At 40.4% G+C, this 72,089-nt stretch overlaps 1 protein-coding gene across 1 annotated transcript; it reads right to left on the reverse strand.

The window, feature by feature from the left end:
• Positions 1 to 13,337: 13,337 nt before the first annotated feature.
• On the reverse strand, positions 13,338 to 50,044 carry ZNF732 (zinc finger protein 732). The gene is given in 5 exon segments (XM_045391959.2): positions 13,338 to 18,325; positions 18,327 to 20,521; positions 41,997 to 42,071; positions 42,590 to 42,716; positions 49,872 to 50,044. Coding segments are annotated over 5 exon segments (2,520 nt in total). The 5' UTR covers positions 49,875 to 50,044; the 3' UTR covers positions 13,338 to 18,205.
• Positions 50,045 to 72,089: the final 22,045 nt, after the last annotated feature.

Here is a 72,089-nt window from a genome sequence, read left to right on the forward strand (position 1 = left end):
AGTTGGATCTTGCTTTTTAATTTTTTAAATCCCTTTATTTGGTGGCATCTATTTTGAATCGAAAGTTTACTTCAAAAATACTTAAATAATTTGCTTAATTAGAAAGACGTAGTCATCTTTTAATTGTTTTACTTGATTATTTCCTTTCTCTGTCTTCCTTTGTGTCATTTCTATTTTTATATTGATAGGACTTCTTATACTTTTGTGTATCTATACAGATACTTTGTGGTATCTTGGGAATTACATAAAATTTCATAAAGTTAAAATCATATATCTTAAACTGGTAAGAACTTCATTTGCATTTGAACATTCTTCTTCATACATTTGCCCTCAACTTTGTTACTGATGTATCATATTTTATGTTGTATATTAACAGATTATTATTAAGTTTGATTATTTTTATGCTTTTATCTTTAAAACTTTAGAGAATTAAAATGTTTTCTGCAATATTATAATGGTACAGAACCTTATATTTGTATATGTGCATATCTTTTTCAGAAAGTTATATATTTTCATATGATCATGTTTTGTTTTCTTGCATTGTTATTTCCAGTGGAAGATACTTTCTTCAGAAATTTTTTTTTAAGGGAGATGTGCTAATACACTTTTTCAGCATTTGGTTATTTTGAAAGGTCTTTACCTTTTTTCATTTTTAAGACAGTTTTGCTGGTTGTATTATTCCCACTTAGAAGCTATTTTTCTTTCAGCACTATTTATCACAATTCCTTCTGGTCTGAAAAAAATTTATTGACAGATTTACTGGTTATCTCATAAGACCACACTTATAAATGACACATCACTTTTACCTCGCAGCTCCTAAGATTCTCTTCCTGTCTTTGACTTTTGAAACTTTGCTTATATATGTGCCTTGCTATAAATCTGTGTGTGTGTATCCTAGTTAAGTCTGTTGAGCTTCTTAATTTCTTACATCCTTTTTTTACTTCTGAAAATTTCTGTCATTATTTTTGTATTTTTCACCTCCATGATGTCTGTTATTTATGTTTTTAATGTTTTCATTGATTCTCATTTTTCTGATTTTATTTAGTTTTATGTATTCCCATTTAGTTCACTGAGAATTATTCAGGTTAAATTTTAAAAATTTGCACATCTTCATTTTTTATGGTTGTTTTCTGAAAACCTTTAAATTTTTTCATTTGGCCATGTCACCCTAATATTTTGTATGCATTGTAATATTTGCTTGTTATTTGAAGATTAACAAAAAGCTATTTGTCACAATCTTTACAATGTTGCTTTGTCCTGCCATAGTCTGAAACCAATTGTCTTTGATAGAGATTATGGGAGCCGCCCATACATGTTTTATGGATGTGTCTTGTCTGGAATTTCATGTTTTTCAGTTAAAAGGGTTTGTTCATATTTCTTCTTAACAGTGTGTAATCACTTGCTCTACCTACTTTCTGTATTTAACACTGCAGTCTGCTCCTGAAACATTTACAGTTTGTCTCAGCAAACCCAAGCTGTCCTTTCCAAGTATACCACTGTTTCTTTCAGCACTGTATTACTGGAGACAGGAACTAGACTTTGTAAAGACCACCAAAAGCCAGAAGTTAAGAATATGTGCATTAGTATTTTTCTTCTTTTTAAAGACAGAAACCGGTAATTGGCAGTTTACTCCTAAAGACATAATGCTATATTGGGGAGGAGGAAGAGCTGTGCAAATGTAACAAATTTTCCTTTCTGTTCTATGTGGGCTCTTGGCGTTGTTCTTACCTGAGGCATTACATAAAATTATCTCATTTAGAGATTTTGCACAAAAGCATTTTGATCAGTATATGTTTGTTACATGTATATGTCTGTGAAGGAAGTATGGCCTGTGGTATTTTGTTGTACCATCTTACTAATGTACTTTGTATAAGTTTATATATTAGATTTGTAAAGTAAGTATATTCATATGCAAAGTATATTCATATGAATCTAGTAAGTGGGATAATTTGTTATTTTTCTTTCAGGTGTGTGTTCTCATTTTACCTGAGACCTTTGGCCAGCGCAGGGCAAAGAAGATTCATTCACAAGTTTCTACTGAGAAGATATGAGAAATGTGGACAGAAGAATTTACAATTAAGGAAGGGCTGTAAAAGTGTGAATAAGAGTAAGGTGCAGAAAGGAGGTTATAATGGACTTTACCAATGCTTGTCAACTACCCAAAGCAAAATAATTCAATGTAATACATGTGTCAAAGTTTTTCATAAATTTTCAAATTCAAACAAACATAAGACATAAACATAAGAAATCATTTAAATGTAAAAAATGTGGCAGATAATTTCCCAAGTTCCTCCAACTAAATTAACATAACGGAATACATGCTGGAGGGATATAAATGTGAAGAATGTGGCAAAATCTTTACCTCATCCTCAAACTTTGACAAACATAATGATTCATACCAGAGAGAAACCCTACACATGTGAAGAATGTGGCAAAGCCTTTAATAGGTCCACAACCCTTACTAAACATAAGAGAAATCATACTGGAGAGAAACTCTACACATGTGAACAATGTGGCAAAGCCTTTAGACGGTCTGCAACACTGAACATAAGAAAATTCATACTGGAGAGAAATCCTACAAATGTGAAGAATGTGGCAAGGCCTTTTATAGATATTCACACCTTACTAAACATAAGAGAATTCATTCTGGGCAAAAACCCTACACATGTGAAGAATGTGGCAAAGCCTTTAGACAGTACTCTGCACTGAATGAACATAAGAAAACTCATACTGGAGAGAACCCCTACAAATGTAAATATGCAAAGCCTTTAGACGGTCCAGAAGCCTGAATGAATATACAAATATTCATACTGGGGAGAAACCCTACACATGTGAAGAATGTGGCAAAGATTTTACTTGGTCCTCAACCCTTACTGTACCCCAGAGAATTCATACAGGTGAGAAACATAGTTGATAACATAGTTGAATGACATTTCTAGTAATATGTTTCCTTTGGCTTTGAACAGCAAATACATTGAAGAATATTGTTCCATGTTCTTTTTATTTAAATTTCTTAAAATTTTTGTAGGCACATAGTATGTGTATATATTTCTGGCATATATCAGTTATTTGAATACAGGCATACACTATGTAATAATCCATCAGAATAGGCTGGGCATGGTGGCTCATGCCTGTAATCCCAGCACTATGGGAGGCCGAGGCAGGAGGATCACGAGTTCAGGAGATCAAGACCATCCTGGCTAGCACAGTGAAACCCCATCTCTACTAAAAATACAAAAAATCAGCTGGGCGTGGTGGTGGACGCCTGTAGTCCCAGCTACTCAGGAGGCTGAGGCAGGAGGATGGTGTGAACCCAGGAGGTGGAGCTTGCAGTGAGCCGAGATAGCACCACTGCACTCTAGCCTGGGCGACACAGCAAGACTTCATCTCAAAAAAAAAAAAAAAAAAAAAAAAAAAAATCCATCAGAGTAAATGAGTTATTAATCACCTTAAGTATTTATCCTTTGTATTACACACAGTCCAGTTATACACTTTATTTTTAAATGTATAATTATTTTTTACTACAGATCGTTTTATGATTGTAATATATCAAAGTATAATTTATCCATTTCTGAGTCCTGAATGAATACTTTAAAAAATGTCTCATATTTATCTTTGAACATGTAGCGTCTTGTCCTGCAAACACATACGGACTTTTCATTTTTATTTACATCAAGTAAAATATATAAATGTATTGCTCTAAAAATAAACCTTTAGGTATAAAAAAAATTATGGAGCAAGCAATAGTGTTTAAGAGTTTGTACCTATTTCCCAAAGAAAAGATCAATATTGGAACAAAGAAGATTCTAAGGTGGATAATTTACTAGAAATTTAGAAACCTAAAACATTCTGAAATCAAATCTATATTTCTTTGGATTTAATTACTGTAAAATCTAACTGTTGAGACTGTCCCCATGTAAATTGTTTTCATTTGTCTGGTACTCATGTCACAGCTATAATTTACTTGTTTCTTATTTCTTTTGTTTTTACTTCATTAAGTATTTATGATGTGAGCTGGTGAGAATTATGATTTTTATAAAATTTAGCAGTGCACAGAAAATTTTTAGATGCAAGTTCACAATTTGTGTATTGTTATATTTTATCTGGTTAGAAAATTTCATTTTGTTGCTTTAACTGGAGAACCCTATATGAACTGTTTTCTTTAGTAGTTGCTTTCACTTTTTACTTGACATAAATGAGTTTATGTATTGTGTGCCAATTTGTTCAGGTAAGTGCTGGGAAATCTTTTAAGTCATGGAGATGTTTTAATATATAATTGTAGTGAACAAACATAAGAAAGTGCCGAGTGTGTAACAGATGCTCCATAATTAGCCATGTTCTTTCTGGAGTCAGTTTGTAGTTGCAAGTAAGAGACTGAAAATATCTATAGTGAAGAAATGGCATTAATTCTGCATGTGGAGAGGACATTTGTTCCCAGGCTACAAAACTTAGTCGTTCTGAATTTAAAGAGGATTTTTTTGTTTTGTTTTGTGTTCACTGAAAAGTAAACATTAATGTCAAAGATGCAGACTTAGGAAGGGCATAAAGATCACACACTAGGCTGCCACTTCACACTTGAAGGGTTGCACAGCAGCTGGGCAAAGGCTCTCCTCACTTCCCAGACAGTGCAGAAGCCAGACAGAGATGCTCCTCACTTCCCAGATGGTGGGGCAACCAGGGAGAGCCGCTCCTCACTTCCCAGATGGTAGGGCCACCCAGCAGAGGCACTCCTGAATTTTTAGTGTGGCCGCCAGGCAGAGGCGCGCCTCATGTCCAAGAAGGTGTGGCCGCCAGGCAGAGGCGCGCCTCATGTCCAAGACCATGCAGTGGCCTCAGACGGTGCAGTGGCCGGGCAAAGGCGCTCCTCATTCCCAGAGGGTGCAGGGAGCTAGGCAGAAGCGCTCCTTAAAGAGGATTTCTGTTTTACCTTTTTCCACAGCTATGTATGCCTCACAGCTCCTCTCCTTTTGTTATGGCAGTTTTCTCACTGTTCTCTTCATGCCATGTAATTTCACATGGACTTTCTAGGTTCTGATAAGTTTGAATTTTTTTAATGTGGTAAATTGTTCCTAATTGGACTTTTTGAGGTTATTTATAGCTTCTTCATGCAGCATTTAGATCACTTAATTGAGAGAAGTCTTTTAGTGTTCACAGGTAAGAGACTTAAGTCAGCATTGTTTTTCTGCTTATGAAAGAAAATTTTTGAGGTTCTAACACAAACTGTCTTAAGCATAACACTGTTAGAATAGGTAAAGCATTAATATGGGTGGGTTGCATATTGTCAGCACCCTATGAAGAAAATATCAGAATTTTTAAATTTCTTCAGAGAAAATATGCCTTAGAGATAAATTTTGTAGGAGACTTAATGGTAAGAGAAGTTTTCTATGACATACTTATACCAAAACTTATTTTTTCATGCAGAATCTTCTATTTTTGAATGTGAATCTTAAGTGTTGGAAAATAATAGAATGCTCTCTGTAGATTCAAAATTTGGAATGATCTTTTTTGTCCAGATTGATACTGCAATCCTGAGGAAATTCTCTTTTCATTCTTAGTCACCTAATTTTAACCAAGTCCTTGGTCACCTTCTCTGGAAAAATTCTGGAGAGTATGGCAGCTGTTAATCTCAGTGATTTTTAATGCAAATTCATTTACTTTGTTCACGGAATGGCCAATTATGGGACCTTTAGCAAGTTACCCTTTTAATGTCTTCCCTATAATTACCATCAGCACGGCCGGGAGCGGTGGCTCAAGCCTGTAATCCCAGCACTTTGGGAGGCCGAGACGGGGGGATCACGAGGTCAGGAGATCGAGACCATCCTGGCTAACACAGTGAAACCCCGTCTCTACTAAAAAATACAAAAAACTAGCTGGGCGAGGTGGCGGGCGCCTGTAGTCCCAGCTACTCGGGAGGCTGAGGCAGAAGAATGGCTAAACCCGGGAGGCGGAGTTTGCAGTGAGCTGAGATCCGGCCACAGCACTCCAGCCCGGGGGACAGAGCAAGACTCCGTCTCAAAAAAAAAAAAAAAAAAAAATACCATCAGCACTAGAAACTCCAGGTGCTTCAAACTTAAAGCAAAAGCCCTAGAGTACATCATTTTGTCTTATATAGTGTTCTGGGTCTCAAACATGCTGGTAAAAGAGTTTCTGTGGTTATTATATTACAAAAACAGCACAAAAACTACCTATTTTTGATAACATTCAAAGACAGACCAGCATTTGAAACATTCTACGATGGTTTTTAAAATGCATTTTTCATTGACAGATAAAATATGTATTTATCTTGTAGAACATGGTGTTTTGAAGTATATATATGCTGTTAAAGGCTTACTTCTAGGTAATTCACATAGTATTTTTGTGATGAGAGCACATAACATTGACCGTCTTAGCATTTTTCAAAAATACAATTCATTATAGTCACCATGCTATACAATAGATTTCTTGAACTTATTCCACCTAGACATCTGTAATTATGTATTATTTTACAGACATCTCTCCAAATGCTTTTTTCCTAAATACCCAAGTATCTGGTAAGCAGCATTCTATTGTCTGGCTTATTTTCATTTAGTATACTGTCCTCCAAATTTGTTCATATTGTTTTAAGCGACAAGATTTCCTCACTTTTAATCCTGAATTGCATTTCCTTGTGTATACCATATTTTGAAAAAATGAATTGAAATATGCATCCATTTATTGGTTGAGCAATTCATGTAATGAAAAGATATTTGTGTTAAAGCACGTATTAATGAAATTCAGCTTTTACACACTTTATTTTTGAGACTGAATCTCACTCTGTCACCCAGGCTGGAGTGCAATGGTGCAATCTCAGCTCACTGCAACCTGCACCACCTAGGTTCAAGCAATTCTTTTGCCTCAGCCTCCTGAGTAGCTGGGACTATAGGCGTAAGCCACCAAGCCTAGCTAATTTTTGTATTTTTAGTAGAGACAGGATTTCACCATATTGACTAGGCTGGTCTCGAACTCCTGACCTCATGATCTGCCCACCTTAGTCTCCCAAAGTGTTAGGATTACAGGTGTGAGCCACCCCCCACCCCCAGCCTACACATTTTACTAATAATTTGTACTAGACAGTAATTGTAACACTATACATGTGTTAATTTAATTCTCAGTTACTCCATAGCATAGGCATCATTATCCTTATTTTAAAGAGAAACAGAGCCACAGAGAAAAATTACCTGCTCACAACAGTGCAGCCAGTTTTAAAACACAGGCAACTTTGACTCCAGAGAAAACACTTTATTACAGTAAACACCCTCTTCAAAGAAAATAAATGACTATCTTCAACACCTATTCTTAGTAAATATTTAACAAAATTAAATCAATTGATACTTTTTTGTTATATGTGTGTGCAAATGTATAAATTACGATACCTAAAGGAGAAATATTTCCTCTAACGAAACTATATAAACTCTAGAAATTGCTCTTTGCTACTGACATGTACTTGGGAACAACCTTTCTTTCAACTGTCCTTCCCCACCCCTCCACACTTCAGAATATTTATAGCATGAATATACGTAACCCCATAGTCAGCAAATGCTGTAATGTAATTAATCAAATATTTACTACAAATGCAAGCAGTACACTGTGATTTTATTACTTTAATACAAATTTTGAGTTAAATAATTATTTCACTCTATATTAGCATCCTTTGTGCCTGTTTCTCAGTTTTGCCTAATACTACCAATTATCTTACTTTTAAACTATTTGTTTATAAAACTTTAAATTATCTCTGGGAACCTCAGCTCAGCAGTCAGAGTGCATGGCCCTGACCAGAGCCCTAGAACTAGAAAAGAACCATGGAGTTAGGTACTTTTTATACAGATTCCAAATATGCCATTTTAGTATTCCACAATTATGCCACCATTTGGAAAGAAATGATTGTTGACAACGAAGGATACCCCTATTAAATATGGGTCACAGATTTTTTGCCCTACTCTAGGCTATCCACCTATCACAGAAAGCTGTAGTTCATTGCTGGGGCTGCCAGAAGTGCCAAGATGAGATTACCTAGAGAAACAAGAGGGTTGGCCAAGCAGGAAGGGCCACCACCCTTTCTGGGGAACTCCCTATGGCCTTGATCCCAATTTTGCCTAACAACCTGCCCACCCTGCAATGGGGTATCAAATGTGAGTATACCCTAGGATCTGAAAGAATGTATAACTTGGGAGAGGTTCTTTATTTTCCCCAGGTTCTCCAGCAGAAAGCAATAAGGGCACTCCATAATTCTTGTCTCTTTACGAGAGACCATCTCCATCAGCTGTAACCAAACAACCAAAAAAACTCCTCTTTTTGACAAGTTTGTAAAGCCTGTCCATCTGGGTCTGTAATAATCCTCCAGGCCCTACACCACTCCCCTTAATTTAGCCAGTTCAGCAACAAGAAACCTAGCCAGTGGGAAGAATGGTAGGTAGACTTTAATTAATTGCCAGCCTATTGAGGCTACAAATACCTCCTGATCCTTGGGGATGCCTTTACTGCCTGGGTTGAAGCCTCTCATACTAGAATACAAAAGATTCAGGTAGTTGCCAAGATCATTCTGAAAGAAATTTTCTCTTTGAGCCTCCACAGTCTTCACAAAGTAACAATGGCCTATATTTTATTTCACAAACTACTCAAACAGTGGCAAAAGCCCTAAGGATAAAATACTTTTCACACTCCTCCTGAAAGCCACAATCTCCCAGGAAGGTAGAAAGGACTAATCAAGCTATTAAAAGGACCTTGAGCAAATGATGCCAAGGAAACCTCTTTACCATGGTAGAACTTCTGCCTATGGCAATTCTCCAGATCAGAACAGCCCCTAAATTACATCTATGCCTTAGTTTCTTTGAAGTCCTATATTGGAGACCCTTTCTACATGCAAACCTAATATTACACCCAGAGGTCACCAAATAACCCAGTACATAAAATCCCCGATGACTTTCAAGAGGTCATCCAGGAGTTTGGACAGACTATTCTGAGTCTGACTCGCCACCCCTCCCAAAACCCTTATAACCAGACAGGATAACAAGTCCTCATTAAAGTCTGGAGAGATGGATCTCTCTGATCTCAACTAACCGCCTCACAAAAGAACAATGTTACTATCATACTTTCCACCCCAATAGCTATCAAGTTTCCTGGCATCTCTAGCTGGACACAATACTTTTGAATACAACTGAAAACACATTAAGGAACCAACGATGGAACCAACACTCAGTTACTATTGTGACCCACAGAAGGACTTACAAATTTCTCTCTAAATGAGAAGTAATGCTGTCCCTCCTTAAACCTCAAAGTAGGGTAATCCCAATAACAGCAATCTTATTTGTGGTGGTACTACTGATTCTTTCACCCTAAATTGTGCACCACCAGGAGTTCCATTAAGAGCTTGTTTTGTGGCCGTGCGCAGTGGCTCACGTCTGTAATCCCAGCACTTTGGGAGGCTGAGGCGGGTGGATCACAAGGTCAGGAGATCGAGACCATCCTGGCTAAAACGGTGAAACCCCGTCTCTACTAAAAATACAAAAAATTAGCCGGGCGCGGAGGCGGGCGCCTGTGGTCCCAGCTACTCGGGAGGCTGAGGCAGGAGAATGGCGTCGGCCCGGGAGGCGGAGCTTGCAGTGAGCCGAGATCGCGCCACTGCACTCCAGCCTGGGCGACAGATTGAGACTCCGTCTCAAAAAAAAAAAAAAAAAAGAGCTTGTTTTGTTTTGTTTGAGATGGGAGTCTCATTCTGTCACCCAGCTTGGAGTACAGTGCCACTATCTCGGCTCACTGCAAGCTCTGCCTCCCAGGTTCACACCATTCTCCTGCCTCAGCCTCCAACTAGCTGGGACTACAGGCGCCTGCCACCACACCAAGCTAATTTTTTTGTATTTTTAGTAGAGATGAGTTTCACTGTGTTAGTGAGGATGGTCTCGATCTCCTGACCTCATGATCCACCCGCCTCAGACTCCCAAAGTGCTGGGATTACAGGTGTGAGCCACCGCGCCCAGACATCTAATACTAGTTTTTTAACCTAATTTGTTTTACTTTTGACTGCTTTAGTCCATCAGCAATATTAGTAACATTTTGGTGTTTATATTACAAGTCATAATACTCTTTGCAAATTTATTAATACACTTCTGTTACTATAAACCAACACCCTCTCCTGGGAAGATTTCCTATGTCCCTCCTACATTTAAACATCAAAGCCAAAATCTGAGGAGTGAGTAGTGATCTCTCTAATAGTCATTGTGTTAACAGTCTCTCTTAATCCACAAGCATCCCAATTTCGCCCTATTCTGAACCATGCAGCCTAATGTTCTCTGGTCATTACTCATACTTTTTTTTTTTTTTTTTTTTTTTTGGCACTCTGCAGGCAACTCCACAACTACTAAACTCTACCAATTCTTCCTATGCCTCAATTAGCAAGTCATGAATTCCTCTTCATTCAGGGTAGGAATAGCCTACTTGGCCACAATACAAGAACGGGCAACTTCTCAAGCCCAACTTAGCTTCACCTATCAGAGACCTCTCTATACAAAAACCTTCCCTCTGTTAACATACTTTTTTTTTTTCTGAGACAGAGTCTCGCTCTGTCGCCCAGGCTGGAGTGCAGTGGTGCAATCTCGGCTCACTGCAAGCTCCGCCTCCTGGGTTCACGCCATTCTCCTGCCTCAGCCTCATGAGTAGCTGGGACTTCAGGCGCCCACCACCATGCCCGGCTAATTTCTTGTATTTTTAGTAGAGACGGGGTTTCACCGTGTTAGCCAGGATGGTCTCGATCTCCTGACCTCGTGATCCACTCGCCTCAGCCTCCCAAAGTGCTGGGATTACAAGCATGAGTCACTGCGCCTGGCAACATAATATTTTTAAAACAATCTAAAACAGCTTTTAAAGATTTTCTTAAACCCACCCCCATTGATTCAAGCCCCTTGTTCTCCCCTGCTACCCTCACTGGCCAGGCACTCCTATGCATCTGTGCCGATGTAAATTCCAGACCCATTGTGGGTGATTTTGACCCAGCACAATGCAACACAACCAGCATCATTATTATTCTCAAACTTTTTTGTTTCACTAAATATTCTCAATATCAAATGAGATTTTCTATTCTCCCCCAAATGTTTTAACTGCTGGACTATTCATCCAAAATGATGCCTCCGACTTCTGCGTCAGTCACCCTTCTTGGAGTCAACCCAGTCCATGGTGTTGACAAAGCTAGTATAAATTATGCAAAAGGTTTCAAGTCTTTAATTTCTTTCAGAAAACTCTTTTCTTTGATACTACTAGAAACATGACATTTAAAAAAAAAAAAAAAAAGACCCATGTCTGGCTCCCCTGGCAGCAGCAACTTTAGTGGCAGGATCTCATATATTGGGTAGCCAACAAGGACCCTGGTCAATGTTTGGAACTGACCTCACCTTCTGCATCCATTTTTATCAACTACAGAACTTTACTTCCTATGTGAAACGCAGGCTTCTCTCTCCCTCTCTGGAAACTGGACCAGCACATGCACTCTGGCTTCCTTCACCCCTAAAATTTCCATTGTCCCGGGTGATGCTTCCTTGAGGTTACCCTTTACTGCCTCACACCAGATCGACTGAACAGTTTATCTTTTTTCTTTTTTTATCCTGAATGAGTTTGGCATTTCAAGTGCCAATACAGGAATCGCTGACATAATTATTGCCTCCTCAACTTACCACAACCTGTCTCTGGAACTGACTCACAAAATAGAAACCACGGCTCAGACTGTTACAGAGTGACAGCAACAAGTTGATTATCTTGTGGATGCAGTTCGAAATTGTAGAGGTCTTGCCACACCAGCTGCAGCTCAGGAAAGAATCTGCCTTGTGCTAGGAGAAAAATGCTGTTTCTGGGTTAACAGATTAGGAAAAGTCCAGAACCATGTTAGAGATTTTACAAACCAGGCCTCTCACCATCAGAAACATGCTACTGAGAGCTAGTTCTCCTGGGATGCCACCTGGTTCCAATTCTCATGACATCCTATTTTTGGGGGGGATCCCTAGCTTTTGTCTTCCTTTCTCTCTTTTGTGAGCCTTCCTCACTGAATCTAGTAACCAGGTTTGTTTCCTATCACCTAGAAACTCTCAGACTTAAAATGGTCCTGCAACAGGAATATCGACCTATTTTCCCCATCTGGACAGCCATATCCCTACAAATTTCCTCTGCACACTGCAAATCCAACCTTCTGGGAGAACATGGAGGGAATCTTTTTCTGACAAAGAGCAAGAGAATGAGACACTGATGAATTCTTCATCTCATATTACCAGGAAGTAGTTACAAGAGACCCACAGTGCCCCTAGACTCAAATATTTTAGAGTCTCAATCTATTGAGGAGGGAATGTTAATCAGTTAGACATGAGCAGAAAAAGCCCCTGGGGGAGAAAAACCTCATGCTCCAAAGACAACCCAAAATATGTATGCTAAATTTGAGCAGAGAGGACAGGAAATACCTATGAAGAAAGAATACTCAGAAACACCCCTTAAGACACCCAGTAACTGCTCGTACTGTGATTAAACTGTCAGAATGTAGCTAGCTATATGCTGATAAAAAGGGGGGAAAGGGCAAAAGGAAACTTCCTAAGAGATATGCTGGCATAGTAAGTACAGATTTGAGTGCTATATGATTTTCCTAGGGTAGTGGTAATAAGCAATTCTGCCATTAAGACTCATTGATCACTGGAACTCACACATGTACATCAACTGACAGTAAGGAAGCATCTCATAGGCCTAAACAGAAACTTGGTGAGGATAAAAGAAGAGATTTACCAGGAAGCAGGAAACTCCATAAAGACAGAGGCAGATACTTAAGACAGAGGTGGGAATTTTTTGAAAGTCTATGATAATAAAAACTGCAACATGTAAATCTCAAGGCTGTTTCCAGCTGGGCCAATCCACTCCTCCTTCAGTGTGTTATTTTCCTTTAATGAACTCCCTGCTTGCTTCATTAATTGTCTCTGGGCTGAATTGTTTCTCTCAAGAAAACAAGAAACAAGGACCTTATGTATGCTGAATTACATTAATGTAATTAATGAATGTTTGAATTCAATAGCTGCCATAATGTCCAAATTTTTTTTCAGAGAAGGTGACCAAGAACTTGGATAAAGTTAGATGACTGAAAATAAAAACTGTACCACATGAACTGCATCCTCTAAAACAAATCTCAAATACCTCAAGATTGCAATATTAATCTCAACAAAAAAAGATCATTGCAGATTTTGAATCTACACAGATCATTCTAATATTTTTCCAACACTTAACATTTACCCTCAAAAATAGAAGATTCAGCATGAAAAATAAGTTTTGCTAAGTCATAGAAAACTGTAAAATTCTTCATCTACCATTAAGTCTTACAAATTTTATTTTGAAGATATGTTTTCAGAGATTTCAAAATTCTGATGTGTTTCTTCATAAGGTGCTTACAATATGCAACCCACTTATATTTATGCTTTAATATATATTAAGGTATGTTACATTTAACACACTTTGTATTCCAATCTCATACAATTTTTCTTCAACAGAAAAACAATGCTCACTTAATCATCTTACATATGAACAGTGAATTATTCTTACTTCAATTAAGTGATCTGAATGTTGCACTGATAAGCTATAATCTCAAACACCCCAGTTAAAAACAATTTATTACATTAAAAATTCCGAACATCTCATCAGAGCCTAGAAAGTCCAAGTGAAATTACATGGCATGAAGAGAACACTGGGAAACTGTAGCCATAACACAAAGACGACGAGTGAAGCATACATAGCTGGGGATAAACACATGAAGACATCAGAAAACTAAAAATAATTAGAAAATAAAAACAGGCCAGGCACAGTGGCTGATGCCTGTAATCCCAGTACTTTTGGAGGCCGAGGTGGGTAGATCACGAGGTCAAGAGATTGAGACCATCCTGGCCAACATGGTGAAACCCTGCCTCTGCTAAAACCACAAAAATTAGCTGGGCATGGTAGTGTGCACTTGTAGTCCCAGCTACTTGGGAGGCTGAGGCAGGAGAATCGCTTGAACCCGGGAGGTGGAGATTGCAGTGAGCCAAGATTGTCCCATTGCACTTCAGCCTGGCGACCAAGTGAGACTCCGTCTCAAAAAAATATATCTATCTATCTATATGGAAAATGAAATGTTCCAATAAAATATAACTTTATGTACATTGTGAAATTACATCTAAAAAGTATTTTCTGTGCACTAATTTTTTAAAAAAAAATCTTATAATTTCTGACCAGCTCACATACTTTATGAAGTTTTAAAAAAAAAAGAATCAGAAACAAGAAAAGTATACCTCTAGCATGAGCACCACATAAAAACAGGCACTTTTCATGGGGAGATTCTCAACAATGATCCATTAGAATTTACAGTAATTACGTAAAAATAAAATATAGATTTTAATTCAGCATGTTTTAGGTTTCTAGATTTCTAGTAAATTATCCACAGTATTAATAGAAACTTCTTTGTTCCAATATTGCTATTTTCTTTGGAAAATAGGTACAAACTCTCATGCAAACACAATTGCTTGCTTCATAATTTTCTTACACCCAAGGTTTATCTTTAGAGCACAACATTTATATATTTAACTCCATGTAAATTAAAACTAGAAGTCTGTATGTTTGCAGAACATGATGCATGTTCAAAGATAAATAGGAAACATTTTTGAAAACCATTCAGGACTCAGGAATGTATGAATAATTATATTCTGATATAACTATTACAATCATAAAATGACCTGTAGTAGAAAAAATTGTACGTTTGAAAATAATTGAAGTGTAAAATTAGCTTGTAGGTAATATAAAAGATAAATGCTGGAGAAACCCCATCTCTACTAAAAATACAAAATTAGCCAGGCATGGTGGCACATGCCTGTGATCCCAGCTACTCGGGAGGCTGATTTAGGAGAATTGCTTGAACCTGGGAGGCGGAGATTGCAGTGAGCCAAGATTGCGCCATTGCACTCCGGCCTGGGCAACGAGAGTGAAACTTTGTCTCAAAAAAAAAAAAAAAAAAAAAGCTTAAGACGATGAATAACTCATTTACTCTAATATCATTATTACATATTGTATGCCTGTATCAAAATAACCCATATACACCATAAATATATACTTACACTATGTAGCCACAAAAAAATTTTAAAAATTTAAATAAGAATAAAAATGCAACATGGGAACAATATTCATTTTACTTGCTGTTTAAAGCCATTGGAAAAAGAGACAGAAATGTCATTCAGCTATGTTATCAGATAGTACATTGTTAGCATCTCTTACCTACACCTTTCAGTGAGGTGGATAGGTGAAAGTTGCTGGCATAATACATCATTCAAGGCACAATAACTTCTACACATTAACAATTTTATTTAAAAAACTAAGGCCGGGTGCGATGGCTCATGATTGCAATCCCAGCACGTTGGGAAACTGAGGTGGGTGGATCACAAGGTCAAGAGCTCAAGACCAGCCTGGTGAATATGCTGAAACCCGATCTCTACTAAAAATACAAAAATTAGCGGGGCATGGTGGTGTACACCTGTAATCCCAGCTACTCGGAAGGCTGAGGCAAGAGAATCACTTGAACCTGGGAGGTGGAGGTTGCAGTGAGCCAAGATCATGCCACTGCACTCCAACCTGGGCAATAAGTGAGACTCTGTCTCGAAAAAAAAATTAAGTTCACACATGATCTTAAAAGAGAATTTTAAAATTTACAGCATTTTATTAATTTATTACATAAATGTACAATTGGTAAAACAATTTACTACTAAAATTCAGATTGTTTCTCACTATAATGCAAAATGTTACTCTGAACACCTACCTCATGCATATCACTCTAAGTCAACCACAAAAAGCCTCACTGCTTAGATTTTCCTCAGGCATCTTTCATTTCTGTTCTTTCTCTTTCATTTTCATGTAAAAGTTCATGAATACTGCCCACCTAATGAAATTTCTAATATCTGATGCAGCAATAATTCATCACACGCTTTCACATAAATGAGAACGTTGAAATACTATAATTTTGGATTTGAATTATTTGTTTTTCAAAACAAATAATTTTTTATTTGTTTTTATTTCAAAAAATCTATACTTTTTTTCAAGTAAAAAAATACTTTGAATGAAATGTCTTCAAAAATCTACTTCTTTTCAACTTACATACGCAGATTTTTTTTTTTTTTTTTTTTTTTTAGGTAAAGTCTTCCTCTGTTGCCTAGGCTGGAGTGCAGTGGTGTAATCTCAGCTCACTGCAAGCTCTGCCTCCTGGGTTCAAGTCATTCTCCTGCCTCAGCCTCCTAAGTAGCTGGGACTACACGTGCCCGCCACCACGCCCGGCTAATTTTTGTATTTGTAGTAGAGATGGGGTTTCACTGTGTTAGCCAGGATGGTCTCGGTCTCCTGACTCGTGAACCGCCTGCCTTGGCCTCCCAAAGTGCTGGGATTACAGGCGAGAGCCACCGCGCTCGGCCCATGAAGAAAGTTTCTAACAGGTTGAACTTTGGATTTTTTCACACTTAATATTCTGATTCCTTGTAAAGTGTTAGTTCCTTAGTTCTTTCTCCAGTAAATCCTCTGATGTTTAAATAGTCTTAATTTTAGCCTAAATATTTCTCCACATTTATTGCATCTACAAATTATCTTCTAATATAAACTCTCTGGTGTTTCTTAAGCTGCAGTTTTTGAGCAGATGTTTTTCTACATTTATAAGATTTCGCTCCAATATAAATTCTCTGATGTGAACAAAGTTTGAGCAACTGCTTCTGTGTCTTCCGCTAGTAAAAAAAAAAATGTAGGCTGGGCGCGGTGGCTCAAGTCTGTAATCCCAGCACTTTGGGAGGCCGAGACGGGCGGATCACGAGGTCAGGAGATCGAGACCATCCTGGCTAACACGGTGAAACCCCGTCTCTACTAAAAATACAAAAAACTAGCCGGGTGAGGTGGCGGGCGCCTGTAGTCCCAGCTACTCAGGAGGCTGAGGCAGGAGAATGGCGCAAACCCGGGAGGCGGAGCTTGCAGTGAGCTGAGATCCGGCCACTGCACTCCAGCCCGGGCTACAGAGCAAGACTCCGTCTCAAAAAAAAAAAAAAAATGTACACAGTAAGATCCAACATACAAGTACAGGCACTACAACCCTCTTTATATTTGTATTGTCTGTCTTAAGAATACTCTTCTTCGCTTTAATGGCCTATATTTTCTAAAAGGCCTTTCAACAGAAATTATATTTATAACGCTTTTGTTAACTATAAATTCTGATGTCTGGTAAGATGTGAGTAGACATTAATGGCTTTTGTATTTTTATATTTGTACAATTACTCTCACGTGTAAATGCTATCACATGCAAAAAGATATGAACATTGGTAAAAAGTTCTGCCACATTTTTTGTATTTCTAGTTTTCTTTAGTAGTAATTACACACAGTAAGATGTGATGAGAATTTGAAGTCTGCTGGGCACAGTGGCTCATGCTTGTAATCCCAGCACTTGGTGAGGCCAAGACAGGTGGATCACAAGGTCAGGAGATCGAGACCATCCTGGCTAACATGGTGGATCCTTGTCTCTACTAAAAATACAAAAAATTAGCCTAGTGTAGTGGCGGGCACTTGTAGTCCCAGCTACTCAGGAGGCTGAGGCAGGAGAATGGCATGAACCCAGGAGGTGGAGCTTGCAGTGAGCTGAGATCATGACACTGCACTCCAGCCTGGGGGAAAGAGTGAGACTCCATCTCAAAAAAAAAAAAAAAAAAAAAAAAGCCAGGCACGGTGGCTCATGCCTGTAATCCCAGCACTTTGGGAGGCTGGGCAGGTGGATCACGAGGTCAGGAGATCGAGGCCATGCTGGCTACACAGTGAAACCCCATCTCTACTACAAATACAAAAAATTTGCCAGGCATGGTGGCGGGTGCCTGTAGTCCCACCTACTCGGGAGGCTGAGGCAGGAAAATGGCGTGAACCCGGGAGGCGGAGCTTGCAGTGAGCCGAGATTGCGCCAGGGCACTCCAGCCTGGGCAACAGAGTGAGACTCCATCTCAAAAAAAAAAAAAAAAAAAAAAAAAGAATTTGAAGTCTTTGCCACATTTTAAATTTTCATATGGCTTGTCACCAATGTCATTTATCTTATGTTTAGAACAGAGAGGTATGGTTAAAAGCTTTCCCACATTTTTCACATTTGTAGAGTTTCTCTCCATTATGAATTATCTTATGATTAGAAAGGATTGAGGAGCATTTAAAGACTGCCACATTTTTCATATTGGTAAGACATTCCTCCAGTATGAGTTCTCTTATGTTTAAGAATGCTGGAGTACAGCATAAAGGCTTTTCCACATCCTGTACATTTGTATGATTTTATCTCTAGTATTAATTCTCCTGTGTACATAAAGGTTTCCGGACTGTCTAAAGGCTTTGCCACATTCTTCACATGTGTAGGGTTTCTCTCCAGTATGAATCGTCCTATGTTTAATTAGGGTTGTGAAGCTATTAAAGGTTTTATGACATTCTAGATATTTATATGGTTTCTCGCCAGTATGAAATCTCTTATGTTTAGCAGAGTTTGATGATGACGTAATGACTTTGCCACATTCCTTACATTTGTAGGGGTTCTCTCCATTATGAATTTTATCATGTTTATTCATGGGTGAGGGCTGTTTATAGGCTTTCCCACATTCTTTGCATTTGTAGGGTTTGTCTCCCATATGAATTTTCTTATGTTCATTCAGGGTTGTGGACCATCCAAAAGCTTTGCCACATTCTTCGCATTTGTAGGGTTGCTCTCCAGCATGAATTTTCTTCTGTTGATTCAGGTATGAGGACTGTTTGAAGGTTTTCCCACATTCTTTACATTTGTAGGGTTTTACTCCAGTATGAATTCTCTTATTTTCATTCAGGATTGTGGACCATCCAAAAGCTTTGCCACATTCTTCACATTTGTAGAGTTTATTTCCAGTATAAATGTTCTTATGTTCATTCAGGTTTGTGGATCATTCAAAGGCTTTGCCACATTCTTCATATTTCTAGAGTTTCTCTCCAGTAAAAATTTTATTATGTTGATTAAGATATAAGGGCCGCTTAAAGGCTTTACCACATCCTTTACATTTGGGGGTTTTATCTCCAGTATGAATTATCTGACGTTTATTCAGGACTCTAGAACGTCTAAAGGCTTTGCCACACTCTTCGCATTTATAAAGTTTCTGTCCAGTATGAATTTTCTTATGTTTACTCAGGTATGTGGACCATCCAAAGGCTTTGCCACACTCTTCACATTTGTAAGGTTTATCTCCAGTATGAATTGTCTTATGTTTATTCAGGGCTCTGGAACATATAAAGGCTTTGCCACACTCTTCACATTTATAAGGTTTCTCTCCAGTATGAATTTTCTTATGTTTACTCAGGTATGCGGACCATCCAAAGGCTTTGCCACACTCTTCACATTTGTAAGGTTTCTCTCCAGTATGAATTATCTTATGTTTATTCAGGTCTGTGGACCATATAAAGGCTTTGCCACACTCTTCACATTTGTGGGGCTTCTCTCCAGTATGAATTCTCTTATGTTCATTCAGGGTAGTGAACCGACTAAAGGCTTTTCCACATTCTTCACATGGGTAGGGTTTCTCTCCAGTATGAATTCTGTTATGCTTATTAAGGGTTGCAGATTGTCTAAAGGCTTTGCCACACTGTTCACATTTGTAGGGCTTCTCTCCAGTATGAATTCTCTTATGTTCATTCAGAACTGAGGACCTACTAAAGGCTTTGCCACATTCTTCACATGTGTAGGGTTTCTCTCCAGTATGAATTCTCTTATGTTTAGTAAGGGTTGTGGACCTATTAAAGGCTTTGCCACATTCCTGACATTTGTAGAGTTTCTCTCTGGTATGAATTTTCTTATGTTTGGCAACGTTTGAGGATGAGGTAATGATTTTGCCACATTCTTCACATGTGAAGGGTTTCTCTTCAGCATGAATTCTCTTATGCTTAGTAAGGGTTGAGGACCTATTAAAGGCTTTGCCACATTCTTCATATTTGAAAGATTTCTCTTCAGTGTGAACTTTACATTTAGCAAAGTTTGAGAATGTGGTAAAGATGTTGCCACATTGTTCACATATGAAGGGTTTCTCTCCAGTATGAATTACCTTATATTCATTAAAGACTAAATACCATTTAAAGTCTTTGCCACATTCTTCACATGTGTAGGGTTTCTCTCCAGCATGAATTCCTTTATGCTGAGTTAGGTCTGAGAACTTCTGAGATGACTTGCCACATTCTTTAAAGTGTTTCTCTCCAGTATGTCTTGTCTTATGTTGGTTTGAATTTGAAAATTTACTAAACACTATGACATGTGCATTACACTGAAATATTTTGCCCTGGGTAGTTGACAAGCATTGACTAAATTCATTATAACCTGCTTTCTGTACCTTCTTTTTACAGCCTTTTCTTAATTGTAAATTCTCATGTCCACATTTCTCATATCTTCTCAATATAAGTTTGTGGAATGAATCTTCTATCTCCTGCACTGGCAAAAAGTCTTGGGTGAAATGAGAACACATAGCTGAAAGAAATAAAAAAAACTATCCTGCTTACTAGATTCATATGAATATACTTTTAAAATCTAATATGTAAACTTATACAAAGTACATTAGTAAGATGACATAACAAAATACCACAGGCCATAATTTCTTCACAGACATACACATGTAACAAACATATACTGATCAAAATGCCTTTTAGTGAAATCTACAAATGAGTTACATGCAATGCCTCAGGTAAGCACAATGCGAAGAGCCACATAGAACAGGAAGGAAGGTTTGTTACATTTAGCAACCACAGTTCTTCCTCCTCCCCAATATAGCACTGTGCCATTAGAAGTTAACTGTCAATTCCTGTCTTCTTACTTAGAAGAAAAATACACGTATCCTTACTTCTGGCTTTTGGGGATCTTTCAAAAACTGGTTTCTGCCTCCAATAACAAAAGAATGCTGAAAGAAATGGTGATATACTTTGGAAGGAAAGCTTGGGTCTGCTAAGACCAAATGTACATGTTTCAAGAGTAGACTGAAGTGCTAAATACAGACAACAGAGCAAGTGATTAAAGACTCTTAAGAGGAAACATGAACAAACCCTTTTAACTAAAAAATAAACACAAAATTCTAGACAAGACACATCCTTCCAACATGTATGAGAGGTTCCCATAATCTGTATCAAAGACAACTGGCTTCAGACTATGTCAGGACAAAGCAACATTATAAAGGTTGTGATAGGTTTTTGTTAATGTTCAAATAACAAGCAAATATTATAATGTATACAAAATATTAGAACATGGTCTAATTAAACAATTTAAAATTTTTCAGAAAACAACATAAAAACAAAGATGTACAAATTTTTAAAATGTAACCTGAATAATGCTGAATAAGCTAAATGGAAACATACAACAAAATGTAATCAGAAAAATGAGAACATCAATGTAAACGTTAAAAACACAAAAAACAAATCATGAAGGTGAAAAATGCAAAATAAAGACTGAGAAATTTTCAAGTTAAAAAAAAGCATGTAGAAAAGGAAGAAGCTCAACAAACTTCAACTAGGTTACACACAGATTTACAGCAAAGCACATACATAAGCAAAGTTTCAAAAATCAAACTCAAAACGGGCATCTTAGGAGCTGCAAAATAAAAGTGATGTGTCATTTATAACTGTGGTCTTCATATAACCAGCAAAACTGTCCTAAAAATGAAGAATAAAGACCTTTCAAGATAACCAAATGCTGAAAAAGTACATTAGCATAACATGTCTTACCAAAACAATGCTCAAGGAAGTATCTTCCCGTGAAAATAACATAATGCAAGAAAACCAAACATAATCATATGAAAATACATAACTTTCTGAAAAAGATACGCACATACACAAAGTTCTGTACCACTATCATATTACAGAAAACATTGTCATCTCTAAAATTGTAAAGCCGAAAGCATAAAAATGATCAAACTGTTCATCATAATCTGTTAATAATATACAACAACAATATGATTACTGACATCAATAATGAAGTTGAGGGCAGATATAATGAAGAAGAATTTTCAAATTCAACTTAAGTTTTTACCAGTTTAAAATACATTATTTTAACTTAAAGAAATTTTATGTAATTCTCAATATACCAGAAAAAAAGTATCTGTATAGATACACCAAAAAATAAGAAGTAAAGGTGTATCAATACAAAAATAAAAAAGACACTAAGGAAGACAGAAAAAGAAAATAACGGACAAAAATAAAATAATCCAGTAAAACAATAAGACGAGTAAGTCTATTTCAGCAAATTATTCAAATATTTATGAAATAAAGTTTCCATTCAAAATACATACACCAAATAAGGGGATTGATTGCCAAAATTAAAACACAAGATCCAACTTGCTTTTCCACCGGAGTCACTTGAGATGTAATGATTTTAAAAAGACTGAAAAAGGCAAAATGAAAAGATATTTCATGCAAATAACCAAATAAGAGGTCCAAATTATGTAATACAAAGTACATCTTAAGTCAAAACTGTCCTATTTCATAAAATATACTTTAAAAAGTCCTAAGAAAGAAGGACATTAAACAATAATAAAATAATAAAAAGGTTCATTGACTGGGAACTAACGACAAATATGTGTACACATGTTAATATGTGTGTGTGTCTCTCCCACACTGAGTTCCAAATATACAAAGTCAATACTGACAGAATTAAAGCAAGACAAAGAAAGCAATATAATTATAGTAGGATATTTAAATACCCCAGTTTCTGTAAGGAATAATGGAATGAGATAAAATATTCATAAGGAAACAGGAGACTTGAAAGCAGTATCAAACAATTATGCCTAACAGAACTGTAGAGAACACGGCTCAGCAACAACTAAATACACACCCTTCTGAATAGCTCATAGAATATTCTCCTTGATAGACTGCATGTCAGGGCACAAAAAATTGAAATTTTACAGATTATTTTTAATGACCAAACTGGAATGAGAGTAGAAATAAAGAAAAGTAAACAATTTACATATTTATAGAATTTAAACAACACACACTTAAGCATGCTCTTGTTCAAAGTTTGAAATAATGAGGTCACCAGGCACGGTGGCTCAAGCCTATAATCCCAGCACTTTGGGAGGTCAAGACAGGCAGATCACGAGGTCAGGCGATCGAGACCATCCTGGCTAAGGCGGAGAAACCCCATCTCTACTGAAAAAATACAAAAAACTAGCTGGGCGAGGTGGCGGGCACCTATAGTCCCAGCTACTAGGGAGGCTGAGGCAGGAGAATGGCGTAAACCCAGGAGGCGGAGCTTGCAGTGAGCTGAGATCCGGCCACTGCACTCCAGCCTGGGCGACAGAGCGAGACTCCGTCTCAAAAAAAAAAAAAAAAAAAAAAAAAGAAATAATGAGGTCTAGACTGCTCAATATAATCTACATATTAAATGCAATCCCTGGCAAATTTGTAATTAAATTCTTATAGTAATAGAAACGGCAACCCCCACATTATATGGAATTAAGAAACAGTGAAGTACCCAACAATCTTCAAAAACAGAAGCAATCTCAGAGGCTTCACAGCTCCTGATTTCAAAACACATGCAAATCTAAAGAATTAAAACAATTTAGGATGGGTATAAAGCTGAACAGCTAGATCAACTAAATAAAATCTGGCAAAAAATATGAACTCTCACACATGGTCACATGAAGAGTAATTTAGACACTCATAATTATTGCAGTATTGTTCCTGAAAGCAAATAAAAGCAATGCAGATTTCTCACTAAATTGATAAATATAATTTCAATTATTAAAATAATATTACTCAGTTTGTAAAAAGCAAAAAATATTCAAACAAGTACAATAAAGATAAATCTTGATGACATTATATAATAAAAAGTCACGAAGAGACAAATTGAATCAACTTACATGAGATATCTAAAGCAGTTGGACTTTAAAAATAAAAAATAGAATTGTTTGTATAAAGGGCAAGAAAATAGAAAAAGTACATAGTTAAGATATACTGAGTGTTAGCTTTGCAAGATAAACATTCTAAAAATATAGTGCATAAAACTGTTAATAAAATGTGACTAAGATGAATATTTAAAAATATATAAAATTTTAAATGTTATACATTTTTGAAAACAAAAACATCTAAAAGAGATAGAGGTATGAGTTTTGGAAATTATCTTCAAATCACAAAAGTGTTTCTCACACACACACAAATATAGATTTACAAATAAATAGAGGGTAAAATTAGGAGAATTTCAATGACTACTCACATAAGCAGGGTAAAACCACCATTGTTACACACAAACAAAATAAGTATACAACTTAAAAACAATATAGACATACACCTGGTACCACATCACTGTATCCAAAATATTCCAAAAATATTCAAGGCAGGACTTCAAATACATATTTACACATGCATGGTAATTATTATTTATAGAAGACAATTCCTGGAAGCAACACAAATGTCCCTTTAGAGATCAATATCAGTTTTAAATGTGACATATACATACAATATTTATTTTAAAACAGATATTCTGACACATCTTTGTGGAGGAAAAGTTAAATATTAAATTTGAACTCAACTGAACATGACATAAACAATGGTCACCAAATCCCAGAATGGGTTATGTGAGCCCCTTGAGATGTTCATCTAGCACTGTTTCAAAGAAATTTCTACTTCAATCTATTCCTTTGTGTTAGTTATTGAAAAACAACAGACATCGCAAAAACAAATTGACCTTTTTGTGTTCCTTGAGTCCAGTCATAAAGGGCCCTGACTGGGCCTCGTGCCAAACAACTCATTACAAAAAGAGCTAGGGTCCCAGACCACACTGAAGCAAATGAGACCTCTCTCCATCTGTGCACGGATGGGTGGCGAACTCTGGAGCCCAAGCTGTTGCTTCCTGGTCTGGTGGTGAATCTTCCATAGTCTGAGTATGGTGCCTGACTCTGGAGCCCAGGCTATTGCTTCCTGGTCTAGTGGTGAATCCTCCATAGTCTGGTGAATGTAAATATATGTATCTCCTTTTTCTTCTCCCCTTCCCATTGCAATTTGTTTATTATATCATTTGCTTATATATCTTCATTGCCATTTACATGGGATAAAGGCTGTTTACCCTTAAAGGTACTGTGTGTGTGTGTGTCTTTTCTTCTCCCCTCACGCATTTCCCACGCAGGACAATCTTACAAAAACAAAGCCTAAGAACATTATCTGAAGTAAAATGAGATAGTGAAAAAAAACAGACATGGGGGCCTGGCACAGAGGCTCACACCTGTAATCCCAGCATTTTGGGAGGCCGAGGAGGGTGGATCACGAGGTCAGAAGATCGAGACCATCCTGGCTAACATGGTGAAACCTTGTCTCTACTAAAGATACAAAAAAAAAAAAAATTAGCAGGGCATGGTGGCAGGTGCCTGTAGTCCCAGCTACTAGGGAGGCTGAGGCAGGAGAATGGCATGAACCCAGGAGGCGGAGCTTTCAGTGAGCCGAGATCACCCCACTGCACTCAAGCCTGGGCAACACAGCGAGATTCCATCTCAAAAAACAAAAAACATTATATAATTACACCAATAAGAATATAAAAATCAGTCAAAATTATAGAAATAGTAAAATGGTGTTCATCAGGAGCTGAAGAGGAAAAAATGGCAGTTTATTGTCTATAGGGTATTAAACTTTACTTTGATAAAATTAATCTAGAGATCCATTTCAAAATAATGTAAATGTACTTAACTCCACTAGACTGTACACTTGAAAACCTTTAAGCAATGTTATGTTTTTAATCACAACTAAATATTTATATCTACCTAAAAAGGTTTTATTTTTGAAAAATCACCTTCAAATAAAAAGTGTTTCTCTCACAGAATAACATATAATCAAACAATAAATAGGTGGTAATTTTTTTACTGTTTCCTTGACTACTCACCTATAAAAGAAAACAGTGATGACCACCAAAAAAAAAATTTATAAACCAGGTAGAAGCATTATTTACACAGGCAAACACCACATAGATAACTTTTATAGGCTATAGAAATGTCTGAATTATACATATATTTTAAATTGCTCCAAGCGAAACCCAATGATTTTTATTTGAATTAACCACCACATGGTCATAAAAGGTACAGAGTTGAAAATTACTATAGAAATTTGAAGATTAAAAACAAAAAAAGGAAATAATTGAGGAGAACCTACATGAAAAAAGACTCCCCAGTAAAATAGTTTGAATAAAAAATTCTGACCTATAAAATACAGAATATAATATAGATGTAGCATAAAAACAATCCTTTAAACAACTACAGTTTTCAACTGTGACTATGTACTTATGAAGATCCAGCATTTTGAATCTTTGACATGCAATGTACAGCAGTTTAAAAAAAAAAATGGATGGTCGCAGTGGCTCACACCTGTAATCCCAGCACTTTGGAAGGCTGAGGCAGGTGGATCATGAGGTCAGGAGTTAAAGACCAGCCTGACCATCTCTACTAAAAATACAAAACAAAAAAATTAGTCGGTGTGGTAGCGCATGCCTGTAATCCCATCTACTCGGGAGGCTGAGGCAGGAGAATTGTTTGAACTCAGGAGGCAGAGGTTGCAGTGAACTAAGATGGCGCCATTGTACTCCAGCCTGGGCAACAATAGTAAAAAATCCTGCCAAAAGAAAAAAAGCAGCAGCAGTTATGTCCTGAAAAAGGAAATTTATAGGAGCTTTGGAATCCATGTCAAGGGCTGTATTGAAAAGGCATGCCCTTGCTTGAGTGGCATGCTTGCCCATCACGGTCCCAGCTACAGAAAAAATATGTCCAATTTTCATTGTAGACTTAGCTGTAGACCATTTGGTTTTGTTCCTGCCCCTAGCACCATCTGTGAAGACACCTAGGAGAATTTATAATGTCCTATGCCTCAGGTGAAAGGCCTTTAGAAGCTGGTTTTATCTGTGATCTGTGAATTAGCCCCAAATCCACCCTTTGCACATGTCAGTCATGGTGTGGAAGAAATCCTGCCCAGACACTCACAGACAGAAACATCCATTTGTGCCCCTGGATGTAGGCTTGCCAATAATTATTTGACAGTGGATCTTCACGTGGCACTATAACCTGGCTCCAAGTCCATGCAACCAAGTCCAGAAGAAGTTTTTCCTAACCTGGGACCTGCCAAAAAGCACATGTATATGTGCTCCTTTAGGCATGCTGGCTGACTTCATTCCCACTGTGAATTGTGAAGCAGTCCTATAACCAAGCTCTGGTGTCTGTCATCTAGAGTCTGGAAGAAGTCCTACCCACCTAGAAATCCAGAGGGAGAAATGCCATGAACCCAGAAACAGACCTGAAGACTTTGGTCTCAGTTATGTATCCTGAAGCAGCCCTATGAATCAGTTTCCCACCCTCTCAGATGTGGTCAAGGGTCAGTAATGCTCATCTAGGAACCTGTCCATCGGCTCAGAGCATTTCCAAACACCTCGCAAGGGCGACACAGCAGGAGCCACACCTGCTCACATTGATTGTATCAGCACCTTAATCTGCAGATATAACTGGAGGGATTTTTCCCTCAGTGCCAGTCATATTGATCAACATCTTGAAGAAAGTTCAGTCTACTCAAAAAACAGAATCCAGAACTGTCTGATGCCCTGATGACAGGTGTGCAAGCAGGAATTTCACTGCAAACCCAGTAGTAGTTATGTGACTGGATTCCAAAGCACTTTATTGCAATCTCAGTGGAAATCTCATCAGCCCAGAAATCCAATAAGAGAAGATATTTACCTCCTCAAACTAGTCTATAATGACTGAAACAGGTATTTACTCCTTCAGATGCAAGAACATCAAAACAAGGCTTCACAAATTATGAAGGATCAGGCAAACATAACAGCATGAAAGGAAACTAAAAATGCTCCAGGAACCACTAACAATAAAACACAGAACTAAAAAATGGCCAGCAGAGAATTTAAAATAATTTTCTTTAAAAATCTCGATAAGATGCAAAAGTACACAGATTACTAAATTTTTTGCAACAACGCATGGAGAAAACCAATTATAATAAAGAAAACCATTAAAAAATAACCAAGAAGATATGCTGGAGCTGCACTACACAATAGTAGAACTAAAATATTTAACAGAAAGCTTTAACAGGAGACTCGGTTATACAGGGGGAAAAAATCAGCAAACTTAAAAGTCATTTGAAAGTTCCTGTGGCCGGGCGCGGTGGCTCAAGCCTGTAATCCCAGCACTTTGGGAGGCCGAGACGGGCGGATCACGAGGTCAGGAGATAGAGACCATCCTGGCTAACACGGTGAAACCCCGTCTCTACTAAAAAATACAAAAACCTAGCCGGGCGAGGTGGCGGGCGCCTGTAGCCCCAGCTACTCGGGAGGCTGAGGCAGGAGAATGGCGTAAACCCGGGAGGCGGAGCTTGTAGTGAGCCGAGATCTGGCCACTGCACTCCAGCCTGGGCGACAGAGCGAGACTCCGTCTCAAAAAAAAAAAAAAAAGAAAGAAAGAAAGTTCCTAATTAGAATTAAAAAAAACACACACACAAAGTGAATAAAGCATAGAGCTTCAATAATTTGTTAATGATATATAATATAAAAAGATGTAAAGTGTGACATAAACAGTGTGTTAAAGGTAGTAAACTGTTTACTATTTTTATACCTAGAAGTTAACTTTTGCTTGAGGCCAGGAGTTCAAAACCAGCCTGGTCAATATAGCAGGACCCTGTCTCTAAAATAAATACCTGAATAAAATAAAATAAAATAAAGATTTCAGAAAGCTATTTATTCTTTTTGAAAAAATAAGTATTTGGGCCTGATAATGCATGCCTGTAAACCTAGCACTTTGGGAAGCCAAGGCAGGTAGATTTCTTGAGCCCAGAAATTCAAGACCAACCTGAGCAACATGGCAAAACCCTGTCTCTACAAAAAATACCAAAAAAATTAGCTGGACATGGTGGCATGTGCTTGTAATCCCAGCTACTTGGGAGGCTGAGATGGGAAAATTGTTTGATATTGGGGAGTTTGAGGCTGCACTGAGCTGTGACTCCACCGCTGCACAACATCCTGAGAAGCAAAGTAAGATCCTATGTGGGTAAAGAAGAAGTTAGATTGTTACCTTAAGCTAGACTTTTTAAACTATGAGATATTTTATGTCTCTTGGAAATTATGAAAAAAAAAATGTTGAAGATACACACACAAAAGAAACCAAAGCATATAACAAGAAAAACGAAACAAACTCAATACCATACAAGGAAGGTTAGCATGAAAGAACTGAAAAACAGAAACTACTAAATGGTCAGAAAACAATGAACAAAATGATAGTAATAAGTTCTTATCAATCAGTAATTCCTTTAAATATAAAAAAATTTAGTTATGCAATAAAATCACACTGCTATGGTTTGAGTTTCCCCTCCAAAATTCATGTTAAAATGTAACTGCCATTGTGAGAAAATTAATAAGTGAGGCCTTTAAGAAGTTATAAGGTCATGAGAGGATCAGTATCATTATTCCATGAGTGGGTTAGTCATCATGAGTGGGTCTATCATAAAAGTGAGCTCTGGTGTACACCTTCCATCAGAATCAACACTTTGGTCACGTTGTGATGTGGAAATATGATTGTCATCAGATGGGAATGATATGCTCTTGGACTTCTCAGCATCCGAGATTGTGAGGTAAGTAAACTTCTATTCTTTATAAATTACCGATTGTAGGATATTCTGTTATTAATGCAAAAAATAAACTAAAACACTCATGAAATGTCTGAATAGATTTAAAAAATCAACAACATGCTGCGCACAAGCGACTTACTTTAGATGTAAGGAAATACATAGGTTAGTGGTTCAAGGATGAAAAAAAATTCCATGCCAGTAATAACTAAAACAGTGTAGGAAAGGCTATATTTACATCAGACAAAATAGACTTCTAAAAACAACTGCCACAAAAAAAACTTCATGATATAGTCATAAGAGGCTAATCTGTCAGAAGAATGTAACAATTAAAAATATATATGTACCCAATATTGAAGCACATAAATATATAAACATATATTAAAAGAACTGGAGAAACAGAAAAACATAGTATGAGGGGACTATATTGCCCTACTTAATACATCATTCAGACAGAAAGTTAGTAAGAAAACAATTACTTGCATAGCACTATAAAACAACTGCACCAAAAAGACATATATAGAACATTTCATCCAAAAGAATAATTTATATTCTTCTCAAACACACATGGAACATTCTCTAGGATACATCCTAAATCTGGCCCACAACAAAGACATACAAGTCTTTTTATTTTTTCAGAGACTGAAATCATATCAAGTTATTTGTGTTTTTTTAGTTTTTTTGAGACAGAGTCTTGCTCTGTTGCCCAGGCTGGAGTGCAGTGGCATGATCTCGACTCACTGCAAGCTCCACCTCCCAGGTTCATGCCATTCTCCTGCCTTAGCCTCCTGAGTAGCTGGGACTACAGGCACCCGCCACCACACCCGGCTAATTTTTTGGTATTTTTAGTAGAGACAGGGTTTCACCTTGTTAGCCAGGCTGGTCTTGATCTCCTAACCTCGTGATCCACCCATCTCAGCCTCCTAAAGTGCTGGGATTACAGGTGTGAGCCACCAAGCCCAGCTTGAAATCATATCAAGTTTTTAAAACTACAGTTTTATAAATGAGAAACCAATAGGAGAGTGAACATTGAAAATCTTACAAATATGTATATATTAGACAACATGTTTCTGAACAACCAATGGGTCAAAGAAGAAAAAGAAAAGAAAAATCAAAAAGTATCTTGAAACAAATGAAAATAGAAACAGGACATATCAAAAGAATGTAAAAACAGCAATTCTAAGAAAGAATTTTATAGTAATATATTTTTATATGAAACAAGATCTCAAACACTGTAACTTTAATTCTTAAATAACTTGAAAAAGAATAATCTCAATGTCAGGATAATAAAGAAAATAATAAAAAATAGAATAGAAACAAATTAGAGACATAGAAGACAACAAAGGCTGGGCACAGTGGCTCATGCCTGTAATCCCAGCTCTTTGGGAGGCTGAGGTGGGCGGATCACAAGATCAGGCAATTGAGACCTGCCTGGCCAACAGGGTGAAACCTTGTCTCTACTAAAAATACAAAAATTCACCGGGCGTTGTGGTGGGCACCTGTAATCCCAGCTACTCAGGAGGCTGAGCCAGAAGAATCGCTTGAACCCAGGAGGCAGAGGTTGTGGTGAGCCAAGATCGTACCACTGCACTCCAGCCTGGGTCACAGAGTGAGACTCTGTCTCAAAAAAAAAAAAAAAAAAAAAAAAGAAGAAGAAGAAGAAACAAACAAAAAACATCAAAAAAGATAAAAGGCAGAGAAATAATTTACATATAAAAGTTTTATAAGTCAAATATTTTAAGAAAAGGAAGGAGTAAATACGTTTCCTTTTTTCCAGCTGGAGGATTAAGTCTGTTTTTCTGTTTTACATTTATATTTGCAATAACCACATCCAACAATTTTGCCTTGAACTCACGGACATCTGATTTCCAACAGGGCCTGGATTTAGGCACCTGCAGGGTGACCTGGGGCATACTGTGTTCACAGGAAAGAGTGTTTGTGAGGGAAAAAATGCAGAATAAGAAAAGATGTTATCAAGAACCCATGAGTGAGGGTCAGTGCACAGTTGGAGAAAGGACTGGTTACTGCTATAGATACTGGACCCGGCAGGGCAGCTCTGACTTATAAATGTGTGCATGCAGGGAGATAAGATGGTCAGGTGATCCAGAAGCCTAGGCTACTGGAGGAAACAGGTTACTGGTGCAGATTCAAGATCTGAGAGGCAGAAAGAACCCGAGTCTTCTGGGCACTTACTTATGTTTCCTATTATTGGAAAACTCTAGAAGCAGAGGTGCTCTCAGCACAATTTCTGAGAATGAAGCTTTGTCATGAGAGAAGTGTGGCCACATCATTGCCTAGCGTGCATGTGTGTAAATGTGCAGAAATCACTTTATAGCAAAAGGGGTGAGAACTCTTTCCCTTTAAGTCCTCAGTCCCCTCTCACCCCTGGAGGATACCTAGAATCACAAGACGATTCACAGTGTGACAGCTTCTGTGCAAAATTTTAAACTCTCCATTCTCCAACAGACCCACAGTCTCCCTCCAACTAAGGCTGCTGTGATATCTTTATGTATTTTTGAGACAATGTCTCACTTTGTCACCCAGGATAGAGTACAGTGGCACAATCTCAGCTCATGCCAGACTTGACCTCCCAGGGTTCAGGCGATCCTCCTGCCTCAGCCTCCAAGTAGCTGGAACTACAGGTGCATGCCACCATGCCCGGCTAATGTTTTTCTATTTTTTGGTAGAGATGGGATTTCACCATATTGCTTAGGCATGGTGCAACCAGGAGGAACTCCCAATTCTATGCTTCTTCCTCTGTGTGAAGATGAGTTTTGTCTCCCCTGACAAAGACTGCTGAAGGTGGTATACTTTAAATTACAAAGAAGCAATCCTAAAATTGTAACAGAATTAAAGAGACCAGAAGTGCTCAACAATTGTCAAAAAGAGACACATCAGAAGCATCATACATCATGACTTTAAAAACTTATTATGAAGCTATAGTTAATGAAATAGTTTAGAACTAGATTCAAAAAAGACAATGCCAGTGAACAGAATAGAGCATGTAAATAATCCCTTTCGTGTACTATCAAAGGAAGAGTAACTTACACATCCATATTCGTTGTAGTATTATCTACAAAAGTGAAAAAAAACTTTTCTTAATAAATAAATGACAATTTTGAATATACAAATAATTATTATTCAGCTTCTTAAAAGCAGAAGTTTTTCTATATCCACAATAAGGATACATTTTTAAGACTTTATTTATGTGGAGGAAGCCAGGAACAAGAAGACAAGTACTATGTAATTCCACTTACGTAAGATATCTAAAGTAGTTAAACGCTTAGAAACAGACTAAACTGTGACAGGGGTTAAGTGGAGAAGAAAATGAGTAGTTGTTTAATGGACAACCTGCTAGAATGCAAAACAACTTTTTTTTTAACTTTATTTTAGGATGGGGGTACATGTGCAGGTTTGTTATACAGGTAAACTTGGGTCATGAAGGTTTGTTGTACAGATTATTTGTCATCAAGGTATTAAGCCTGGTATGCATTAAAGATTGAATTATACAATACATCCTTTCAGACCACATGGAATAAAACTAGAAATCGGCAGGGCTCGGTGGCTCACGCCTGTAATCCCAGCACTTTGGGAGGCCAAGGCGGGTGAATCACCAGGTCAGGAGATCAAGACCATCCCGGCTAACACGGTGAAACCCTGCTTCTACTAAAAATACAAAAAAAATTAGCCAGGTGTGGTGGCAGATGCCTGTAGTCCCAGCTACTCCCAGCCAAGATGCTGCCACTGCACTCCAGCCTGGGCGACAGAGCAAGACTCTGTCTCAAAACAAAGCAAAACAAAAACTAGAAATCAAAAGCAGAAGCAAAATTGCCAAATCCAAAAATATATGAAACTTAACTTTTTTTTTTTTTTTTTTTTGAGATGGACTTTTGCTCTTGTTGCCCAGGCTGGAATGCAATGGAGTGATCTTGGCTCACTGCAACCTCCACCCCACAGGTTGAGGTGATTCTCCTGCCTCAGCCTCCTGAGTGGCTGGGATTAGAGGCGTGTGCCAACACGTCCAGCTAATTTTTGTATTTGTAGTAGAGACGGGGTTTCGCCATGTTGGCCGGGGTAGTCTCGAACTCCTGACCTCTGGTGATCCACCCGCCTCAGCCTCCCAAAGTGCTAGGATTACAGGTGTGAGCCACCATGCCTGGCCAACACACTCTTGAACATACTCTTCTTTATGTCAGGAGATTTAATATTGTTAAATGACAACACTACCCAGTGATATTCAAATTCAATGTAATCCTGATGAAAACACAAATACTTTTTGAAAACTATATATATATATATTTTAAGACAGAGTCTCCCTCTGTCACCCCAGGCTGGAGTGCAGTGGTGAAATCTTGGCTCACTGCAAGTTCACGCCATTCTCCTGCCTCAGCCTCCTGAGTAGCTGGGACTACAGACATCTGCCACCACACACGGCTAATTTTTTTGTATTTTCAGTAGAGACAGGGTTTCACCGTGTTAGCCAGGATGGTCTCGATCTGACCTCATGATCTGCCCACCTCGGCCTTCCAAAGTGCTGGAATTACAGACATGAGTCAAAAACAAACCATCATGTATATGCTCAAATGATCCTCAACAAGGTTGCTATAACCATACAATAAGAAAAAGACAGTCTCTTCAATAAATGGTGTTGAAATACTCTGTATCCACATGGAAAAAATTGAGGTTGGATCCTTCCCCTGAACCATGTACAAAAACTCTTTAGTGAGTTAAATATTGAAATGTAAGAATTATAACTCTACAATTTTTAGAAGAAAATACAGGAATAACTTACCTATAACATCAAACACATGAGCAACAAATTTAAAACCACAGAAAAATGAGACTATATTAAATTTATCTCCACACATTAACATAAACACTTAGTAAGAGTCCCATGTAAGAAGCACAAAAGCAAAAAATTAAAAATTATGTATTTGACAAAAGTTAACATTTCAGAATAAACAATTCCAAAAAATCAGCAAAGAATAAGTAACATGATTAACAAATAGACAACAAATTAAAATGTTCCTCCAAAGATTAAATACATATAACAATTATTGAGAAAATTTCTAATTTTTAGAATAATGTAAGGCAAAAACACAATAGGTTATTATTGTTCATTAATTAGGATGGCCAATATCAAGCAAAAAAAAAAATGTTGTAATTAATGTAGAGAAACAAACTCTTGTGCACTGCTGGTGGGGAAAAAAGTGATGCAACCACCTGAAAAAAATGTATGGAGGTTCCTCCAAAAACTAAAAATGAAGTTATTATATGAGCCAGTAATTCTACTCCTGAGCACCTATTCAAAATATCCAAAGTATATTTGAAAGAAATATTTGTACATCCATATTATTGCAACAATATTCACTGTATTAGTTTATCCTCGTATTGCTATAAATACCTGACACTGGAAAACTTATTTTTAAAAAGAAGTTTAATTGGCTCACGGATCTGCAGGCTGTACAGGAGGCATAGCAGCTTCTGTTTCTCAGGAGGCCCCAAAAAGCTTCCAATCATGGTAGGAAGCAAAACAAGAGTGAGTCATCTAACACAGTAGGAGCAGAAGCAAGAGAGAGTGTGGAAGAAGGTGCTTTTAGAAAATGAGATCTCTTTAGTTATTAAAAGAAAACTGCAGAACTCTTCATTGGTTTTCCTTTACCCAATGATTTCTGTGAAGTGAGACTTGTGTAGTGGGAAGAAGGAATTAGACACTCTACCTGCCACCCTATATGTGTGTGCACTTGCACACATGCTGTCTACATGTAATCTACTCCCTTTACTTTCCTTTGAAACTGGTAAGGTTAAAATAGGGCAGAAATCCTACATGTTGCAATGATAGCTTTTTGGAAAATTTAAGAAATCAAACTTTGCAGGCTCTCCATCTTGATTTATGCTTGAGTTGTTATGTGCCATATTTGCTTTGATTACCAGAAGTTTTACTAAAATGCTGAAGAAATAATTCACTTTCATCTGCTTTCTAGATTCTGTGCATCTCAGTTCATAAAGCTAAGCTTGTTGATAGCATAGTTTTCTAAATGCTGCAAAGCCATTACCACTACAAAGAAGTTTGAATGAGGGATTTTTTTCTTTGTTAAAATAGTTCATGATTCTGTAGAAATTTCACTTTTAGATTGAACTGCAATGGATAAGCTATCAAAAATAAAAAGAAAATGATATCTCAGGAGTAATCATTCACTATGGCAAAGACAGTACCAAAGTGGATGGTGCTAAACGATTCATGAGAAGCCAACCCTAAAATCCAATCACCTCCCATCAGGCCCCACCTATATTAGGGCTTACAACTTGATGTGAGATTTGAATGGGGATACAGATCCAAACCACATTATTTACAAAAGCCAAAACATGAAAAAACTCAAACATCCTTCAACAGCTGAATAATTTAAAAAGATGTGGTTTACACATACAATAAAAAATTATTTACACACAAATGAAAATATCTTGTCAGATACTACAATATGGATAAATCTTAAAGCCATTATTTTAAGTGAAATAAAACACTAACGAAGTGACAGTTTATGAGGTTCCACTTATATAAGATATTTTATGTAGTAAACTCCTAGAAAACGTAAGTAGCAAATTGCTTGCCTATAGTTAGGGTTGTGAAACCCCAGTGGAGTCAAAGATCAAGGGGGTTTATTAGGAAAAAGCAGGCCCTCACCAGGTGGCCAACTCAAGAGCCCATAGACATGGCTACAGACAAGGAAATGATGCACGGAGCTTGGTCTTACTGAAGATTCCAAAGCAGTTCTGTAACCTCTCTCAAATTCAGTCTCAGCTATAGTCCAGAAGTGGTCCTTCCCATCAAGAGACCTGCAGGAAGACACAGCCAGCCATGGCCCTGGAGGCAGGCCTGCAGATCCTGGCCTCAGCTGTGGTCCCTGAAGCAGCCCTGTGACTCAGTTCTAGCCATATGTAGTCACAGTCTGTGGCCACTCGTACACACTCAGAGGCCCACAGAGAGACCCGTAAAAACTGTTCCCAGGTAGTCAGCAAAAGCCAAACCCATTCATACACCTGGTATTTGGGCCATAATATGCAGACAAACTTCAAAACCCTAGCCTACTGCCTGCCATATAGATTAATGTCCTCAAGGAAACCTAATCTTTCCAGGGCCCAGAAAGAATCCATAACTGTCCAAATCTCTGGCAACACAACCATCAAACGCAGAACGCACAACAGACCCAGCATCACCCTTGTGACCCAGCTACAACCCTTCTCTGCAAACCCAGAGATAATCTCATCAGCCTGGGGACCCAACAAAAGGAGATGTTTACCTGCCAAAAAAATAGATCATAGAAACTGTAAATCATTGTTAAATCCTTAAAATATACAGACACAGGGTTGCTTCAGGGACCACAGCTGAGGCCCAGATCTACAAGCATGCTTCCAGGACCACAGCTTCTATCTTAACATATTACCAAAAGTTTGTATCAGAACAATTAGGCAAGGAAAAGGGGAACAAGGCTCTCCTGCTTTCAAAAGAAGTAAAAATGTTACTGTTTGTAGATAATATAATCATGCATATACTTGAAATCCTAGACTAGAATAACAAAAACTGTATAAAGGCATTCATAAAGGTACAAGGATATATAATCAACATACAAATATTTGTGGAGTTTTTTGGTTTGTGTTTACGAGGCAGGGTCTTACTACAAGGCCCAGGCTCATCTCAAACTCCAGTGCTCAAGTGATCCACATGCCTTGGCCTCTGTAAGTGCTGGAATTACAAAAATGAACAATATACCTGGCCCAACATACAAATATTTGTTTCATGTCCATAAAGGAACAAAATTTCCAAAAAAAGAAAAAATTCAATTTGCAATACTATAAAAAGAAATTAATTCAAAATAAATTTAACCAGTGAAAAAATTTATATACTAAATACAAGATATAAAATCTAGTTTATAACAATAAATTTAGACACTAAATACAATAATGACAAAACTGAAGCAGACACAAATAAATAAAAACATATTCCATTAGGATAACAGATACTGTCAAAGTATATTATCGAAAGTGATTTGTAGATTCAAATAGATCCCTACCAAATTTTAGTGGCCTTTTTCACAGTAATAGTAAACACAATTGTAAAATTTAAGTGTAACCTTAAACAACTGTAAATAACCTGAGCCATCTTGAGAAAGAACAAAGCTAGGGTCATCATACCTTCTAATTTTAAACTTTATTTAAAGCTTATAGTAAGCAAAAAAGTATGGTATGTGCATAAATACAGATATAAAAACCAAGGGAACAGAATAGACAGCCCAGAAACAAATCCATGCATACAAGGTCAACTAATTTTGGCAAGGGAACCAAGAATATACGATGCAGAAATTATAGTCTTGTCAATATATGGTGCCAGAAAAACTGGATATCCACAAGCAAAAGAATAAAAGTAGATCATTTTCTTACACCATACCCCAAAATTAACTCAAAATGAAACATTTAAATGTAAGATAAAAAACCTGGCTGGGCGCGGTGGCTCAAGCCTGTAATCCCAGCACTTTGGGAGGCCGAGGCGGGTGGATCACAAGGTCAGGAGATCGAGACCACAGTGAAACCCCGTCTCTACTAAAAAATACAAAAAATTAGCCGGGCGCGGTGGCGGGCGCCTGTAGTCCCAGCTACTCAGGAGGCTGAGGCAGGAGAATGGCGTGAACCCAGGAGGCGGAGCTTGCAGTGAGCCGAGATCGCGCCACTGCACTCCAGCCTGGGCAACAGCGTGAGACTCCGTCTCAAAAAAAAAAAAAAAAAAAAAAAAAAAAACCTTAGAACTCCTGAAGAACATATATGGAAAAGCCCTGTTGATACTGGCTTTGGCAATAACTTTTTTGATATGCCGTCAAAAGCACAGCAACAAAAGAAAACACAAGTGGGACTGTATCAAAGTAAACTGCTTCTGCACAGTAAAGAAAAAGAAAACAAAATTTCTAAAAACCCTACAGGATATAAATATTTGCAAGCGATATATCTGATAAAAAATTTGGGAGGCCAAGGCAGGCAGATCACCTGAGGTCAGGAGTTTGAGACCAGCCTGACCAACATGAAGAAACCCCATCTCTATTAAAAATACAAAATTAGCCAGGCATTGTGAGGCATGCCTGTAATCTCAGCTATCTGGGAGGCTGAGGCAGAAAAATCACTTGATCCCAGGAGGCGGAGGTTGCAGTGAGCTGAGATCGCACCACTGCACTCCAGCCTGGGAAACAAGAGCGAAACTCCGTCTTTAAAAAAAAGTTAATATCCATATCCAAAATGTATAAGAAACTTTTACAATTCAAAGCAAAACAATAATGATGATGATAAGCCATTCAAAAATAGGCAAAAGGTTAGATTTTTTTCCCCCAAAGAAGACATACATACAAGGTAAGTGCTATATGCTGTTGGTGAGATATAAATTGATAACGTCATCATAAAAAACAGCACAAAGGACGGGCATAGTGGCTCACATCTGTAATCCCAGCACTTCGGGAGGCTGAGATGGGCGGATCACGAGGTCAGGAGATCGAGACCGTCCTGGCTAATATGGTGAAACCCCGTCTCTACCAAAAAAAAAAAAAATTAGATGGCCGTGGTGGTGGGCGCCTGTAGCCCCAGCTACTTGGGAGGCTGAGGCAGGAGAACGGCGTGAACCCAGGAGGCAGAGGTTGCAGTAAGCCAAGATCACCCCACTGCACTCCAGCCTGGGCAACAGAGCAAGACTCCGACTCAAAAAAAAAAAAAAAAAAAAAAACAGTAAAAAGTAAAAATGGAAATATCATATAATCCAGCAATACCACTTCTGGGTATACTACCAAAGGAAATTAGCACCTTGAAGAAATATCTTCAGCCCCATGTTCATTGTAGCATATTTACAATAGCCAAAATATGGGGGGGGGTGTATATACACACACACACATATATGTATACACACATACAGTAGAATACTATTCAGCCATAAAAGAAAAGGAAATCTAGCCATTTACAACATGGATAGATCTGGAGGACATCATGCTAAATTAAATCAGCCAAACACAGACAAAGAAACTGCTGCTGCTTCTCACTTAGACGGGGAATCTAAAAATGTAAACTCATAAAAGCAGAAAGTAGAATGGTGGTTGTTGGTGCCTAGGGGTGGGACCATAATGAGATGTTGTTCAAAGAGTACAAATTTTTAGTTATAAGGTGAATAAGTCTGAGAAATCTAATGTACAATAGCATTAGATTAGCAAAATAGCATTGTGTTTATAGTTAGTAATACTATAATGTATACTTACAATTTGCTACAACAGTAGGCCTTAAGTGTTTTTATTACCAAAAAAAAAAAAAAAATGGTTATCTATGTAGGTAATAGATGTGCTGATCAACCTGACTATATTTTACAATAAAATATATGCATATCAAATTATTACAAAATATGTGCATATCATTACATTGTAAACATTAAATACAGTTATACTATTTTTACCAGAAAAATCCATATCACACATACACAGATGTACAGTAAGTTCTCACTTAATGTAAAAAACAGGTTCTTGAAAATGGCAACTATAAATGAAGCAATGTTGCTATATACCAAACATAACTCTTGTTTATATCAATTAAACTCTGGTAAAATTTGTTTGTTTGAGACAGAGTTCTGCTCATGTCATCTAGACTGGAGTGCAATGGCGTGATCTCGGCTCAATGCAACCACTGCCTCCCAGGTTCAAGTGATTCTCCGGCCCCAGCCTCTCAAGTAGCTGGATTACAGGCGCCCCCTCACTATGCCCAGCTAACTTTTTTTATTTTTAGTAGAGATGGGGTTTTGCCATGTTGGCCAGGCTGGTCTTGAATTCCTACCCTCATGATCCACCTGCCTCAGCCTCCCAAAGTGCTGGGATTACAGGCGTGAGCCAACGCACCCAGCCCTAAGATTCGCCTTCTAAAATGATACGTTGCTTCACTTAGTTTCCAAGAATCTATCAACAATGTTAAGAATTTACTATACACGGTGGCTCAAGCCTATAATCCCAGCACTTTGGGAGGCCGAGACGGGCGGATCACGAGGTCAGGAGATCGAGACCATCCTGGCTAACACAGTGAAACCCCATCTCTACTAAAAAATACAAAAAACTAGCCGGGCGAGGTGGCGGGCGCCTGTAGTCCCAGCTATTCAGGAGGCTGAGGCAGGAGAATGACGTGAACCCAGGAGGCGGAGCTTGCAGTGAGCTGAGATCTGGCCACTGCACTCCAGCCTGGGCAAGAGAGCCAGACTCCGCCTAAAAAAAAAAAAAAAAAAAAAAAGAATTTACTATACATATATATAACTTATTTAGGTATATGTGAGAGAAACATATTTTTATATAGCTATAGATAGACAGATACATCTCAATGACAGAATCTCAGGCTTCCTACTAAATAAGACAAAATTATAACCGTTACTAAGAAATAAGGTAACGATTGAATGCTTAATATTAGCAATGTTCTAAGCTGGTTAATGTCATAGTACATTTAACAAATCTAGAAGGTGAGTAAATATTTTAATCCAGTGGGGGCCAAACCTTTGAATGAGAGGGCTTTTTTGCTTATCTAAGGTGGTGGATATCACAAAAATTATTCACCAACCTTTTTCTTTAAGTTCATCAGCTATCATTAGTATTAATGTATTTTATGTCTGGCTCAAGACAATTCTTCCAATGTGGCCCAAGGAAGCCAAAATATTGGAAACCTGTGCTTTAAACTATATTATAATTTGAAAATTTGCACATACAGAGTTTAAACCACAAATCTCAGTTTATACTAAAACAATAACATTCTGAAGTAACATTACATTTTTTTCATATTTAGGAAAATGCTTATTCTGATAAAACTGCTGAGTAAGAATTTTTGTAGAATTATATTTGCAACCTCTATAGGATTAAAAATCACTAAGCAGAAAAGATACAACATCTCTCTCTCGTGTTCCTGGGATTTCTGAACCAAATTCCAATATGTCCACTACTCACCTTACACATTTTAGACACGATACAAAAAGAATATTTGAAAAAAATACATTGACATAGAGCTCAATATACACATATTTCTATGTTTCCAAAAGCAATGGAACAGCAGTCAGATCGTGCAGCCCCTTATAAACAATAAAGTAGACATTGGCTCTCCCTGTAAACTTGAAGGGAGATCACTAAAGAAAAAAGAGAATTCTTAGAAGATTTAACAGCGTGGGACAAAAGATGTCCCTATTCGTGAATATGAGAAAAAAATGCAGCCTTTTCAGAAATTATTTACATTGGAGCAGAGTTTCCCAAACTACATTTGAAGGCCTGGCTTCCTTCTTGACCTTGTTCCCCTGGCCTATGTCCTCTCCTTCATTCACTGTCACCTACCTGGGTGTTTGGCTACTGTCTCATGTATCTTCACATTGTAGGGCTCCTTTCTTTGCTCCAGAAAGGTGACCAGGTCTGGGTTAGAGATAGCAACACCTGTTTTAGTTTTAAAAATTAACATGACTACTGTTAGGGATTCTCCAATTACCTACCTAATACTATACTAAGCAGAAAAGAGAAATTATGGAAGATCCTAGATAATCCAAAAATTGTTTCCTGACAGAATCCTTAAAATATTTAAGTATTTTAAATCTGTGGGTTCTAAGTTCCACTACCAAGTACTACTGAATCAAAATAAGCAGTGCAAACTGTATTTTAAGATGTGGGAAACAATATTTTATGTCATTGAATTTCGAGAATTACCACTAACCTAGAATGGAGGACACAAATTAGCTCAAGAAAAGAGAAGGTTTACATAGAGATAAAACATCTTAACAATATTCTTTTTTACACCAGAAAACTCCCAATAGTTTCTTAAAGAAAGAAACTGAAATTAATTCACACAAAGCAGAAGCTCCCAAGAGACATTCTACAAAAATAGAAAATCAAACTCTGAGGGAGTATTAGGAATTATGTATTGAAGTTATCCTCACCCAGGGAGACCAGGTTTCTGTAGTTCTCCAACATCACATCTCTATATAAATTCTGCTGTGCAGGATCCAGGCATTTCCACTCTTCTGGAGAGAATTCTATGGCCACATCCCTGAATGTTAAGTGTTCCTGAAAATATATATGTATCAAGTGACAGAGTTCTTAATTTGACTACAGGTGAAATGAGTTAAGAGAACTAGTTCTGACATGTGACTGACTGGGATTATCTGACAAAATAACTTTCAACACAGTAATGTTCTCTAAAGTATCCTATAGCTCCGCGGAAAAAGGAAGGCATTCCAACAGTTCCTGTTCCTGCAATAAAAATAATGGGCTACACTGACCTGCCCCTACCAAAACCAAGCAGAGTAGGCCCTGTGACCTCCTGGAAAAAAGATTGAACTCACCTCTCATGAAAGTATCTGGAATGCCTCACGCTTGACCTTGGCCTCGCTGTAATATGCAAGGAACTTAATTTAAAAATCAGAAATGTTTCCACCCAGAACAACAGACGGGGTCTGTGGGGAGGGCACAAGTGATTTCTCTTCAAATTGTACATGTGATCCTACTGGAAGACTGTGCTGAGAGTCACTTAGCTAAGCACTGCCTCTCAAGCTTCAATGCGCATAGTAATTATTTGATATTCTAGGCCTCACTGTAACAAAATTTTGCAGGTTTGAAGAGTTCATGAATTAGCTTCTTATAGCAAGTCTTCTGTTAATGCTGATGTTCCTCCACCTAGACACATTATATTACCACTCGGCTAGAGAGAGCAGGCACAGCACAGTCCTTTACCCCAACAACCTTATCACAACACAAATACTTTTCATCCCAAGACAAGACCACAAATCATCATCCTGAAGCACTAGCATTCTCTGCCGGATGTTTAAGTTCACAGAGGCTGGAGATGGTGTCAATGTCTGAGTAAGTCTGCATTTGAAAAACAACATGTGGTCCAGGCGCAGTGGCTCATGCCTGTAAATCCCAGCACTTCGGGAGGCAGAGGCGGGGGGGTCACAAGGTCAGGAGTTTGAGACCAGCCTGGCCAATATGGTGAAACCCCGTCTCTACCAGAAATACAAAAATTAGACGGGCGTAGTGGCGTGCGCCTGTAATCCCAGCTACTCAGGAGGCTGAGGCAGAAGAGTCACTTGAATCAAGGAGGTGGAGGCTGCAGTGAGCCGAGATCACACCACCGCACTCCACCTGGGCAACACACTGAGACTCCATCTCAAAAAAAAAAAAAAAGAAAGAAAGAAAAAAAAAAACATGTGCACCTGTATTAATGCGATATTGATGGAGCACGTACTATGTACTCAGGAGTACGTCACAGAGCACTGTGCTGAGACAATCACATTATGTGTTAATTCTCAGGACATCCTGGGAGGTGGGCACTAGGTGTCCAATACTTCTCAGGATTTAAATGCAGGGCCCAAAATTACCATTTCCTTTCCATTTTCCTACCACTGATTTGTTTTTTAAAGGTATAGAATAACCACTCAATATAAATACATCACAAAGAAACAAAGGGTGTATTAAATGCAATTCAGAGAAATTTATTTTTGTGTTTGTATTTAAGATTTGTGGAAAAACAAAACAAAACAAAAAAAAACACTAAAACTGCAGAGATGACAGGTTGCTGGATGAGATGTCTCCAGAAACACTGGCTTTAATTGTATAAAAAAGATTTTAAGGCCCAAAAGTATACAGCTTTTCCCCATTTATCTGCTTTTGTGTTTCAGGAAATTGGGAGCACCAGCTCTGGAGAAGCAGTAGGAGTAGTCACTCCAAACTCTGATCTCCTCTAAGCAATTCCGAGAGATTTCAGTGTGGGGTCAGACCCGGACAAGGTTTAGCAGAGGGTGGATCTGGGCAGGGTTAGGACAGAGAGTGGGACCTAGATTTCTGTTATGCCACTAAGATTTTTCAGTTTTGTCTTTTCTAAGCCTGCCCAAGAGAAATTTGATTCCCAGATTTTATGAAATTTTAATCTATTTTAGCCACTTCTCTGTGTCTTTAATAACATACTACAAGGAATTTAACCAAATCCCTTATGTTTCTCTAGAGCAATTATATTAGAAGCTAAATATTTATTCTTAGCAAGGTGAAAACAATACTAACAATAACAACTTCTGTCAATGAATACTCTTTTCAGGTGGTGGCATAAAAACTCACAAAACAATAAAAGGGAAGTAACCCAAATGAAGCTTAAGTGTCCTGTACAGTTTCCGTCTTTGTACTGAACACATGATGCTGAATTCAACCATTTATTCATGTGCTCCAGACTGCAAGTTCCTTGAGGGTAGGGACCATGACTATTTCATCTCTTTTTCTAATGGACCATATGAAATAGAAGCAATTAGCTTATGGATCAGTTTGAGTCTCCAGATCTCACTTTTCACCAAAAAAAAACCTAGAAAACTGGAGCAACTCTTATCCGGGTATAAACCAAGGAGATTCTGTGAGGGGAGGAACAAACCCTGAATGAGTAATTTCTCTTCCTCTAAAATGGGAGCAGAATTAGACCATGCTGCCATACTGACCCCAGTCTGCACAGGACATCTTCAGATGTCTCAAATACAGATGCTAGTGTGTCCCCAGTGACCTTGGGCTGATATCCCCATAGTGATCCAGGCAGGAGAGATTCAGGCTCAATTAGTGGGATGCAAACAGAAAATGAAACAGCCCTGGCAAAGCTGCAGATCCTGGATACAGATGTGATAGCCCCTGTCCGTGATCAGCTAACTCTGAGGCAAAGGGAAGGACAAAACTACTCTATCCAGTAACACAGTTTATAGGGAGGCATAGTTGTGACTTTGGCTCTGAATATTTTGTGGCCCTGAACTCCCACTGCTAAGGTGCTTTTTTACAGGTAACAGATTCTGCCACAGGATTCTGTTCATACCAGAAGCCTCCCACACAACTATAGCAGGACACTGGACAAGATCTGGAAAACTCAAAGGGCTCCACCTAGGATGACCTCTCATGATGCAGAAAATGTCTTCTATGAGTTTTCTTTATGTCTTCAGCCCAAAGTCTGGTCCTGTCTTGTGAATCCTAGGCAGAGGTCAGCTTTTATGTGCATATTCTAGATGGGATCAATGTGCCTCAGCATTCTTAGGGATTATAGCAAGCAGAGTAAAACCAGAGGAAAGATTCTCTCATGGAGGCTCCTTCAACACATTCTAAAGAATATTTTGACCTAAAAGGAAAAACCTGGGGTAAACATAAGTAGAGAGTTTATTTGGGCCAAAGCTTGAAGATGCAACACGGGAATATAAAGCTGCCCTGAATATACACTCCAATTAGAAGCAGTTACGAGTATACACATATATATACACGTGTATATATATACATACATATGTATACGTGTGTATACATACATACGTGTATATATGTATAGATACATACACATATATATATATATATATATATATTTTTTTTTTTTTTTTCTTAAAGAGACAGAGTTTCACTCTTGTTGCCCAGGCTGGAGTGCAATGGCATGGTATCAGCTGACTGCAACCTCTGGCACCTGGATTCAAACGATTCCCCAGCCTCAACCTCCCAAGTAGCTGGGATTACAGGCATGTGCCACCACGCCAGCTAATTTATTTTTATTTTTATTTTTTTTAAGTAGAGACGGGGTTTCACCATATTGGCCAGTCTGGTCTCGAACTCCGGACCTCAGGTGATCCACCCGCCTCCGCCTCCCTAAGTGCTAGGATTACAGGCGTGAGCCACCATACCCAGCTGACGAGTATATTTTTAAAGGCAAAAAGGGAGGCAGAGAGGGAACTGATAGAAAGTTGTCAGAAATTCTTAATGGCTTATAGAAGTGGTTAGTGACTGGCTATATAAATTAACACATAAGGTGTGGGTTATAGTGTCCAGTATGAAATTATTAGGTTAATTTATAGCCATTTGTGGCCAAGCATGGTGACTCACACCTGTAATCCCAGCACTTTGGGAGGCCAAGGTGGAGGGATCGAGAGGTCAGGAGATCAAGACCGTCCTGGCTAACACGGTGACACCCCATCTCTACTAAATAATACAAAAAATTAGCCAGGTGTGGTGGTGGGTGCCTGTAGTCTCAGCAACTCAAGAGGCTGAGGCAGGAGAATCACTTGGACCCGGGGGCACAGGTTGCAATAAGCGGAGATCGCACCACTGCACTCCAGCCTGGGCGACGGAGACCCCGCGTCTCAAAAAAAAAAAAAAAAGTGTCTAGCCATTTGTGGCAACAGAACACAATTTCAAAAGACAGTTCAAAGAGGGGAACAGTACATGACTACGGTCTCATTTTAACACATTACTGGGTCTGATCATTAAAATAACTTGTATTTCTCAGATAAAAGTTGTCCTTCTCTCAAATCCCAAGACATAAATTCAGAATTTGGAACTGCACATTTAAGACTTGGAGGACTGGTGAGCTATGCACATTTGTGGGCATTTGGGCAAAGGGAGAAGGGAGTTGAAGTTCTCAGGTTTAATCAATGCACATGTAGGATCCTGATTGGGATTACGGGCCCCATGATCAGGGAATCAGTGTCAGATTTGAAGATGCTAGGCACACCGACGAAGGAGGAATAACTGATTGCAGTACTCAAAAGTTATTTTTGTAGAAATCCAGTATAACTGTTATAGAAGGGACTGTAGATCTCAAATTGAAGGACAGACCATACTGTTTCCAGATTTGGGGAGCACTTTGCTGCACTTTGTGCGCCTTGCCACCAAATTGTGGGTTGTGAGTGGAATCCTGAGAAAGGTTTTTCTCTAAAGTGAAACCTAGAGGGCACTTGTGTATAATGTCTGGTGATTCTGGACAGTGTGTGGAAAATATAACTAAAAGCAAAATCATCTGCAATCCTAAAAAACTGTCCACAACAGAGAAGAAAATGTTTTCTTACATAATTAAACCAAAATGTGATGTGCATCATAGGCAATCTACTAAGAGACTACAAACATAGAAACTCACCATAATTCTCAAGTAGAAGACATGACAGCACCATTTGTCATATACAGCTTATTGTAATTTTACGTAGTAATCTGAGAACTCATCTGGGTTTTCTAATTGGTAATATTCATAGAAAAAATAAACTTCCAACATCTTCATGACAGGAGGTAGATTTGCAATGTGAGGCTAGGTACCTGCTGAAGGCAGCCTCCTACTCGCCTACAGAAACTGGGGGATAGGGTGTATGTTGTTGCTATTTACATTTCAAAGCAATAGTTTCCAGGTCCTAGATAAAGACAAGTTTGACTCAAAAAAGACGAATGACTTAACTGATAAAAATGATTTATATAAATTTTAAAGAAGCAGAGAAAATACGTAAATATAAAAGTTTTCAAGAGAGGCACAGTGGCTCACGCCTGTAATCCCAGCACTTCGGGAGGCCGAGGCGGACAAATCACTTGAGGTAAGGAGTTCGATACCAGCCTGGCCAACATGGTGAAACTCCCTCTCTACTAAAAATACAAAAATTAGCCGAGGTGATGGTGCAGACCTGTAATCCAGCTACTCAGGAGGCTGAGGCAGGAGAATTGCTTCAACTTGGGAGGTGGAGGTTGCAGTGAGCCGAGATCACAGCACTGCACTCTAGCCTGGGCAACAGAGTAAGACTGCGGCTCAAAAAAAACAAAACAAAAAAAGTTTTCAAACTAAATGCTTTAAGAAAAGGGAGAAGAGCAAAAATTCTTCCCTCATTCTAAAGAAAGACCATTAAGCCGCGTCTAACTTGGGTTTGCTCCTACAACAGCCAGGTTTAAAGGCATGGTCTTGAACTCACTAACGTCTGAATTCTTGTAGGCAAGTGACAGATGGACTTGGGCACACTGTGGGCACAGAAAAGAGGATTTGTGAGGAAGAAAAAAAGCAGAAGAGAGAAAGGAGCTATCATAAGTGATGGGTGCGGGCAGGGCAGGACTGACTAAAGGACTGGTTTGTGCTACAAGTGCAGGCCCAGGCAGGGCTACCATCTGACTGATTGCCGGGTCTATAAAAGCAGAGATTAGGATCAGGTGGTCCAGAAGCCTGGGTGAGGTAAGGAAACAGGTTCCTGCTACAGATCCAGTGTCTGGGGTTCAAATGAGCCAGGAGTCTTCCGGGCACTGTGTGTGTTCTTGCCACAACAACCTAGGAGCGGAGCTGTCATGGGCACAATTCCTGAGGGTAGAACCCTGTTCTGGGAGGAGTGGGCAATGTGAATGCCCAGTGAGCGTCCTGGGTAGTGGGTTAGCATTAAGTGGGGGCTAGCAGCAGGGTGAAGGGAAAGGGTGTTTCTCAGAATTCCTTTCCTCTAAGTTCCCAGTTCCCTTTCTCCCCGGGAGGAGACCTGGAGGAATCCGACAGTGCCCAGCAGGATCGCGCATGTGCAGAACCCACTAGCGCCTCCGGCAGACCCCAGACACCTCCCTCCAGCCCAGGCTCCCCATGTCTTTCTTCTGACAGAAAATCTGCGGAGTTTCCTCAACACCCTTCAACACTCCAACCTCAACGAGCTGTCCAGCCACTCACTAACGACCCCACCCAGAGTCAGCGCAGACCCACAAGCTCCGCGCTCTTCCCTCAACTGCCCCCCTGCAGACGCCAGTCCCTGCCTCTGGACACCCGTCTTCATTTCTGAACGTCTGCAACAAACCAGGGGCGCCCACACCCTCCTCAAGTTCCATAATGTGGCAGAACTACTCACAGAACTCAGCGAAGCGCTGTGCACATGACACCAGCGTATTCTAAAAGATGCCGCTCAGGAACAGCCACGCGGAGGAGGCGCTCAGGGCAAGGGGACTGGTGGGAAAGTTGGGGCGGGCGGGTGAATGGCTTCCCTTCCTCACACACCTCACAAAAGCCTTTCCTTCAAGACCGGCTGGCAGCCCCCAAACCACGAGCCATGGCCGGCGCTGTCCCATTAATGAGTCCTGTTTGCTCACATGAACTCTATGTTTTGACGGGGCCTCGATCTCATTCCGAAAAGGGTAAAGAAGAAACCGGACCCCGGACTACAGCTCCTCCCACGCGGTGACCGCGCACGCCGCGCCGGCGTCTTCCCGGTGAGCTCCTCACCCCACAGCCCGGGGAAGGTGCGGGGCTGCGGGCGCAGAGCTGAACGAGGAGGGCTGCAGGCTGCCGCGCTGGGGCCGACAGGAGCCCGGGACCCTCACCGGAGGGGACTGAGGACCGAGGGCTGAGCGGGAACTCCACTCACAGACTCGGTCCCGCCGCCGCCATTTCCCGCCGGTTCCGATGAGGCCTCCCCAGCCTTGGGACTCCCTGCCCCGCACACTCACCATTTCCCCACTTCAGGGGTGTCACGGAGTCTCAGCTACGAATCATCCAATAAGCGCAAGTCACAGAGCGACGGAGGCTGAAGCTATGCCCGAATCACCTAGGCCTCCCTAACTGGTGGAAGCCGGACGGTGAGGTCCTAACAGACCTCAAGCTGGAGCGAGAGGCAAAAACCGCGCTTAATCCCGGATGCCGCCCCCTCCTCTCCCGCTGCGCGCCTGATTGGGCACTTCTCAGTCCAGCGCTCTGATTGGATAGGACACCAAGCTCCACACCCTCAGAATTTGAGTGACATAACTTGCCACCAAACAGTGCACTTAATGTATTTTCAGTCAGGGCTTTCTCTCTGCGGCTAGGCTTGGCTCTGTTGGGGGTTCATTTTTAACCTTCTGGTGTGTAATGTTACGTCCATTTATAAATTGTACAGGCACGGGCGCGCCACACACTTGTTCACAAATGGAAACAATATAATGGCAATTATTATATTTTAGATTTCATAACCTCTCTATCCTTTGGTCTTTTGAGTAGGACACCTGAGATTTTAAGAGGGAAGCAATCCTTTAAAAAATAAAATGTTAGCTATTTGTGAATTTTCCATTTTTTATTAGCCACATCAAAAATAATAAAAAGAAACAAGTGAAATTGTTTATGATAATTTTAACCTATTGTATACAAAATATTGTTTTAATATGTGATCAATATATAATTAGAAATAAAGTATATTTCTGATCTCATTCGTCTAAACTCACTGTGTATTTTATGTTTGCAGCACATTTTCCTTAAAATCAGCCACATTCCAGGTACCCAGTACCTACATATGGCAGGTGGCTGCCACATTGAGTGCAGCCATGATGGCTCTGACCTCAAGGAAGCAAGGGGACTGAACACCTCTCTTCTGCTGCAAGTGAGGGAACAGCCTCTCTACCAACTTTTCTCCTCAGGCTCAAGGATGGGTGGGACAGTGCCCCCAAAGGGAGCCTGGGCTGCAAGCTGAGAGTGTCCACGTGAAGATCACTGTCTCCCAGTTGCTGTCTGGTGCCAGTGTGGTGGTCTCCTCAGTTCAGCCAGGCCTGGGCTCTCTTCCCATGACCAGAAAGAATAAGACATACAGACACCAGAAAGTGAGTAAAGCAGAGTAGGATTTATTAAGCAAAAGGAAACCTCTCAGCAGCAAGAGGGGACATGAAAGCAGGTTGCCAGAAATGGGGCTGAGTTCTGGGTCTTTTATGTGGCAAGAACAAGGAACACTTCTGTGGGTTCTGTCCAAATGGGAGGGGTAAAGTTCCCCTATAACAGTGTTACATCTGAGCATGCCTGGCATTGACTACAATGACTCCATCTTAGTTATTACCCATGAGTGCCCAAGCGAAACCCATAGCAGGTGGAAAGGGTGAAGCTAAAACCAAAATACTTATGTCATGTTAGGTAACATTATAAGGAACTTGGTCAAGTTAGACATTGAGGTTGATTTATTACACCTGGGCCTAAGTTGGGACAGTCCCTTCTGATCAACATCCTGGCATAAGAGGAAGTTCCTTTTTTTTTTTTTTTTTTTTTTTTTTTGAGATGGAGTCTCGCTCTGTCGCCCAGGCTGGAGTGCAGTGGCCGGATCTCAGCTCACTGCAAGCTCCGCCTCCTGGGTTCACGCCATTCTCCTGCCTCAGCCTCCCGAGTAGCTGGGACTACAGGCGCCCACCACCTCTCCCGGCTAGTTTTTGTGTGTGTGTGTGTATTTTTTAGTAGAGGGGGGTTTCACCGTGTTAGCCAGGATGGTCTCGATCTCCTGACCTCGTGATCCACCCGTCTCGGCCTCCCAAAGTGCTGGGATTACAGGCTTGAGCCACCGCGCCCGGCCAAGAGGAAGTTCTTAACCACATTTCTTCCCACTAGCTACAGGGGTGGTGCATGTGTGGTCCTATGGGTGTTTTTCCTCTCGGGAGACCCTCCCTCCCTATCTTCCTAACCAGCTTCTGACTGCCTCCTCTCTCAGGGGATCCTCTTCCTTTTAAATATCAGATAGTAAACAAGGAATGATGGGGCCACAGGAAGAGAGAGCACCATGTCTTCAGATCTCTTCACAGCCTTGCCCTCCAGAGTTTAGATGTGGAGGGAATAGATTAAAGGCAAACTTCTGGTTTTGCTATTTATCTTTGTACCTAACTGTCAGACTATAACTGTGTTTTTCTCCTGTGGTGTGGGGCACTGTGTGAGTTTAAGCACCAATCACATGCATCCACATCTACCTGCACTTCTGTTCCCAGAAGGAAGGCCGTGAGTGTGAGTTGTCCAGGTCCTTGACATTTTGAACAAAGCATTGAACAAAATGCAAAATGGAACAAAACACATGAAGGAAACAGCAAAAGCAGGGGTTTATTAAAGCAAGAAATCACTCCACAGGGTGGGTGTGGGACCCAGCAAGCAGCTCAAGGACCTGGTTACAAAGTTTTCTGGGTTTTAAGTACTCCTTTTGAGATCCCTATCAGCTACCCCTTATCTGGATGAAAGATTTGGTCCCTGGCTAATCAAAGGCTGAGGTGAATTGGTACCCTATGCAGATGAAGGCATGGCCTGTGCTTGGCCCACAGCCACTCCAAGGCACTCTCCTTTTCTATCAGAGAACTGGTGCCAGGGGGAGGGTTGTAGTGATAGTTGCCTTTGATCCTTTGCTACTCAGGTGTAGATGAGGTTTCTCCTTTTGGTTTAGATGTAGGAAGTTCATGGTAATTGGCATTAGGTTCCTTGCTCCCAGACCTTGGTGTTTTTTCTTTTAGGAAGTCAGCACAAATTGGCCTTAAGTTCCCTGCCTCCAGACCCCATTATCCTGCCTCACTTCTCTATAAGTCAATACCATCTTACAACAAATTTAACTTTAAATAAAGGAAACACAAAATCAATACTTACAGGGTGCCAAGCATTTGCAGGTTATTTGTAATCAATTTGTCCTGGAATCCTGTCTTTAATGGGTATATATAATACTAAGCTATAACTGCATAACAAACAATCCCAAATCATACTAGTTCAGGATTAAGCTGGTTAGAAATTTAGACTGGGCTCAGCTGGGCCATTCTTCTGGGCTCAGTTTGGCTCCTACAAGTGTGAGTGGTCAGCTGCTGGTGAATTAGGTGGCTCTGCTTCTGGGAGTGAGCTGTCTGTAAACTGAGGCACTTTGGCTTTTCCCAGCATGCTATTTTATCCTCCAGAAAATTAAAATGGGCTTGTTCTCATAGAGATGGAAGAATTCTGAATAAGATAACAGAAGCATTTAAGACCTTTTGAACCTGGGCCCCAAACTGGCACACTATCACATGCACAGCTTCGGCCTGTGCAAATAAGTCAAGAGAGATTCAAGTTTGGGAAACAGAATCTGTCTCTGATGGGAACAACTATAAAAGCCATTTCCGGCCGGGCGCGGTGGCTCAAGCCTGTAATCCCAGCACTTTGGGAGGCCGAGGCGGGCGGATCACGAGGTCAGGAGATCGAGACCATCCTGGCTAACACGGTGAAACCCCGTCTCTACTAAAAAATACAAAAAACTAGCCGGGCGAGGTGGCGGGCGCCTGTAGTCCCAGCTACTGGGGAGGCTGAGGCAGGAGAATTGCGTGAACCCGGGAGGCGGAGCTTGCAGTGAGCTGAGATCCGGCCACTGCACTCCAGCCTGGGCGGCAGAGCGAGACTCGTCTCAAAAAAAAAAAAAAAAAAAAAAAAAAGCCATTTCCAAGAACATGAATACAATAAGAATTTTTTTAATTGCTGTTTTTGCAATCAATTTTATCATGACTTTTCTTGTAGATGTGGCTCATATAACTGTCCCACAGGTACCAAGCAGCTGGCTTGGACTCAGGATTGATGCTTTCCTAACTCTGAAGCCCATGCACCTCCATAGACCATACTACTCAGCCAGCTTTTCGTGTCCATCAAGGGGCTGAAGAGTGACACTTCTGAAATAGAAGCAAGAATTTTTTTTTTTTTTTTTTTTTTTTTTTTGAGAATCTCATCCCATCCACCCCTTACTCTTCACCATTGGAAATAATTCACTTCAGGGAATGGTTCTGAAGTCTCTTGAAAAAACTGGAAATAATTTGAGGATTTTGCTGAGCATTGGGTTTAGGAAAGTAATGCCCAACGTTACATTTTTAATTTATTACAGGAGAAATTTACCTATAATGCACTCAACATAGCGGCAAACTCTTTATTTTTTGTATTTGTTGACTATTTATGATTGTTAATATAGACTAAATCAAATTATTGTTCCTGAAACAACTTTTGCTCTGAAGGCAAGTGACATAGCAATAGGGCTGCTGATATTTTTCTTGCTGCAATTTAGCCAATTAGCAGAGTATGCTTCGAAGGGCCAAGATGTTTTCTAAGACTCTACATTTAGGAACAGTTATAGGGCAAATGTCCAGAGCACACACAGAAATCACACACAACCAATGCATTCCTCACCCCGAATCAATGCTTCTCACCCTTGGATGCATATTAGAATAGCCTGCTGTGCGTGTGGGTGGTGGTCCCTCACCCTGAATCAATGCTGCTCTCCCTTGGATGTATATTAGAATAGCCTGCTGTGCATGTGGGTGGTGGTATTTAAAGTTCCCAAACCCAAGTTGCAAGGGAATAATTAAGCCAGAATATCTAGAGTGAGACCCAGGCAACGGTGTGATTTAAAGCTCTCCAGGTGATTACAATATGCAACCACACTCCCAAATGTCTACTGTAAACCAACATCTTTCGGAGAACCAGTTGAAAACATTTCTCAAATTAATGTAAAAAGTGTTTGCTGTTGAGTTGTGCCCTTTCAGTCTTACCTGTATTATCTACATTCTTTCCTTTGCAAAACTGACCTCTGCTACTTGTTTTCTTCCTGATTCAAACCAGTTCTACAAACACTGAGTGCACACTATGTGCAGCCCATGGTGCTAGGTGGATATTGTTGTGGAGGAAGGACTTTGCTGTAAGAAATTTACATTCCCCAAAACTAAAACCATGCTACTTACTCAATTGATGTAATAAATGAGACTGAGGGGAACTCCCAAGGGTCAAGACATGTATACATACCTTGGAATGTTAATATCTATCTCATGATGACTGAGTGTAAATGCTCCACTTTTTTCTTTCTTTTTTTTGACATGCAGTCTCACTCTGTGCCCAGGTTGGAGTGCAGTGGACCACACCCGGCCAATGCCCCACTGTCACACAAAACAATACAAAACATTGCTACTATTCTGAAATATTACATTAGAATTAAATATGTAATATTTACATTTTTATTGATGTATAACATCCATACAGAAATGCATCCACAGTGACGTATTAATGTAATGCTCAATAATTTACAACAAAGCTAATACATTTGTGTAACTATAGAATAGAACTACCCTTGTTTTTGCGCACAAACCACTTCCTCTTTTCCTTCCCCCCAAATCTAGCCACAATCTTAGAGCTAATGTTATAGATGGTTTGTCTTTTTAGACAAGTCTTTTATTAGAGAATATTTTAAACTTATACACAGTAACCAAAATAGTATAATAGGCTGATGCTCAACCTCAACATCTACTAATTATGTCTCATTTATGTTTAATTTCTACTTCATTCCTTCCCCATCCCTACTTTTTTTTTCCTTTTTTTTTTTTTTTTTTTTTTTTGAGATGGAGTCTCCCTCTCCTTGCCCTGGCTGGAGTGCAGCGGTGTGATCTGGGCTCACTGCAAGCTCCACCTCCCGGGTTCATTCCATTCTCCACCCTCAGCCTCCCGAGTAGCTGGAACTACAGGCACCCACCACCATGCCTGGCGAATTTTTTGTATTTTTAGTAGAGATGGGGTTTCACCATGTTAGCCAGAATGGTCTCGATCTCCTGATCTCGTGATTGGCCCACCTCAGCCTCCCAAAGTGCTCGGATTACAGCTGTGAGCCACTGCGCCCGGCCTCCCATCTCCACTTTATTATTGTTTTTAGTTATTTTCTGTAAGATAAGATGTATATGCATTGAAACATACAGTTTTTACTGTACCTTTTTGACAAATCAATACATCCATATAAGCTTTTCTCTTTTAATCATAGAATTACTGCCACTTAGCAATTATTAATGTGCATATGAATCACCTGAAAATATTTGAAATAGAGATTTTGATACAATACATCTGGGTTTTGTCTGGAAATGTGTATTTCTGACAAAGTACAGATCCATAGAGCACATGGTAACTACAAGGTCTCTTTTGTCTAAAGTGTATAAAACTTGATGAATAAAATTAAGAAAAATTGACCTCGGATAAAGGAACAAATCAAAACACATGTGCAATACACCATCTGTAGGAGCATTTTGTCAACGATGACTCACAGTCATATGTGACCTTTACTGAACTGCCCAAAATTCAGTGATTTATACCAAGTGAACGTAAATTTCATAGTTTCCTATTAAAATTATATTTAATGCCTTTACAAAATCTAAGTTTTCTTATAAAATTAAGTAACAATATTTGATATGACATTATAAATTCCATTTATATTAAACTTAAACTTACATAAGTTTATTAGACAGGGTCTGTGTGTCTTCCACTAGATATCCTTTTGGCTTCCAGCATTTGCACAGGCACCACAGCTGAGAAGCACAGGACAGATTTACTAGACACAGGATGTTCCCTGCATCTTTATCTCTCAGTTCATCAGTCAACCAAGTCAGGTGAGAACTGGGGTCCTGTATTTGTTAGCGTAAAGTGTCTCATGGACCCTCTCTTTAGAGGGAAAAGAGACTAGAAGTTTATTCTGGGAGCAGTTCCTGGGACACGGGCTAAGCTGCCTAAGGAGTGAGGATTCTGTCCAGCAGGTACAGACTTCTCAGAAGAGAAAGATGAGGCAGCCATTCTGAACCTGGAGCTCCATCGCCCCTTGTCCCATCTCATTAAGACAATTCTGAGGGGTTGTTCTGGAACATGTCTGGATGATGGCAGGTAAAAGACAGTATGGGCTTTGATGGAACTTGGGTAAGATCTGTCAAGGGAAGGTAGGAAGCCAATGCTCAGCATCTGAGTTTGTGTTCTTGAGGACAATGGGTTGCCATTTTAGGCCCAAGTCCATTTTCACTAAAGAGCAGGCTAGAGAGTTTGCATGGCTCCCAGATTCCATTTATGATTATTTCAAGGGTTGGGGTCAGGAAGGGTCTAAGTCTCAATATCTTTGGGAAATTCTGGAAAGTCTGTTTTGGAAACCTGGAAAGAACTCTTGCCTGGTGCCTGAATGCTTGATTTGCTGTTCTGCATTGATATATTCTTGGCAGCCAGAGAGCCAGGTTTGCATTCATACCGATAGAGCTGTGAGTCAGAGGTTGAAGTGGCCAGGACAAGTGTCTTGGTGGCAGGCTAGGGTACCTTATGATAGCAAACTTCAAGACTGTTTACATGCAGCTTGGCAATCAGGGTTGAGTCCTAGCCCAAGTGCTTAGATGCAGCATGGGGCCAATCAATAAATCCACCACCAATCCTTCAGCTGTCTATGAGGTAAAAAAGAGTCCAATTCATGTCTTGATGGAGGGGCTCTACCAGGTGTTTAGATGACACCCTGGATTTCTTGACTTCTGACTTATTAGAACAAATTCGGGACAAATTTATTCTTGGATATGTGAACAGTCATTACCCTGCTAGGATAATGTGGGACAGATTGCATTAAAATAGAAGGTGTTAGAAACTCCTGACAATAAGGAGAAAAATCACAAACTCAATTAAAAAATACACAGAAGTTATTTTTTAAATTATACATTAAAAGAAGTTGGCCGGGCGCGGTGGCTCACGCCTTTAATCCCAGCACTTGGGAGGCCGAGGTGGGTGGATCACAAGGTCAGGAGATCAAGACCATCCTGGCTAACACGGTAAAACCCCGTCTCTACTAAAAAGACAAAAACAAAATTAGCCGGGCGTGGTGGTGGGCACCTGTGGTCCCAGCTGCTTGGGAGGTTGAGGTGGGAAAATGGCGTGAACCTGGGAGGTGGAGCTTGCAGTCAGCCGAGATTGTGCCACTGCACTCCAGCCTAAGCAACAGAGCGAGACTCCGTCTCAAAAAAAAAAAAAAAAAAAAAGTAAAAATGGCCGTTTTGCCAGGCAGGGTGGCTCACGCCTGTAATCCCAGCACTTTGGGAGGCTGAGGCGGGCGGATTACCTGAGATCAGGAGTTCGAGACCAGCCTGGCCAAGATGGAGAAACCTGTCTCTATTAAAAACACAAAATAGCCAGGCTTTGTGGCACATGCCTGTAGTCCCAGCTACTCAGGAGGCTGAGACAGGAGAATCATTTGAACCCCGGAGGTGGAGGTTGCAGTGAACTGAGATCGTGCCATTGCACTCCAGCCTGGGCAAGAAGAGGGAAACTCCATCTCAAAAAAAAACAAAAAACAAAAAAAACAAAAACAAAAAAACAAAAAAAAAAAACCACGCCGTTTTTCACAAGGCATCCAACTTCAATGGTGGTTAGAAAAAAAGCTCCAAAATCTATGAGTTTTGTCTGGCCATCACTTTGGGAAATTAAATGTTTTCTAATATTGTCCCTTTTTATGAGCAGTAGAAACACACTGTTCATACTTGTAAAGTGTATATAAATGGTCAATAACCTTTTGAAAGATAATTTAAAAATATGTATCAAGAGTTGAAAGGAGCCAAATATGATAGCTCACACCTGTAATTTCAGCACTTTGAGAGGGGAAAGTGAGTGAATTGCCTGAATCCAGGAGTTCATCAGGCTGAGCTACATGGCAAAACTTCGTATGTATAAAAAATGCAAAAAAAATGGCTGGGTATGGTGGCTCACACCTGTAATCCTAGCACTTTGGGAGACTGAGGCAGTAAGATCACAAGGTCAGGAGTTCGAGACCAGTTTGGCCAACATGGTGAAACCCCGACTCTACTAAAAATACAAAAATTAGTCGGGCGTGGTGGCATGGACCTGTAGTCCTAGTCACTCAGAAGGCTAAGGCAGGAGAATCCCTTGAACCCAGGAGGTGGAGATTGCACTGAACAGAGATTATACCACTTCACTCCAGCCTGGGTGACAGAACAAGACTCTGTCTCAGGAAAAAAAAAAAGCAAAAAATTTCTGGGTGTTGTGGTCTGAGCCTGTAGTTCCAGCTACTTGGGAGGCTGAGGTGAGAGGATAAGTTAAGTTTGGGAGGTAAAGGTCATAGTGAGCTGAGATTGTGTCACTGCACTTCAGCCTGGGCAATAGAGTGAAACCACATTTAAAAATAAAAAAGAAGTTGAGAGTTACATGTTCTTGTATGAAAGTTTCTACCTGTTGAAAGGCATCTCATAAGAACACTTGAGCATCTGCACAGAGATGCTCACACTAGCATGTTGTTGGTGGGCTTACACATAATCAATAAATAAAAAGAAACAGAAGTGGAAGTAAAAAAAAGAAGGAAAAGAAGGAGGAAGAGGAGGAGAAGGAGGAGGAGGAGGGGAAGAAGAAGAAGAGGAAGAAGAAGAAGGAGAGGAAGAAGAAGAAGGAGGAGGAGGAAGAGAATCAGCAGCACACACATATATGTGAATTTTTTTTGGTCATGAACACCTAGAAAATATCTTTCTTGACATTAGGAAAGAATTGGGAAAGAATTTTTGGCTAAGTTCCCAAAAGCAATTGAAAGAAAAACAAACACTGACAAATGGGACCTAATTAAACTAAAAAGCTTCTGCACAGCAAAAGAAGCTATCCACAGAGTAAACAAAATTTATAGAATGAAAGAAGATATTTGAAAACTATGCATCTGACAGAGGCCTAATTTCCAGAATCTGTAAGAAATGTAAACCACCAAAAAAGCAAAAAAACAAAATAAGCCTATTTTAAAATGAGCAAAAACATGAACAGATACTTATCAAAGGAGAACTTACAGGCACCCAACAAACATGAAAATATGCTCTGCATCACTAATCATCAGAGCAATGCAAACCAAAACCACAGTGAGATAACATCTCACACCAGTCAGAATGGCTGTTACTAAAGAGTCAAAAAAGGCAGATGTTGGTGAGGCTGTGGAAAAAATGGAACACTTATACACTCCTGGTAAGAATGTAAATCAGTTCAGCCACTGTAGAAAGCAGTATGGAGATTTCTCAAAGAACTTAGAACTACCATTTAATCTGGCAATCCCATTACTGGGTATTTATTCCAAAGAAACCCAATTTTTCTACCAAAAAGCTGTCAATGGATCTACAATTCTGGGGTCTGGAGGATGGAGGCTCTCTTCTCACAGCTCCACTAGGTGGTGCCCCAGTGGGGACTCTTTGTAGGGGCTTCAACCCCATATTTGTCTTCCACACTGCCCTAGCAGAGGTTCTCCATGAGGGCCCTGCCCCTGCAGCAAACTTCTGCCTGGGCATCCAGAAATTTCCATACATCATCTGAAATCCAAACGGAGGTTTCCAAACAACAATTCTCAACTTCTGTGCACCTGTAGGCTCAAAACCAGGTAGAAGATGCCACCTTCTGAAGCAATAGCCCAAGCTATACCTTGGCCCCTTTAAGTCACAGCTGGAGTGGCTTAAACACAGGACACAAAGTCCCTAGACTGCACACAGCAGAGGTACCCTGGGCCTGGCCCACAAACCATTTTTTTATTCCTAAACCTCCAGGCCTATAATGGGACAGGCTGTCACAAAGGTCTCTGACATGCCCTGGAGAAATTTTCTCCATTGTCTTGGTGATTAACTTTTGGCTTCTCATTACTTAAGCAAATTTTTGCAGCTGGCTTCAATTTCTCCTCAGAAAATGGGATTTTCTTTTCTATCACATTGTCAGGCTGCATATTTTCCAAACTTTTATGTCGGTTTCCCTTGTAAAACTGAAAGCCTTTAACAGCACCCAAGTCACCTCTTAAACACTTTGTTGCTTAGAAATTTCTTCCACCAGATACTCTAAATCATCTCTCTCAAGTTCAAAGTTTCACAAATCTCTAGGACAGGGGCAGAATGCTGCCAGTCTCTTAGCTAAAACATAACAAGAGTCATCTTTGCTCCAGTTGCCAACAAGTTCCTCATCTCCATCTGAGACCACCACAGCCTGGATTTTATTGTCCATATCATTTTCGGCATTTTGGTCAAAGCCATTCAACAAGTTTCTGGGAGTTCCAAAACTTTCCCACATTTTTCTGTCTTCTTCTGAGCCCTCCAAGCTGTTCCAACCTCTGCCTGTTACTCAGAACTTCATTTTTGGTTATCTTTTGAGCAGCGTCTCACTCTACTGGTACCAATTTACTGTATTAGACCGTTTTCATTTTCACGCTGTTTTGATAAAGACATATCCAAGACTGGGCAATTTACAAAAGAAAGAGGTTTAATGGACTTACAGTTCCACAGGGCTAGGGAGCCCTCACAATCATGGTGCAAGTTGAAAGGCACATCTCACATGGCAACAGACAAGAGAAGAGAGTTTGTGCAGGGAAACTCCCCTTTGTAAGCCATCAGATCTCATGAGACTTACTCACTATCATGAGAAAAGCATGGAAAAGACCTGCCCCCATGATTCAATTACCTCCCACTGGGTCCCTCCCACAACATGTGGGAATTCAAAATGAGATTTGGGTGGGACACAGCCAAACCAAATCAGGCTCCTCCTGGGCTTCTGTTGTTTTCTGGGTAAATGGGTGATCCCTTCCCCTAGAGGACTCCACCTTAACCTAGCCCCTCCCAGTCAGTAATCTACCCTATTACTCCGCCAGATGCTAATTATTGCTCACTTGAGTCTTTCTCACCCTAATTGAAAATTAATGTCTGATCCCTCTCTCTCCCCCGCGTAACCTCTGTGAAAAATGTCAGATGCCTTACACCCAGGAGGTTTCCTGCCTGTATTTCCTTTCCCAGCTCCCTCTCCCAGCCATGTAGACTCCATCAATTCATTCACACACATGTGTCCAGAGCCCACGCAGTTCCAGCCCCTGGGGATATAGCAGTGAACAAAAAAAATTCCCCCATCCTGTGGGAGCTGGAGTTCTAGTTGGGGGAGACAGATAAGAGACAAGATGAATAAATAATATATAAGTGTGATCGGTAGTGATAAGGACTGTGGAGAAAAAGAGATTGGAAAAGGAAGACAGTAAATCCCCAGGGGAGGCAGTTCTGCAACTTTAGAGGCAGATCAGGGAAGACCTCACTGTGAAGGTGACATTTAGGCAAAGGCTTGAAGGAGGTAAGGGAGGGAGCTGTGCAGCTATCTAAAGGAAGGGCAGTCCAGGCAAAAGGAACAGCAGGTGCAGGGGGCCTGAGGAGCCTGTATGTTCCAGGAACAGCACAAGGCCAGGGTGGCTGCAGGGCAGCAAGTGAGAGGAGATGCGGTGGGAAGTGAGCTCAGTGGGGGTGATGTGCAGGCAACATGGGCCAATTCTCCAGGTCCTCTGAGTCACCTTAAAGCCTTTGGCTTTTACTCTGATGAGACCGGAAGCCAGTCCATGGTTCTGTGCACAGCACTGATATGATTTCACCTAGTGTTGGGTTGCAAAGGGACTTCAGGGGTCAACAATGGAAGTGGAGACCAGTTAGGGGGAGAGGGATGAAGGGGACTCACACCAGGCAATGAGTAGTCATGGAGGATGAGAAGCTATTGGATTCTTATGTCTTGAAGGTGGGACCCACAGGAGGTGGGTGTGAGAGAGGAGGTGAGGACAGTGGCCTGGATCACTAACTGGAAGGATGGGGTTTGGGGAGGAGCAGGTCTGGGGAGGAGGATGCAATGTGGGCAGCCTGTACACAGCATTTAGATCTTTCTCTCCAGCTGTGTGTCAGTGGGCATTTGCCCCTGTGCCTTTGCACATGCTGGCCTCTGTGCCTGGCAGTAATTCCCTGCCCTGGGAGAAGAACTTTAACTGCCTTCTCAAGGGTACCTTTCTGGGTGAATGGGTGATCTCTTCCCCTAGAGGATTCCACCTTAACCCAGCCCCTCCCAGTCAGTAATCTCCCCTATTACTCCCCCAGATGCTAATTATTGCTCACTTGAGTCTTTCTCTGAATCAGTCCTGTCGGCCCCCAACTCTTCTATCCCTCTCTTTGCTTCTTGCACATGCTGGACCTCATGCATGTTGCACAGCCTTGACCATATTGTGCCCCAGAAGGTGCCCCAGAAATAAGGACAGTGTGCCATTCATCCCTAAAGCCTGTGTTTCTCAGAGTGCCCACACCTCAGAGTGTCTGCCACACAGTAAGGGCTCGACCAAAGACTGACTGGGGACCTGACTGGGGTCTTGCTCTCCCTTTAAGCCTCAACTGGCAGCAATCGCAGAGCTTCATCACTCCCTGTGAGCCCGTCTGGATGTTTATGCTGGATGACATGCACCCCCTCTGCCAGGAGTGCATAGTCTATGGCCTGACCAGGCAGCCATGGCAGATGAGAACTTCGACATCAACTTTATTGTGCTGCTGGGGTTTTTTCTGCCGACTCTCAACACGTTTCTCATCAGCCATGATCAGCCTCAGGTCTGTGGCAACTTCTGCAGCTCTGTCATGGTGACTGGGGACATCATCTGAAGCTCGTGCCACTGCTGCCCCAAGACAGGTGTTGGTGGGGCTGGGTAGGGATAGGAGGGTTGGAGACCATGCCTCTACCTCATGCATCAACTCTTGATCCTTCAATCATCTCCTCACTCTCGTTTTGACTCTCTGTTTACTTCTTTCTGCTCTCGTGAGCATTCATCCATCCATCCATGTTTCCATCCATACATTTTTTTTTTTTTTTTTTTTTTAAAGACAGAGTCTCGCATTGTCACCCCAGCTGGAGTGTGGAGTACAGCGGCACAATCTCGGCTCACTGCAACCTCCGCCTCCACCTCTGAGGTTCAAGCCATTCTCCTGCCTCAGCCTCCCAAGTAGCTGGGATTACAGGTGCCCACCACCATGTCCAGCTAATTTTTGTATTTTTAGTAGAGACAGGGTTTCACCATGGTGGCCAGGCTGGTCTCAAACTCCCGACCTGGTGATTCGCCCACCTTGGCCTCCCAAAGTGCTGGGATTACAGGCATGAGCCACTGTGCGCGGCCTTCCATCCATACTTTCATCCACCCATTCATTCATCTATTCATCCATCACTTAGCAGAAGGGCTGATCAAAAGCCCCCAGGATCTGGAACCATGAAACAAACACCATGGAGGAGAAGAAATGAAGCACAACACATCACTCCTGTGCTTAAACTAAAAGCCAATGAGTGCTTTAAAGCTGAGGCTCAGAAAGTGAGGTTCTATAGCTGAGTGGCAGAGTTTGGATTGGAGCTCAGATGTGCAAATGTAAGCATCATTCTCTCCTTTGATTTCTCCATTTCAGTGTCCCAGAGCTTTCTGGGGTGGGTCAGGTCTAATCTTGGTGCAATGCATTGAGCAATTCCTTTTTTATTTATTTATTTATTTTTTTTTTTGATATGGAGTCTCACTCTGTTGCCAGGCTAAAGTGCAGTGGCAAAATCTCGGCTCACTGCAACCTCTGCCTCCCGGTTACAAGCGATTCTCCTGCCTCAGCCCCCGGAGTAGCTGGGACTAGAGGCGCCCGCCACCACACCTGGCTAATTTTCGTATCTTTAGTAGAGAGGGAGTTTCACCATGTTGGCCAGGATGGTCTCAATCTCTTGACCTCATGATCCGCCTGCTTTGGCCTTCCAAAGTGCTGGGATCACAGGCATGAGCCACCGCACCTGGCCTGAGCAATTCTTTATCTTTTGGAGTCTTAATGTATTCCTAGCCCTAGGAGTGATTAAGGATGGGAAAAGCACTGGTATGACAGTCTTGTGTTCTAGTCCCAGTTCTGTCGCAAACTTTGTGTGTGATTTTGTCTTTCTGAGCCTCAGGGGTTTTTTTTGTTTGTTTTTTTTTTTGAGACGGAGTCTCGCTCTGTCTCCCAGGCTGGAGTGCAGTGGCCCAATCTCAGCTCACTACAACCTCCGCCTCCCGGGTTTAAGCGATTCTCCTGCCTCAGCCTCCCAAGTAGCTGGAACTACAGGTGTCCACCACCACTCCTGGCTAATTTTTTTTTTTTTGTATTTTTAGTACAGACAGGGTTTCACTATATTGGCCAGGCTGGTCTCGAACTCCTGACCTTGTGATCCGCCCACCTCGGCCTCCCAAAGTGCTGGGATTACAGGCGTGAGCCACCGCGCCTGGCTTGAGCCTCAGCTTTTTATCTGAAAAATGGGCCTCAAGCCTCTATTTTGCACAGCTTCACAGGATATAAACATCAGAGAAGAGCTTAAAGAGAAGACAATTTTGTAAACTCCACAGTGTTGCATGTAGGTGAAAGGCTGCCAGGTACTTATAACCCTGAGAGAAGGACATGTCAGCTCCAAAATCAAATCTGTTTTCATTTTTATTTTTAAATTTAGACACAAAAATGTTTCTTTTTTCTTGAAGTAAATGCTTAAGAAGCTCTGATAACCAAATTAATGTTTTCCTCTCTTTTTTCTTTTTTTTTTTTTTGATATGGAGTCTCACTCTGTCACCCAGGCTGGAGTGCAATGGTGCAATCTTGGCCCACTGCAACCTCCACCTCCTGGGTTCAAGCAATTCTCCTGCCTCAGCCTCCCGAGTAGCTGTGACTACAGGTGCATACCACTACAACCAGCTAACTTTTTGTATTTTAGTAGAGATAGGGTTTCACCGTATTGCCCAGGCTGGTCTCGAACTCCTGAGCTCAGGCAACACACCTGCCTTCGCCTCCCAAAGTGCTGGGATTACAGGCATGAGCCACTGTGCCCGGCCCTGTTTTTCTTTTGAAAATATTTTAATTTACTTTTTTTGTTGAAAGTATTGCAGGTAAGTATTCATTTCTAGCTTCAAAGATCATTTACCTCAGATTTATTTATATTTCTTTTTCTGGTTTTGGTTCTATGCAGCTGTGGAAATGTTACTTCTATCTTTGTAAATTATTTTTTTTCTCTCACTGATTTATACTGTTTTTTTCTACTCTGGTCTCATGCAGCTTGGCTATTTTTCAGTATTTATTTATTTTGTTGACACACTGCATTTCTGAATTTAAAGACTTATGTCTGGTTTTCAATTTTAGAAACTATAAGTCACCAAGTCTGAATATTGACCTTAATTTTGAAAATATATTCTGGGCCGGGCGCGGTGGCTCAAGCCTGTAATCCCAGCACTTTGGGAGGCCGAGACGGGCGGATCACGAGGTCAGGAGATAGAGACAATCCTGGCTAACACGGTGAAACCCCGTCTCTACTAAAAAAATACAAAAAACTAGCCGGGCGAGATGGTGGGCGCCTGTAGTCCCAGCTACTCAGGAGGCTGAGGCAGGAGAACGGCGTGAACCCGGGAGGTGGAGCTTGCAGTGAGCTGAGATCCGGCCACTGCACTCTAGCCTGGGCGACAGAGCGAGACTCTGTCTCAAAAAAAAAAAAAGAAAAAGAAAAAGAAAATATATTCTGTAGGCCAGGTGTGGTGACTCACGCTCATGCAGTGCTGTAATCCCGGCACTTTGGGAGGCCGAGGCAGGCGGATCACCTGAGGTCAGGAGTTCAAGACCAGCCTGACCAATGTGGTGAAACTCCATCTGTACTAAAAATACAAAAAATTAGCTGGGCATGGTGGCGCATGCCTGTAATCCCAGCTACTCGGGAGGCTGAGGCAGGAGAATCACTTGAACTCAGGAGGCGGAGGTTGCAGTGAGCCGAGATGGCACCACTGCACTCCAGCCTGGGTGACAGAGTGAGACTCTGTCTCGAAAAAAAAAAAAAAAAAAAAAGGCTGGGCGCGGTGGCTCACACCTGTAATCCCAGCACTTTGGGAGGTTGAGGCGAGTGGATCACCTGAGGTCGGGAGTTCAAGACCAGCCTGACCAACTGAAGAAACCTCATCTCTACTAAAAATACAAAATTAGTCAGGCACAGTGGTGCATGCCTGTAATCCCAGCTACTTAGTAGGCTAAGGCAGGAGAATCACTTGAACCCGGAAGGCAGAGGTTGCAGTGAGCCAAGATTGCACCATTGCACTCCAGCCTGGACAACAAGAGTAAAACTCCATCTCAAAAAAAAAAAAGTTATTGTAATTTCCTGAGAATTTTAGCTTTCTACATTTAAAGTTTCTAGAATATATATTTTCCCAAACAGCAAACATATCAACAATGCATACCTGAGGTAAATATTTCACAATTTTTTTGGCAGACAACAGCATCTCATGAAAAATTTCAACTTATTTAGAATATATCTTTTCCTCAATATACTAAAGTAACAATAATTCTTAGAGTGTATTTTTAATACAGAAAAACTGATTTTATGTTTTCACAAAATTTTGAAAACTATCCCACTGAAAGGAATAATACCTAAATATGGGCAGAATGCCACTTTCCTCTATGACTAAGATAACACTCACAGGATTATTTACCTAAATTCAGGGTTTTGGCGTCAATCACCATGCTTCATCATGAACACTTTTCTGAATCCAAATTCTATTTGAATTTTCTATTTAATCCAGAAATTAATTTTTAAAATCTTATAGAAGTTTTATGTAGATAGATATTACTTGTTGAACTCACTTTAGTAGATGCCTTCGACTGTTATTTACATTGCCTAGAAAATACTACCTGCTGAGTTTCTGCTCTCATAAATTCAATGACATATTTTAGTCCTAAAACCTTTTCATTTAATGAATATTTTTTGTTTACTGGTTAAAAATTCTTCTCATTGGAGTGCCTCTGCCTGGTGCCCCCATTGTCTGGGAAGTGAGAAGCGCCTCTCCCTGGCCACCAGACCGTCTGGGAAGTGAGGAGAGCCTCTGCCCAGCTACTGTGCAACACTCCAAGTGTGAAGCGACAGCCTTGTCTGTGATCTTTCTGCCTTCCCCAGGTTTGCATTTTCGACATTAAAGTTTACTTTTAAATTAAAAGTAAAAAAAAAAAAAAAAAAATTCTTCCCATTTATTTCTATGGCTAATTTGTCAAACTTTCTTATACAGCCATTTAACATTATTTATGTTCATGTAGTTGTTGTATACCAAAACAGTTAATTGATGTAATGGCCTTAATATAACTTAATAGGTCGAGCACGGTGGCTCACACCTGTAATCCCAGCACTTTGGGAGGCCGAGGTGGGCGGATGGATCACGAGGTCAGGAGTTTGAGATCAGCCTGACCAACGTGGTGAAACCCGTTTCTATTAAAAATACAAAAATTAGCCAGGAGTGCTGGCGTGCCTGTAATCCCAGCTATTCAGGAGGCTGAGGCAGGAGAATCGCTTGAACCTGGGAGGCAGAGGTTGAGTGAGCCAAGATTGCACACTGCACTCCAGTCTGGGTGACAAAGCGAGACTCTGTCTCAAAAAAAGAAAAAAATATATATATATATATAATATATATATTAAAAAACTTAATCAGAGTGAAAATGTGAGTGGCTAGGAGAGGGGGTGGATGTAGAAAGGGAAATTATACCAAGTTTCACTTAGATGAGAGAATAAGTATTAATGATTGATTGCACAGAATGGTGACTATAATAAATAATAATGTATATTTCAAAATTGCTATGGAGATTTCAAAAGTTTTCACCACAAAAAAATCATATGTGAGCTAAATAATTTGTCACTTAGCTCAATTTAATCATTTTACAGCATAAACATATCAAAATATGACATCATACCCAACAAATATATACAATAATATTTCAATTAAAAATATAATTTTTAAAGGTACCAGTTTTTCTTATTCAATAAATGTTTAACATATTCACTTTAAACTCTTAGGTGTTAAGCCTATAAATGTTTAATGGCTTAGAATAATGTCTCACACATTGCATGCACAAAATACTAATGACTATAATGGTCAGATTACCTTATGCTCATAGCTTTCTTTAAAGACAATATTATTTTGTATTTGTTCTTATTAAAATGTATTTTCTGTCTTAGTTAAATATTGATAAATATAGAAGGAAGGCTTTGTTCTCCTGCTTTATACATTCCAAAGTCAAATTGCAATTTTATTAACTTCCTTTCTATTCAGTAATTCATTTGTCACCCACAGTAAACATAAGTATTAACTAACACAATTATAGTCATATTCTCCATCTTAATAATGGAGTAAAATTTGTGTCTTTTATTGATTGGGTTATAGCCTTATTTTATATTTTTATCTCATGTTATTTCATGTCAAGTACATAAGATATAAATTTTTATAAAATACTGTGAAATAAAAATAAATGTCTTTTGCTCGAGCTCAGGAGTTCAAGACCAGTCTGGGCTACATGGCAAGACCACATCTCTACTAAAAGTACAACAGACAGCCAGGAATGGTGGTGTATGCCTGTGGTCCCAGCTACTCAGGAGACTAAGCAGGAGGGTCCTTTGAACCAAGGAGGCAGAGGTTGCAGTGAGCCAAGATCATGCCACTGCACTACAACCTGGGTGACAGAGCAAAAACTTGTCTTGAAAATAATAAATACATACATACATAAACGTCTTAATAGGCACAAATTATGATAGCAATGTTATAATTACAATGTCATAGTAATCAAATAATATAGTACTACCATAGGAATAGAATTATGTAAATTAAAACAATGAAATTGAAGGTATAGTAATAAACACATTAATTTTAGGTAAACATAATTCTGTTAATCATGCTAGGAAATTCCAATAAGAGAAGTTGTTCAAAACATAATGCTGAGATATCAGTTTTCAACATGCAAAAATAATGGATATACATACATACATATTAAATAAAATAGAGTAAATGAATAGTCATATAACAAGTAAAAAAAGTGTTAAATTATTTTCACATAGAAAAGCTCAGTGTCAAATTGCATAAATTCTAAATTTCACCAATATTTAATAAATACATAATTTTTTCACAAAAACTTTAGGCAATAGCAGAGATAACATTTTTCTATTAATCTATTAGCCAGGGGTACTGTGATACCAAGGCCCGGTGCAGTGGCTCATGCCTGTAATCCCAGCACTTTGGGAGCCCGAGGTGGGCAGATCACGAGGTCAGTAGATCAGGACCATCCTGACTAACATGGAAAAACCCCGTCTTTACTAAAAATACAAAAAATTAGCTGGGCATGATGGTGCGCGCCTGTCATCCCTGCTACTTGGGAGGAGAACTGCTTGAACCAGGAAGTCAGAGGTTGCAGTGACCCAAGATTGTGTCACTGCACTCCAGCCTGGGCGACATAGTGAGACTCTGTCTCAAAAAAAAAAAAAAAAACAAACAAAAAACAGACAAAACAATCACAAGTAAAGAAGACTACGAACCGAAATTCCATATAAATACAGAATTCCTGATGAAATTATTAGAAATGTTAGCAAACTAAATCCAGCAACATGTAAAACTGATTACTTACCACTGAGAGGTGACAATGTACTAACAGCCCTCTTGGCGCCTCCTCGGCCTCAGTATCCACTCTGGTGGCGCTTGAGGAGCCCTTCAGCCCGCCACTGCACTGTGGGAGCCCCTCTCCGGGCTGGCCGAGGCCGGAGCCGGCTCCCTCCGCTTGTGGGAAGGTGTGGAGGGAGAGGTGCGGGCGGGAACTGGGGCTGCGTGGGCGCTCGCGGGCCAGTGTGAGTTCCGGCGGGCGCGGGTTCGGAAGGCCCAGCACACGGAGCAGCCTGGCCGGCGCCGCGGGCCCAGGGCAGTGAGGGGCTTAGCACCCGGGCCAGCAGCTGCAGAGGGTGCACCGGGTCCCCCAGCAGTGCCGGTAGGCCTGCGCTGCGCTCGAATTCTCGCCGAGCCTCAGCTGCCTCCCCACAGGGTAGGGCTCAGGACCTGCAGCCCGCCAGGTCCGAGCCCCGCCCCGCCCCGGACTCCCGCGTGGCCCGAGCCTCCCCTACGGGCACCGCCCCCTGCTCCGTGGCGCCCAGTCCTATAGACTGCCCAAGGGCTGAGTAGTGCAGGCGCGGCTCCCGACTGGAGGGCAGCTCCGCCTGCAGCCCCCGTGCAGGATCCTCTGGGTGAGGCCAGCTGGGATCCTGAGTCTGATGGGGACTTGGGGAACTTTTTTTTTCTTTCTTTCTTTCTTTTTTTTGAGACGGAGTCTCACTCTGTCGCCCAGGCTGGAGTGCAGTGGCGCGATCTCAGCTCACTGCAAGCTCCGCCTCCTGGGTTCACGCCATTCTCCCGCCTCAGCCTACCGAGCAGCTGGGATTACAGGCGCCCACCACAGGCCCGGCTAGTTTTTTGCATTTTTAGTAGACGCGGGTTTTCACCATGTTAGCCAGGATGGTCTCGATTTCCTGACCTCGTGATCCGCCCGCCTCGGCCGCCCAAAGTGCTGGGATTACAGGCGTGAGCCACCACGCTGAGCCGACGTGGGGAACTTTTATGTCTAGCTAAGGGATCCTAAACGCCCCAATCAGCACTCGTGTCTAGCTCAGGGTTTGTAAATACACCAATTGGTACTCTGTGTCTAGCTAACCTAGTGGGGACTTGGGGAACTTTTCCATCTATCACTCTGTGTCTAGCTCAAGGATTGTAAACGCACCAATCAGCACTCTGTCAAAACGGACCAATCAGCTCTCTGTAAAATAGACCAATCAGCTCTCTGTAAAATGGACCAATCAGCAGCATGTGGGGAGGGCGGTCAGATAAGGGAATAAAAGCAGGCTGCCCAAGCCAGCAGTGGCAACCGGTTGGGGTCTTCTTCCACACTGTAGGAGCTGTGTTCCTTTGCTCTGCAATAAATCTTGCTGCTGTTGAGTCTGGGTCCATGCTGCCTTTAAGAGCTGTAACAGCCGGGCGCGGTGGCTCACGCCTGTAATCCCAGCACTTTGGGAGGCCGAGGCGGGCGGATCACAAGGTCGGGGGATTGAGATTGCGGTGAAACCCCGTCTCTACTAAAAATACAAAAAATTAGCCGGGCACGGTGGTGGACGCCTGTAGTCCCAGCTACTCGGGAGGCTGAGGCAGGAGAATGGCGTGAACGCGGGAGGCGAAGCTTGCAGTGAGCCGAGATCGCACCACTGCACTCCAGCCTGGGTGACAGAGCGAGACTCCATCTCAAAAAAAAAAAAAAAAAAAAAAAAAGAGCTGTAACACTGACGGGGAAGTCCTGCAGCTTCACTCCTGTCAGCAAGACCACGAACACACCAGAAGGAAGAAGCTCCAGACCCATCTGAACATCTGAAGGAACAAACTCCGACCCACTGTCTTTAAGAACTGTAACACCAGGAGGGTCCGCGGCTTCATACTTGAAGTCAGCAAGACCAAGAAGCCACCAATTCCGGGCACACCATGACCAAGTAATAGTTTGTCATAAATACAGTGTTGGCTTAATATT

The sequence above is a fragment of the Macaca fascicularis genome, chromosome 5 (assembly GCF_037993035.2).
Source record: "Macaca fascicularis isolate 582-1 chromosome 5, T2T-MFA8v1.1".
Classification (NCBI taxonomy): domain Eukaryota; kingdom Metazoa; phylum Chordata; class Mammalia; order Primates; family Cercopithecidae; genus Macaca; species Macaca fascicularis.